General features: G+C 39.8%; 2 protein-coding genes and 1 pseudogene across 2 annotated transcripts in view; all 3 read left to right on the top strand.

Annotated features, from left to right (window-relative positions):
• The first annotated feature begins 1,314 nt into the window (after positions 1 to 1,314).
• On the top strand, positions 1,315 to 1,801 carry LOC111148792 (annotated as a pseudogene).
• Positions 1,802 to 6,024: 4,223 nt separating this feature from the next.
• LOC111148669 (synaptojanin 2 binding protein) lies at positions 6,025 to 44,901 on the top strand. The gene is made up of 4 exons (XM_022505438.1): positions 6,025 to 6,208; positions 27,611 to 27,747; positions 37,874 to 37,969; positions 40,536 to 44,901. Exons 1-4 carry the CDS (start codon positions 6,145 to 6,147, stop codon positions 40,674 to 40,676), a joined length of 438 nt encoding a protein of 145 aa, XP_022361146.1. The 5' UTR covers positions 6,025 to 6,144; the 3' UTR covers positions 40,677 to 44,901.
• A 6,474-nt stretch (positions 44,902 to 51,375) lies between these two features.
• LOC111148670 (cytochrome c oxidase assembly protein COX16 homolog, mitochondrial) overlaps positions 51,376 to 60,948 on the top strand; it is a 20,627-nt gene continuing 11,054 nt past the window's right edge. The window contains exons 1-2 of the mRNA XM_022505439.1: positions 51,376 to 51,563; positions 59,643 to 59,714. Of these exons, the coding sequence (XP_022361147.1) occupies positions 51,495 to 51,563; positions 59,643 to 59,714 (141 nt within the window). The 5' untranslated portion in view covers positions 51,376 to 51,494. The remainder of the gene's footprint in view (positions 51,564 to 59,642; positions 59,715 to 60,948) is intronic.

Here is a 60,948-nt window from a genome sequence, read left to right as displayed (position 1 = left end):
GAAGAAGAGATAAAGAATTTTCCAGACCAAAAAAAGTTAAAGGAATTCATCACCACTAAACGTTAAAGAGACCACTTTAAGTGGAAAAGACAAGAGCATAACTAGAAGTAAGAAAATTATGAAATAAAAACCTTTCACTGGTAAAAGCAAACATATAATAAAGGTAGAATATCAATCACTTATAAAATTAGTATGAAGGTTGGAAGACAAAGTAAAATCAATTATATAAAAATGAGTAAAGGGATTCATAAAGAGATGTAAAGTAAAGTATGATATTATATATATAAAACATGGAGTGGGGAGTGTAAATGTAGTGCTTTTAGAATGTGTTCAAACTTCAGCGACCATCAGCTTAATATGGACTGTTATACGCTTAGAATTTTATATATGAACCTCATGGTAACAAACTGAGAACCTATGACAGGTATACAAAAAAAAATAAAGAAAAAGAAATCCAAGCATAACATTAAAATCATCTATCACAAGGGAAGAGAGTAAGAAAAAAGGAGAAGACTACAGAAAATAACAAAATGGCAATAAGTACACACCTGTCAATTAATTACGTTAAATGTAAGCGGTCTAATGTTCCAATCAAAAGACAGACACAAGATGACTGAATGCACTAAAAAAAAGCAAAGACCCATCTATATGTTGCCTACAAGAGACTTATTTCAGACCTAAAGACACACATAGACTGAAACTCATGGCAAAAGGTATTCCATGCAAATGAAAGTGAAAATAAAAAAAGGTTAGGTAGTAATACTTATATCAGACAAAATAGGCTTTATTTTTTAAATTTTTTTTTAATTTAAGTTCAATTAATTAACATATAATGTACTATTAGTTGCAGAGGTAGAGGTCAGTGATTCATCAGTTGCATATAATACCCAGTGCTCATGACATCACATGCCCTCCTTAATGTCCATCACTCCATCCCTCCATCCCCCTCCCCTCCAGCACCCCTCAGTTTGTTTCCTATGTGATTAAGAGACTCTTATGGTTTGTCTTCCTCTCTGATTTCATTTTGTTTTATTTTTTCCTCTCTTCCCTTATGCGCCTCCATTTTGTTTCTTCAATTCCACATATCAGTGAGATCATACGATAATTGTCTTTCTCAGATTGACGTATTTTGCTTACCACAAAATAGACTTTAAAATATAGAGGAACAAGGGCAGCTGTGCACCTCTGAGAAGGGCTAGGTGGAAAGCAGGTGGCTGTCTGCTAGATGCAGACACACAGGTCATATGACCGAGGGGATTCCCAAGGGATGCTGGCTCTCCTCCCCTGGCCTGAGCACCCAGCCAGACCCCAGTTATGGGGTACTGCTACAGCAGCAAGAACAAGTACTTGGACCAGAACCAGGAGGAGCAGAAGCTGCTGCTGGACCCTAGCAGACGCCCCCCCACCACCGCCAAAGCCCTCAAAGGAGCAGAAGTCAACTACCACAGCCTGCCTCCCCTCGCACAGATAGATGAGCAGGCCCTGCTCTCCTCCAGCCTTGCTAAGACAGCCAGCAACATCATTGACGTGTCTCCTGTGGACATGAGCAGCACGAGTACATGGACCGGGCAAGGCAGTAGGCACCTGCTTGGCTATGCTGAGCAGCAGCCTGACCCACTCAAAGAAGCTGCCATGGCTGCCATCTCTCACCAGCCAGCCCCACGAAGTGCTGGCCAGCTAGCCCATCCCCTTCCCTGACTCGCAGCAGGTCTCCGGGAGAGCTGCTTATGCCTACAGTGCACTTTCTCAGATCCCTGTGGATGCAAAAGAGGAGCTGGTTGTACAGTTTGGGATCCCATGAGGAGAAGGATCCTTGAACAGCCCTTCTTCTCTCTTTGCCCCATCTCCATCCTGCCCCGGCTGGCCCCAACCTCTCGGGGGCTCACACAGTTCCCTAACGTGCTACTAACCACAGAGAAGAGTGTGGAAGAGTGGAAGCCTGAGCAAATGAGGATGGAGCAAGGGAGGGTAGAATCATTTGGGGTTGGCATTCAAAACCCTGGCCAGGGTTGGGGTGAGGGTCAAAAGTAGTCTTCACTAGCAGTGTCTTCATTGTCACTGGAAAAGTGGAGGTACCACTGTGAGGGTGATCCCTAAGGGGTCTATGGAGCCCTCTTCCTACCTTCCCTTGGCCTCTTCCTACCTTCCTTTGGCCTCACTCTATTCTCCCTCTCCCTTGACTTGGTGCTCACGTGCACCTCACCAGGGTTTGTTACTACAATATTATTGGCTATATTCCCTATGCTGTACATTACATCCCCATGACTTATTTTATAACTGGAATTTTGTACCTCTTTATCCCCTTCATCTATTTTGCCCACCCCCAATCCCTCCCACTCTGTTAACCAACAGTTTTTTCCCCTTTATTTTGAGTCTTTTTAAAGTTTTATTGTTATGTTAGTCACCATATAATACCTCATCAGTTTTTGATGTAGAGCTCCAAGATTTCTTGTTTACATATAACACCCAGTGCTCCATGCAATTCTCTTGTTTTTTTTTTTCATTCATTTGTTGCATATTCCCTCATTGATGATTTGCTTTTCCCACTTCTATTTTCTCTCTTCTCTCTTGATATTCCAATCTCACTTATTTATACTTTACTTTTTTCACTTACCATATTCTGCTTTTTATTACGATCATGTTATCCACTCATTCAATCAACATGTTAGGAGGCTTGGAAGTGAGGGTTGTATGAATCTGAGTTTGAAGATGAGAATTTTTTTTTTAAGATTTATTTGAGAGAGAGTGAGAGAGCATGTATGCCAGAGCACATGAGGCAGGGCAGAGGGAGAAAGAATCTCAAGCAGAATCTCAACCAGACTCCCTGATGAGCACAGAGCCTGGCCCAGGGCTCAATCTCAGGACCCATGAGATCATGACCTGAGCCAAAACCAAGACTCAGATGCCCAACTGACTGAGCAACCCATGAGACCCTGAAGTGAGAAGTAATTTTTAAAATGTCATCTCATTTAATCTTTTCAACATTTTAAAGATTTTTTTATCATGCCCTTTGTCGGATGGGGAATCACAGTTATGAAATGTTAGGTTACCCGCTCGAAGCCAGACAACTAAGAAGATGGGACCAAAACTTGAGACCAGGTCTTCTGACATCATTTCCAGTGTTCTTGTCATTATTCCTTATTAAATTCTTACAGGATTAGCAAGTAAGAGGTCTTCCTGCTGAATCTCTCTCTCTCGCTCTCTCTCTCTCGCTCTCTCTTTTTAAACATGGTAGGTTCTGGTTTGATTATTTAATCTGAAATTGTTTTTTAATTTTTATTAATTTTTTAAAATTTCTTTTCTGTGCTCCAGAATTCAATGTTTATGCACCATACCCAGTGCTCCATGCAATACATGCCCTCCATGATACCCACCACCAGGCTCACCCAGCCTCCCACCTCCCTCCCCTCCAAAACCCTCAGTTAGTTTCTCAGAGTCCACAGTCTCTGGGGGAGACTAGGGAAGAAGTTTGTCTTCCCCTCCAATTTCCCCCAACTCCCTTCTCCTCTCCATCTTCCCATGTCCTCCATGTTATTCCTTATGCTCCACAAATAAGTGAAACCATATGATAATTGCCTCTCTCTGCTTGACTTACTTCACTCCGCATAATCTCTTCCAGTCCTGTCCATGTTGATGCAAAAGTTGGGTATTCATCCTTTCTGAGGGAGGCATAATACTCCATTGTATATATGGACCATATCTTCTTTATCCATTTGTCCATTGAAACACATCTTGGTTCTTTCCACAGTTTGGTGACTGTGGACATTGCTGCTATGAACATTGGGGTACAGATGGCCCTTCTTTTCATTACATCTGTATCTTTGGAGTAAATACCCAGTAGCGCAATTGCAGGATCATAGGGTAGCTCTATTTTTAATTTCTTAATGAATCTCCACACTGTTTTCCAAAGTGGCTGCACCAACTTGCATTCCCACCAACAGTATAAGAAGGTTCCCCTTTCTCCACATCCTCTCCAACACATGTTGTTTACTGTCTTGTTAATTTTGGCCATTCTAACTGGTGTAAGGTGGTATCTCAGTATGGTTTTGATTTGAATCTCCCTGATGGCTAAAGATGACGAACATTTTTTCATGTGTCTGTTAGCCATTTGTATGTCTTCTTTGGAGACGTGTCTGTTCATGTCTTCTGCCCATTTTTTAACATGATTATCTGTTTTGTGTGTGTTGAGTTTGAGGGTTTCTTTACAGATCTTGGATATCAGCCCTTCGTCTGTACTGTCATTTGCGAATATCTTCTTCCATTCTGTGGGTTGCCTCTTTCTTTTGTTGACTGTTTCCTTTGCTGTGCAGAAGCTTTTGATCTTGATGAAGTCCCAAAAGTTCATTTTTGCTTTTGTTTCCTTTGCCTTTGGAGACATATTTCGAAAGAAGTTGCTGTGCTGATGTCCAAGAGGTTACTGCCTACGTTATCCTCCAGGATTCTGATGGATTCCTGCCTCACATTGAGATCTTTTATGCATTTCAAGTTTATCTTTGTGTATGGTGTAAGAGAATGGTCGAGTTTCATTCTTCTACACTTAGCTGTCCAATTTTCCCAGCACCGTTTATTAAACAGACTTTTTTCCACTGTATATTTTTTCCTGCTTTTAATCTGAATTTGAATGCTTTAATCAGAGCTGCACTTTTCAACCCTCCAAAGTGCCCCACCAATCCCTGTGGTCTAATTCCAGGTTGTTTCCCACATTTAAGTCCTCTTCCTGCACTTTAAGGCTTTTGAGTTTTTGATCCGAAATCATTCCTTAGAGCTCTGTTTTGGAATTCTACTTCAAAAGTCAGGAAGGCTGATGAAGTCACAGCTAGTGCATCCACTAGTCTTACTGTAAGAAATAAATAAATAAAAACTTTGGATTTTCCAAAGGAAGAAACCTTTACCCCTCTAGTTTTTCTTAGCAAATTTTCTTGAGCAAATTTGTAATTATAAATCCTTCCTTTGCCTGTTTTTTAAATTTAAAAAAAATGTATTTACTGTGGTGCGGGAGTGGGGGGCTGGGGTGGCGGGGTGCGGGCTCAGTCCTTAAGCCTCTGCCTTCCGCTCAGGTCACGGGATAGAGCCCCACATCGGGCTCCCTGCCTGCTTCTCCCTCTCCCACTGGCCCTGCTTGTGTTCCCTCTCTCACTGTGTCTCTCCTTGTCAAATAAATACAATCTTTTTTTAAAAAAATGTATTTACTTATTTGAGAGAGCGAGGGAGCAAAAGCGCAAGCGGGGGTGGGGTGGGGCGCGTGGTGCATGGAGAGAGAAACAAGCAGTCCCCCCCTTCCCCCAACTCCCACCTCCCCGCCCCCCTGAGGTCTGAGCGTGAGGCAGGGTTCATCCCAGGACCCTAATATCACGACCTGCCCCGACATCAGGTCAGAGGCTTAACCAACTGAGCCATCCAGGCATCCCTCCTCTGTATCTTTTATTTGTACATAATTTTTTTTTTCAAAAGCCAAAAAGCTTTTTATCAGGTACAACTCGATTTGAAAGGAAAATAGTGGTCCCATTTCCCCTCACTGTAGGAGTTAGCCTAGGCTCCTTGCTCCAAGCTTTAAGTATCCTGCTTGTCACAGTTTTATTTTTCTTTCGGATCGTGGCAATTACCTAACACGGGTGGCCATTACAGGGGTGAGATACCGAAGAATGTATACAGCAAATGGTGTTAAGTTCTCTCCCACGAGAACATGCATGGGATGGATTGTATCTGCCCGGCTCTGTAAAAGGGTGAGATTTCGTTCTCTGCAGTCGCATTAGCGGATTGCCTGCGACGCCCCTGCTAATCCGAATAACAGAATTTATTCCCCCCTCCCCCACGAGATGTCCCGAGATTTTGTTGAATTTCTCCTCGCCAATATCAATTTATTTGTGTCTCCGACCTTGACGACCTCCACTCCCAACGGTAAAGTAGGAGGATGGTAACCGACTCATCTCAGCCGGTAGTTCGTGGCGCGGGCGGGGCAAGGGAAGCCGGGAGAACCACGACTCCCAGTATGCCTTGCGCTCCCGGCGCTCCCGACTTCCTCTTCCGGTCGCCGGGCTCCTGAAACCGAAAGCGCTGTGCTTTGGGCGCCGCGCGGAGATTGGTTCACCTTCACCTGCGCGAGGCCGGGCAGTCCCAGGTGGGAAGCCAGAAGAGCCGTGAGACATGAACGGGAGAGTGGATTATTTGGTCACTGAGGAGGAAATCAGTCTTACCAGAGGACCCTCGGGTATGTGCGGCACAGGTCGTCTCCGGGCGCAGGGTGCTCGAGGTGATGGCAGAGCAGAAAACTCTCCTGCTGAGCCCGATTCCTTCGGCCTTGGAGCCAGCGGGCCCCAGCCTAGAGGTTCCCCCACAATGCTCTGAGCACGTAGAAGACTATATGGGCATCCATCGTTAGCCCGACCCGGGTCTGAGGAACCCACCTCATTTTTCAGTCGGCTTATCACAGGTGATCTGTATTCTAGTCAGGAAGGTTTTCTTTCGCGTGCTGATAGTGCTAGAAAGTTCTGCCCCAGAGCCTGCTATTTAAACACCACTCCTCTCCTTCCCGTTGCCTGCCTAATCCCTGTTCCTGTGAGAGAGACTGTTCGGTAAAAACAGGAGCGTAAACAGTGTTGACTGTAAATGCATCGCCGTTTTCTTGGTGCTAGAATCATCCCTCCCGCCTTCTTTCCGTTTTGGGGAAATTCATTTAGAATGTCAATTGGAATGCTAAAACGGAAAGAAACCTTAGAGATTTGCTACAGCACTTTTCAGACCTGGTTGTGCCTCAAAATGACCCAGGGTTTCTCGGTTTTTCTTTAAAAAAATGTTAATTCCAAATAATTTTTTTTTTAAGTTCATTCCTAGGTCCCATCTCTAGGAATTTCGATTCAGTGCAGATTTTTGTTTTTGTTTTTGTTTGTTTTTAAACAAGCACATCCTGTGATTCCGATACCGCTAAATCCTCACTTAGCCTTTAGTCATCTTTCCCCTAGAACCGCCCCCCGCTCCGTTTCCGCCAGCGCTTTCTCTCGAGTGGGCTCTTAACGCTGTTCAAGGTCAGCCTGCCTTGGTTTTTGTTGCCTCCCCTTTACAGCTGTCTAGTGTATGGATTAAGAGCTTTAGCGTTGGGATTATGTAGATCCATCTGGTATCTAACCTCTTACTAGAACTTTGACACTGATTGTCTGACTACTTTATTGATATAAACTAAGCCTTAGTTTCTCATCTGTAAAATGTGCATGATAGTAGACTATACTTCAAAACGTTCAGAACATTGCCTGACACCTGGAAAGCCCTGTGTGTTTGCTACTATTGTTGTTATTCTTGATAGAGGAATAGGTAGATGAGCACAGTAAATCCTACTAAATAACTTTTTCCAAGAGTCTTCAATAGGTCATCAAGTACTCAGAGCTCTAGTTCTGAAATGTTTCTGTAAATCTCCCGCAGCTTTCCGCAACCCCGCTCGAATCTTCACTACCTAAGACAGCCCATCATCTTTTCTCCTGTGGAATTTTGCAATATCTTGACCACCACTTACAGACTATTCTTCATAAAATATAGCTTTCAGAGTCATCCATACTTTGTGTTTTTTTTCTAGTTATATCAGACTGGAAGTCAGCTTTACTTATAGAAAAGTAACTTGTTCTAACCTGCATGATTTAGTGTCATACTTCATAGCAGCTCCTAAACGTTTTTTGAATGCTCACTCAGTATGCCCAGTTCTTTTAGATTCATTTTTCCTACTTTATGTAAATTTCTCCTTCTCTCACTCTTAGTATTTATTGACTTTTGAGGCCAGTATGAAAAAGTATTGCTAACCCCCAAATCTGCTTTTCTGTACTTCTCATCCATTGGTACTTGTTCCTAGGGCCAGTTAAAACAATGCTAGCTCCTTTTCTGATTGTCCCACAAGTATTTAAAGTTGTTCTGCTCCCATTTTGTCTCTCGTCTGTAGCATAGGCATCCCTCATTATATTAGCTGCCTTGATGTGATTTGGAATTTGATTCTTGCCCGTTAAGAATTTAACGTAGTTTGATGTGGTTCTTTTGCTGTGGCATCTGCAATATTTCCAGGATCTCCTGGCTATAGCAGAGGAGAACTCTGATACTATTTTGTGTGTTTAAGTCACTGAATATTTTTTTTAAAGTTCAAAGTAATATCACATTTTTTGGTGTTTGCAGAGCAGGGTTGACAAATGTTCAGCTCACTGTTTGCTAAAATTTTCTGATCCTGTTGATCTTGCAGACCGAAAATTCCTGGTGTTGACATTTTTCTGAATCATTGGAGTTAGGACAAACTTCAAGGTACTAATTAAGAAGAATAATTATATCTAGCTAATATATTTCCCCCCAAAGTACTTTAGTTTCTATAGTATATATGCATTTATTCACAATGAGTATTTATTCATCAGGTGACTCCATTAATTTTCCCAAGTATGTTCTTGTCTTACGCATATAAATTGATAGACTTAAGAGTTTAGGAAAGTAGAGCCCCAAACTTAGGATTGAACTGGGATAAAAACAGTCATTTCATTTAGGATTGAACTGGGATAAAAACAGTCATTTAACGTTTGGTTGTTTCAGTTAACAAGAGAATGTTTCAAGTTTCTGTTTTTCGCCTCTCAGAACTAGTTACCTGGTATGTTGTACGTCTAGGAAGTCTCACATTCTGATTCAGCTTTTCTTCGCTGAGTCATCATGAAGACACACAGGGAAGAAGTCATTTATCCCAGTAACTTTGATAGGCTCATAGAGATCTTTTGCTCTGCAGAAGAAATATGAAAAGCCTCTAGTTCGAATATGCATTTCTGTATGTAGGCAACATTGTCACTCTTTTTGTACAACTTCCTGTGCAGAGACCTGAAAGTTTAATCAGCTAACAGCAAAAAATGTATATATTCTCTTGCACTTTTGTGCCAGTGTTCTGTCAAGGGCAAGAGTGTTGGGATATTTTCAGTGTTTGGGCCCATTTTGCAAGGTAAATGAACTTACTCTGTCTGATCACGCTTACTGCAAGGGAACGAATGAAATCTTGGGGAAGTTATGATGAAGAAGTGAGTATCTGAGGAGGCAGAAAGAAGCTTGGCATGTAGCTTGGCATCTCACCTGTTCCTTCTTCCTCAACTGTTTTAAGGCGACCCTTAGGCTGGATGACTTTGGCAGTGTCTTCCACTTACTTCCAAGAGTTGATGATTTTTGGGGGAAGGGGGGACATTCCACATGTGTTCCTTACGATTCCTGCCATTTTGGACTGACAGTGGGTGATCTGAAGAATTGACAGAGGCAGTGGTCAGAATTTTAAATGGCTTCAAAGACTTGAAGAGTTCACCTTTTATTCTTTATGGAATACTGTTGATTTTTTTTTCCCCCCTGTGGGAGCTCAGCTTGGTTACAGTCTCTAAAGCCTCCCACATTGTCCTTTATTAAATTAAGAGTTCTTAATTTTGAAAAGACCCAGTTACTCTAAGAAGTATCACAAGAATCTAATCTAGCTCACCCCCTCCACCCCCTACCCCCAGCCCCACTGTAACAGATAGAGATTGGCCATAGGGACAGCCTTGTGACCCACTGGGTGTTAACATTAGGATTCCTTGTTCAGGGCTGAGGCCTCAGTGGGTTTCAGCAGGTTGCTCCTGATATATTATCTTTAAAGAAGGAAGAGAATCTCTATTTTTCTACCTTTTTTTGCAGAGGATACTGCTTTGGTATGGTGTTTTAATAATGAATAATTAGTGGGGTATTATATTTCTGATACTATGCTAATTACTTTATATATTAACTCATTTAATCTTCACAGCAACCATGAGTGCTAAGTGATTCATCCACTTTATTAGATGAGGAAATATCTCTGAGAGGTTAGGGATTTGTCCAAGTTCTAAAGCCAGTGAGTTCAACCTAGATCTGTTGATTCTACTATTCCATATCTTGTCTTCCAATATAGTAGCCATGTCTAAGGAGTTGATTCCCAGCCTTTCTCCTAGCCTTTATTTGATTATATCATGCCTTAAGGATTTGAGGCATCTTAGACAACTTGCACAGTCCACAGTGGAAAGTTTTTATAGTTTGCTGTTGGTAGAGGTGAGGGCATTTCAAGGGAGAACATAAAAACAGGAAACCTCATTAAGTCCAAGCATTTAAGTCTCTACAGATTGGTCATGCACTTTGCATTTGACTTTGAGACTGTTGTTACGTTTTCTGAACTGTTCATTTATGTACCAAATAGATCTGAGACTAAGGTGCTATGTCTTTGCCCTATTTTCTCTTGCTTGTATGAAGTCTTACCCTTAGGAATTTACATTCCAATGGAGACATTACATTTACACCTGAAAAGTGAAATCTCAGTGCAAAGGGTTAAGGACTATGATGAGCCTGTATGTTGTCATAGGGCAAGGAAATGTGGTGGGGAGTGTGTTAATCTCACCTTGTGCAGGACAAGTTCAAAGAATAGAGCCATTGATAAGGGCCAAACCCATCAATTTCAAGAAGGTAGAATTTATGTTGGATTTACAGTCTGTAGGTGAGAGCCAGGCACAGGGAAGGGTATGGCCTGTGTAGTAATAGAAAAGAGAAAATTAGTAAAGTATATTCTGAGGTCAGTGAGTACACCAGCCTGGGTAGAAGGGAGGGTTCATTTAGGAGAGTTAAGGGAGATGAGGTTGCTGAGGTTGTTAGACAAGTTCTTAATGCTAGTGTGGAAACTTAACCTTTCTCTAAGGTTCCGTCTTGATTCCTTTCCCTTCCTGTTCATTGATTAAGACTGAATTCAAAAACCTTCTCCAGGAAGCCTTATATAGGCTAGCTGCCTCCTTGTTACGTATACCATACACCATTTATTGAATGCTTGTCATGTATTGCTAAACTAAACACTTTGTCTCTTGTACTCCTGACAAGGAACAGTTGAAATGGTTATTAGACCATTGTACAAATGAGAAAACCTTGACTCTTATGTCACACATTTCTTTAAGAGGAAGTGTTAAGAATCAGATTCAAGTCCGTGTGACTTAAAAACCCAGGTTGTGAACCATCATACAAAGTTTTTGTTCTCTTTAGGCTCCAACTGGACCCTGTACATATCTCAGTCTTAGTGTTTATTTCTGTATTTGCTTCCTTACTTGTGTCTCCTCCCTCTATGAGCTCTTCTGATTCAAAAGATACATATCCTTCGTCTTTTGTTTTCCTAATGTCTTGCTGGGTATGACACAAAGTGGTGGGTAAGTGTTCATGAAATGACTAGGAAGACATAAATGTCGGGAAAAATAGAATAGAAATATTGATAAAAGAACCAGTAACGTGGTCTAATTCAACTTTCAGAAAGTCAAACAGGGTTCTCAACTAACTTAAAGAAAGAATGAATTTAAACATAATGTGTTATGCATAAGAAAGAATGAATTTGAACATAATGCGTTATAATGCATAAGAAACTTAAGATTCAAGAAACAAGGAGCTAGAATAGCTAGAAAATCCCATCGAGTAAAAAGAGTGTATTATACAAGTCTTTAAGATTGCTTCAAGGATCATTTTTGTTAATATTTTTTCAAGACAATCAAAAATAACTGAAGTAAAACATCTAGGAATTACTTTGAAGAAGTAGAAAGGCAAGCTGATAGATGCTGAGCTATAGAAACATTTTTTAAAGCCATATGACTAGGCAGAAAAGTCATCAATGACTATTTGAATAAGTACAAAATTATTGAGGAAAAAGATCTAAGATGATCTTTTCTTATTTAGGAACAAAGTGTTGGTTTCAGGAGAGTCAAAAATAAAGGGAAGCTGTTCTTAAAAACATTCATTTGATGTTTGCTATGTGCCTACACTATGATTAGGAATCATACTAGAATATGATACTTGTCATACTAGACAAGAATAAAGAATTCTTTTCTAGAATAAAGAATAAAAGAATAAAGAATACTAGAATAAAGAATACTAGAATAAAGAATAAAAGATGCTTATTTTTAAGAATTTTGCAGTTCAGTAGGAGAATAATTATTAATTATGATAGGCATATGGCAGGTACCTTCAAGAGGTAGAATAACCATAATAACTATGGACCTTCGTAAGGTAGGTTTGGTTCCTTGTAGGTCAGACAAGAGACTCAAGACCATATTAAATGTCTTTAGGAAATGTTTCAGAAACAAATTAGATAATATCCTCCCCTTGTACAAAACTATGGTGTATCCATGCCTACTACAATGTGCAGATTACCATATTTTGGGTAAGAAGCAGTAGAGTAAGAGAAAGTTGAAAAGATGGCAGTTGGGGAGGGTTCAGATTATAATATGAGGTGAAAATGAAGAGATCGAAACTTTTTAAAGAAAGGCAACAAATGGAGACATGACCCAGTAGAGACCTGGCACGTATGTTCAGAGTTTGAACAAAGGCTTATCCTGAAATGAGAGATTAAAGATACCTACATAGATATTTCAGAAGAAGTTGAGGAGCTGTCAGTCAAGAAGAGGAGGCTATAAAGCAGTCAGAATGTTTTTGGGGTTTCACTGGGAGACAGGGTTAATCGAAATTGAAAGTGTGCCGTGAATTGTGAGCCGGGAGAACAGGCTTATAAAAGTAAATGCTACAAGGTCACATAACTTGTTTTGAAAGAATTATAATGGTGCTGGCAGAGTTTAAGCTGATTATCTGATGCAGGATTGGCTATTTAATTAACAGGTGTTACATTAGCTCTCTTTTGTCCAAAGTAGAAGGATGTGCCCAGTTGGCAAAAGTGAAAAAAAGTAATGATGTTCTGAAAACTGAAATAGGAGACGTACATAAGGCCTACTTCCTCAAAGTCCTTTGCACTCTATTTTGAGTGACTTAGTTAGCAATCCTTCCTTCATTTTGAAACTTCTTTTACATAGCAATAAATAGAGGCCCAGGTATACCTCCTCAGTACTGCCTGAACCATCTTTGGGAGGCCATATTCTTTGTTGCCCCTGTCGATGGAGCACTGTGATAGGAAGGGACTGGCCATGGGGGTAACACGTTTTTGGATTGTGGCACCATCTTTTTGTTCCTGCAGTGTTAAAGATTTTCCCTCTTTCTCTGTTTGTCAATGCATATTTACTTGTTAATGTCTTTTCGAAGAGGTAGCAAAAAGCAAGTGATGTATTTTATCTTTGCACCAGAGGATTTCTGCAGAGCACATTTTTTTTTTAAAATTGTGTTACGTTAGTCACCATAAAAGACATCATTAGGTTTTGATGCCAGTGTTCCAAGATTCATTGTTTATGTACAGCACCCAGTGCTCCATGCAATACATGCTTTTCTTAGTGCTCACCACCAGGCTGGTTTTGAATGACAAGATGCCTAGTCATTTCATCTCTTTTTTGAGTCACTCGTTTGAATCATTCATTCATCCTTTCTATTCACATATATTTATTTTTTGCTAGATACTGTGGCTACAGAAGAGAACTGAATTTTAACATAATTGCAGTGAGCAGCAAAGCATAGTGGTGAAGAGCCAAAATGCCAAGTTCCTAGCCGTGAGACCTTGGGCGAGTTACCACACTTCTAAATGCCTCATCTTCCTTAGATGATTCCTTAGAGTATTAATCAAACCTACTTATAGACTTGTGAGACCTAAATGAATTTGTTTGTTTTACAAATATTTTTATATTGCAGACTCTGTGCCAGGCACTGTTCTAAGAAAAGATAATTCCATTCACTCCCGAGTACTGAAGTGGTGCCTGTCATTACTGCTGCTATGTGGCGTATAGACTCCAGCGGGAGAAGAGGTAGTCATCCCGGAAAGGCAGGGACCCTTGTGTCATAGGAATTTTAAGGTCATTGGCCTTTCCCTTCAATATTTTACTTCTTTTTCTTTTGTGCTGCCTTTTTTTTGGATTATGAAAAAGCTTGCTAGAGTCTCACAGAGAATTTTTAAACCTTGCCAGATTTCCTCAGAGCCGGAAATGTTAGTTGTTTCTGGCCTGGGTGTTCTTTCCAAAGGCATTAACGGTCACTTCACACCAACTGAGGTCTGTATATTGACGAGGTACTGTGTGGGCACAGGAGATAGAAAAATGCACAAAAGCTGGTTACCTGTGCACGGGTGTTTATAACAGCTTATTCATAATTGAAACTAATTATTGCAATAGGGTAAAGAGATAATTAAACAAGTAATTACTGTAAAGTATGTTTCTAGGCAAAGGGAAGAGGACAAAGTCATGGAGATAAGGAACAGCTGTTGTGTGTAGAAGGCTGAAAAACAGAGTAGTAGTAGTTATTAAAATTTTTTAAAAAATTTAATTCCAGTACAGTTAAAATACAGTGTAATATTAGTTTCAGGTGTACAGTATAGTGATTCAACAATTCCATATAGCACCCAGTGCTCATCAGGGCAAATGTACTCCTTAATCCCCATCACGTATTTCACACCCCCCTACCTCCCCTCTGGTAACCATGTTTGTTCTCCAAGAGTATGTTTCTTGGTTTGCCTCTCTCTTTTTTTCCCCATTGGTTATTTGTTTTGCTTCTTAAATTGCACATCTGAGTGGAATCATTTGTTATTTGTCTTTGGCTTATTTCACATCGCATGATACTCTCTGGCTATATCCACGTTGTTGCAGATGGCAAGATGTTACTTTTTCTTGTGGCTGAGTAGTATTCCATTGTATGTATATGCCACTTCTTTATCCATACATCAGCCTGTGGATACTTAGGCTGTTTCCTTAATTTGGCTATTGTAAATAATGCTGCTCTAAACTAGGGATGCAGATATCTCTTCGAATTAGTGTTTTTGTGTTTTGGGGTAAATACCCAGTAGTGTGCTTACTGGATTATAGGGTATTTCTATTTTTAACTTTTTTTTTTTTTTTTTTTTTTTTAAGTAGTCTCCACACCCAGTGTGATACCCATCTCAGGGCTTCAATTCACGACCCTGAGATAAAGACCTGAGCTGAGCTGAGATAAAGAGTCAGATGCTCAACTAACTGAGCCACTCAGGCGCCCCTATTTTTAACTTTTTGAGGAACCTACGTACTGTTTTCCACAGTGGCTGCACCACTTTGTATTCCCACCAACAGGCAAATATTAATTTTTTAAAATTAAGACTTTATTTCTTTAGAGCACTTGGTTTCACAGCAAAATTGAGGAAGGTATAGAGATTACCTATATGCCCCCCATTCCCACATATACATATCCATCAACAGTGACAGTTTTATTTCTTTCTAATCTTTGTCTTTTATTTCTTCCCATACTGACTAGGACCTCCAGCACAATGGTAAAATACTAGTGGAAAGAGTGGACATCCTTTCCTTGCACTGAGTTTTAGGGATGTTAGTTTGTAGCTGCTTTTAATCAGATTTAACATTCCCTTATATTTTTAGTTTGCTGAGAATACTTATCATGAAAAAGTGTTGACTTTTGCCACCTGCTGTTTCTGCATTTACTGAGATAATCATATGATTTTTCCTTTACTAATTGCTGAATTTGTTCATTTGATTGACCAGTGTTAAAACCACCTTACATTTCTTAGGTAAACCTCACATTCATCCTTTCTGTATATTGCTGGGTTCAGTTGGTTAATATTTTCTTTGGGATTTTTGAGTCTATGTACAGGAGGAATATTTTTCTGTAGTTTTGTTTTAATCTATATTTCATGTTTTGGTACCAAGATGATCTTTTTCATAATAAATGGGTTAAGAAACATTTTGTGAAATTATGAACATACCGTGGATTTTTTTGCATACGGAAATTATTTCTTCCTTAAATGTTTGCTACAATACACCAGTGTAATAGTCTAGGCCTGAAGTTGTGGGAAAATCTTTTTTTATTATGAATTCAGTATCTTTAATACACTTGGAGGTTTCTTTTTAAAGATTTTATTTATTTGACAGAGAGAGAGAGATCACAAGTAGGCAGAGAGGCAGGCAGAGGGAGAGGGAGAAGCAGGCTCCCTGCTGAGCCGAGAGTGGGATGCAGGCTTGATCCCAGAACCCTGAGACCATGACCTGAGCCGAGTGCAGAGGCTTAACCCACTGAGCCACCCAGGCACTCCTACACTTGGAAATATTTTGAATAGATATGGGGATATTCAGAAATTCTATTTCTTCTGGAGTCAGTTTTGGTAAGTTGTGGGGGGTTTTTTTGAAAGAAATTTCCTGTTTTACTGACAATCATCATAATTATTCATAATATTCCCTTATCCTTTTAATATCTTTAGGATATATAGTGATAATCCATTTGTATCCCTGAAATTGGTAATCTATAAAGTACATTTTCTGGATTAGCCTTGTTAGCAGTTCATCAACCTTATTAATTCTTTCAAAGAGCCATCTTTTTGGCTTTGTTAAATTTTTTTCACTTTTATTTTCTTCTTTTACTTCCTTTAGGTTTAATTTAGTCTTCTTTTTCTAGTTTTTAGAATAGAAATTGAAATCATTGATTTTATACCTATTTATTTCTTCTGTGAACATGTAAAACTGTAAATTTCCCTCTAAATATTGCTTTGGCTGCATCCCATAATTTTAATATATTGTGATTTCATTTTCATTATCATTCAACTGTAGTGTTTTCTGGTTTCCTTTACAGTTTCATCTTTTACTCATTGGTTATTTGTTTTCCAAACATTGAGGAAATTTTTTTCAATATCTTTTTTTACGGACTGGGACTGAGTGTTTGTGGTACCTCCTCCCCCCCCCCCCCAATATGTTGAAGCCTTAACCCTCAGTGTGAACAGGATTTGGAGATTTGGAGATCTTTACAGAAGTAATTAAAGTTAAATGAACTTAAGGCTGGGGCTCTGATCCTATAGAATTAGTGTCCTTGTCAAGACCCAGAGAACTCTTTGTCTCTCTCTATGTCTCTCTCTCTTTCTCTCTCTCTCTCTGCACATGCACAAAGAAGCACACAGTTAAGGGCACCTGAGTGGCTCGGTGGGTTGGGCCTCTGCCTTTGGCTTAGGTCATGGGGTGCTGGGATCGAGCCCCACATTAGGCTCTGCTTAGAGGGGAGCCTGCTTCCCCCCCACCCCCACCTGCCTACTTGTGATCTCTCTCTCTGTTAAATATATAAATAAAATCTTTTTAAAAAAGAAGAAGAAGAAGAAGAAGCTGCAGCAGCAGCACATAGTGAGATGGTAGCTACCTACAAGTCAAGAGGAGGCCTCAGCATGAAATTTTCCTTGCTGGTACTTTGATTTTGGACTTCCAGGCCTCCAAAACAGAAATTTTAACTTTGTATTCTGTGGTATTTTGTTATGGCAGCCCAAGAAAACTAAAACAGTTATTTTTGCTGATTTCTAATTTTAATGTCTTTTGAAATTTAGCAACACAGACTTATGGAGTAGTCTGTGGTCAATCTTTGTGAACATTACCTGTGCATTAGAAAGGAATGTTATTCCATAATTGTTGAATGTGTTGTCCTGTAAAGATAAATTAGGTCAAGTTGGTTCTTAGCGTTGCTTAAGTATTCTGTATTTTTACTGATTTTTCTGTTTGCTTGTTCTATCAGATACTGCAAGGAAAGTGTTAACATCTACAACTGTCATATTTTATTTGCCTTTTTTTCATTTCAGTTTTTGCTCCATATATATTTAAGTTCTGCTCTTAGGTATGTTCATATTTAGTATTTTAATGTCATCTTGGTGAATTGACTCCTTTTTCATTAGGAAGTGTGCTTTTTTACCCTCTGTAATATTCCTTGTTCTGAAGTCTACTTTTTATGATATTAAAAGGGCCAATCCAGTTGTTCAGTGTATCTTTGTCCATCTTTTTCATTTTAACTTGTGTTTTCCCATGTATTTATGATATTTGGTGCTTTTATTCCTTTATATAGATCCAGTTTCTGTTCAATGTTATTTCTCTTTTGCCTGAAGGATTTCCTTTAACATTTATCATAGTTTAGATCTGCATGTGACAACTTCTCACAACTTTGTTTTTTCTGAAAAAATAGTTACTTTGCCATTCTTTTTGAATGCTATATTCACTGGATATAAAATTCTAAGTTGACTTTTATTTTTCTTTTAGCATTTTAAAGATGATGTTTCATTGACTTAAGGCATGTATAGTTTCTGAGGAAAAGACTATTGTCATTCTCATCTTTGCACCTTAGTACCTAAGTGTCCTTTTTCCTGTGACTACTTATAAGATTTTCTTTATATCTGTCTTTGAGGAATGTGGTTATGATGTACTTTGCTGTTTTTTTTCTTTTGTGTTTATTCTGATTGGAGTTTGTTGAGCTCAGATCTGTTTATGTAGATTTTTCACAAATTTGAGCCAATTGTTTCTTTTTTTTTAATTTTTAAAAATTTATTAGAGCAGAGCAGAGCTAGCGAGAGAGAACACAAGTTGTGGGAGGGGCAGAGGGAGAGGGAGAAGCAGGCTCCCTGCTGAGCAGGGCGCATGATGTAGGGCTCAATCCCAGAACCCTGGGATCATAACCTGAGCTGAAGGCAGACATTTAACCAACTGAGGCACCTAGGCACCCCAAGCCAGTTGTTTCTTTGAATATTTTTTGTTTCCCTTTTTCCTCTTCTTCTGGAACTCCAGTTGCATATTGCTGTTATCCTCCATGTTACTGTGGTTTCTCTTCTAAGTCTTCAAGTTCATTTATCTTTTCTCCTGTGGTATCGAATCTGCTGTTAATCACATCTGGTATATTTTTACTTTCAGACGTTGTAATTTTCAAACCCTGTAAGTCTCATTTTTTAAAAAATCTTCCATATTCATATGTACATCAATGGAACAAAATAGAGAGTCCAGAAATAAACCCATGCATGTATAGTCAATTAATTAATGATGAGGGGGCTAAGAATATACAATAGGGAAAGGATAGTCTCTTTAAAAATGGTATTAGGAGAATTGGACAGAATGCAAAAGACAAGCAAACATGAAGAAGAATGAAACTGAACCACTGTCTTATACTATATACAAAAATCAACTCAAAATGGATTAAAGGCTTGAAAAAAAAGTTCTGTTTTGTCATTAGATTTGACTTTATGTCCACATAATTATAATAGCCTTTTAAACATCTTGTCTGCCCATTTCATCATTTATTATTTCTGGCTGTTTCTAATGACTGATTTTTCTCTTGATTATTGGTCATTTTTCTTGTTTTTTGTAGCATGTTAATTTTTAATTAGATTCTGGATGTTCCAAATATTACATTGTTGCATGTCTGCATTTTGTTTTATTACATTAACATTGTTAATATTACAATGTTTACCTTTGTTTTAGCAGGTAGTTAGTAACTAAGTAACTTATAGATGGGTTTGACCTCCCAAAGGCCTGTTTGTAACCTTTTCTATGTTCTAAAGTAGCATTTACTTCACATAAGTTCAGCTCTACAAATGAGGGATGCTCTAAGTGAGTGTCCACAGAATTTTCAAATGAATCACTGAGGATTTCCATTCTGGCTGGTCAGAACTTGAAAGTCTCCTTGCATTTTGTGAACTCCGATAACAATTCAGTGTACAACTTCCTAGTGTTTGTTTTTCCAGCTTTGTGGAATTTGACTCAACATATGCATGGGCCAGTACTTGGTAAAGACTCATGCAGATGCCTGAATCTCTCTCTCTTTTTTTTTTTTCCCTGCTTGCGTTCCTCCTTTCTAGAATGTTGCCCTGCAACTTCCAGCAACCTCACCCTCTCCAAACTTTAATCCCCATTTCATCAAGCTGGTAGTTTCTGCTTGGGTCCAGCTCCATGTGGTTTTGATCAGAAATTGCCTCCAGATGGAATATTAGGGTGATCGTTGAGCTACACCGTTTTAATTCAGTATAACATATATTAAGAGGAATATATGTCATGACAAAATGAGATCTGTTCTATGAATGCAAAGAAGATTCAGTGAAAGAAAATCGTTCAAAGTAATACGACTTGATAATAGAATGAAGGAAAAAAACCAATGTGATCATCTCAGCAGATACAGAAAAAGCATTTAGGGATATTCAACACCTTTCCATGTTAAAAACAAAGGAATAAGAGGAAATTTCCTCAACACGATAAAGGCCATATACAAAGAATCCACAGCTAACATCATACTCACTTATGTAAGCATGAAAGCTAAGACCAGGAATAAGACAAGGATGCCTGCTTTCACACTTGTATTCAACATGGTATTAAAAGTTCTAACCAGGGCACCTGGGTGGCTCAGTTGGTTAAACATCTGACCTCAGCTCAGGTCATGATCCCAGGGTCCTGGGAATGAGTCCCACATTGGGCTCCCTGCCCTGTGGGGAGTCTCCTTCTCCCTTTGCCTCTGCCCCTCCCCCCATGTGCTGTCTCTCCCTCTCTCTCAAATAAAATCTTTAAAAAAATAAAGTTCTAGCCAGAAAGATTGATTAGGCAAGGAATAGAAAGAAAAGGTATACAAATTGAAGAGGAAGAAGTAAAATTGTCTCTATTCACAGATGCATGATTTTACTTGTAGTAAACTCTAAAGGTTCTACAAAAAAAACCAACAAAACCTGTTAGAATTTATAACAAATTCAGTGAATTTACAGGATACAGACTCAACACACAAGATGAGTTTAGTTTCTCCCCGTTAACAATGAACAATTTGAAAAGGAAAGTAAATAATTAATTCCATTTATGGTAGCATCAAAAGCAATAAAATACTTGTAAATAAGTGTAAGGAGGCAATAACTTGTACATTGAAAACTACAAAATTTGACAGAAATTAAATACATGAGTAAGTGGAAATGTATTCCACATTCATGGATTGAAAGATTTAGTATTGTTAAGATGACAGACAATACTATCCAAAGCATTCTGCAGACTCAGTACAATATTTGTCAAAATCTAATTGGCCTTTTTGCAGAAAGAAAACCACATTCTGCAATTCATATGAAATCTCAGTGGACCTCCCTAATAGCCAGTGCAATCTTGAAAAGAAAGAACAAAGTTGGGGGACTCACAGCTTCCTGATTTAAAAGCTTGCTACAAAGCTACAGTGTTCCAAATAGTGTGGTAGGATAGATGTATAGAGGACAGAAGTATAAGGACAGATGTATGGAGCAATGGAATAGAAAAAGGGGCCCAAAAATAAGGCCTCTCCTTTATGGTCAAGTGATTTTTGAAAGGGTGCCAAGACCATTTGTTTCATGGAAGGACAGTTTTCAACAAATGATGTTGGGAAAACTGAATCTCCAAATGCAAAACACAGAAGTTGGATTCTTGCCCTATATATCACATACAAAAGTTAACTAAAAATGCATCAAACACCTTAATGTAAGAGCTAACACTATATGTCCATTGATTGATGAATGGATAAAGAAGATACAGTATAAGTGTACGATGGAATATTATTCAGCTGTAAAAAAGAATGAAATCTTGCCATTGCAATGACATGAATGGAGCTAGAGAGTATTATGCTAAGTGAAATAAGAATGGCACATTATGATTTCACTTGTATGTGGAATTTAAGAAATAAAACAAATGAGCCAAGGGGAAAAAAAAAGAGTGAGGCCCAAACCAAGAAACAGGCTTTTAACCTCAGAGACAAACTGATAGTTACCAGAGGGGAGGGATTAACGGGATGGATTAAATTGGTGGGGATTAAGAAGTGCACTTGTTATGAGCATTGGGTGTTGTATAGAAGTGTTGAATAATTAAGTTCCACTCCTGAAACTAATACTATACTGTATGTGAACTAACTGTAATTTAAATAAAAACTTAAAATTAATTAATAAACAAGATATCTGTCCCCCCCAAGGATATAACACTATAAAACTCTTAGAAGAAAAGATAGGGGAAATATTTACATTTTGGGGCTTGATGATTTTTTGGATATGACATCAAATGCACAGGCAACAAAAGAAACAAATTGGGTTTTACCAAATTTAAATTAAAAATTAATTTTTTAATTAATTTTTAATAAAATCAAAAAATTTGTGCGTCAAAAGACACTAAAGAGAATTAAAGATAACACACAGAATGAGAGAAGATATTCACAAGTCATGTATCTGATAATGGATTAATATCCAGAATATATGAAGAACCCTTACAACTCAGCAACAAAAACAACAACAAAATCCAATTCAGAATATGCAAAGGACTTGAGGGACATTTCTCCAGAGAAGATATGCAAATGGCCTATGAACTCAAGAAAAGATATTCAATATCACCAGTCTTAGGAAAGTGCAAATGAAAACCACAGTGACATATCACTTCCCCTTCCACTTCATATCCACTAGAATGACTGTTCTCCAAAAAACAAGTGAAAATAAATAGTATTGGCAAGGATAAGGAGAAATTGGAACCTTGGGCATTGCTTGTTGGAATGTAAAATGATGCAGCTGTTGTGGGAAACAGTTGAGCAGTTCCTCAAGTTGTCAGAAAAATTGCCATGTGATCCAGCAATTCAGTTCCCAGATAAGTGCCCAAAAGAATGGAAAGCAGGGACAGGCACTTGTATACCAATGTTCTTAGGATTATTCACAGTAGCCAAAATGTGGAAACAACCAAATGTCCACTGACAGGTGACTGGATACACAGTATGTGGTGTGGACGAACAATGGAATATTTTTCAGCTTGTAAAAGGAGTGAAATTCTGATACATGTTACAACATGGGTGAACCTGGAAGATACTGTGCTACGTGAAAAAAAGCGCATCACAAAAGAACGAATATTGTATGATTCCACTTAGATGAGGTGTATAGAATAGGCAGACTCCTGCTGAGCAAGGAGCCCGATGTAGGACTCGATCCCAGGGCCCTGGGATCATGACCTGAGCCGAAGGCAGCAGCTTAACCAACTGAGCCACCCAGGCGTCCCAATATAATGTTTAAAAAAAATGGATAAAAAAAAATGGATAAAAAGATAAATTTTATGTTACATATATTTTACCACTAAACAAACAAACAGTGAGTTTGATTGACATCTAGGGAAAATTTGTGAGATTATCTTGGGCTAGAAAAAACCTGCAGGTTGATGCGGGCAAATAGGGTGTTTATCAGTCTGGTTTTCATAATTCAGCAAGTGGCCACCATCATTGGTGTTAATGGACTATTTCATTTTAATTATGTCCAGAATTATTAATTCTAGACTAATATGTAATATGGCTAAACATTGTTTTTTACTTTTACTTTATAACTTCTAGATTCTATAGATAAGAATCTAAAATAAACGAAGGGTTTTTTTCTTCTCTTGCCGAAAGTAAACAATAGGGACCCCGACTAAGGTAACAGAACACCAGAAGGACCAGTTCCTCCTCTGTAATATATTACTTTTGTTAACTGTTCTACAAACATTATTCCAACACTGGCAGGTTGACTCCCAAGATAGCAGCCTTACTTTTCTTAATTTTTAATTTTTTGGCAGCCTTACTTATTAGCAGACGTTTTTTCCTAAAGTGGTTGTTTCTGTTTACTACAAAGATACAGTATGGCAAAATGGTTTAAAACTCACACTGTGTAATCACGGTCTTTGCTTTGTGAAGAGCTGTGTGACCTTTTGTAAAATTACTTAATCTCTAAATGCATCATCTTGAAATTCATCTGTAAAATGTGAGTAATAATCACTCTTTATTGAGATTAAATGAGATGATGTATGTAAAGTGGGTAGCATAGTACCTGGTACGTATTAAATGCTCAATAAACATTAACCATTGCTTCTGCTATTACTGCTCTTACGCATAAACAAGCTCAGGGTCCAGACCTGGAGATGGGAGGGGGGTGTCCACAAGAAGGCATTTCTTATTTAACTGTACAAAACTTTTATACAAAAACGTACTTCTTTTCTCTCCCACTCCTACGGTGGCATCATTCTTCAGCTGTCTTTTTACTTTTTTGCATTTAGACTTCTCTTCCAAATTGCAGACCAAGCACCCATTTTAATCTTATCACATTTAAAAAATTTATTGGCACATTATAACCAGAGTTCACTATGTAATACTTCTTTATTCCCTCACTTTTTGAGAAGTCTTTTGAGTGCCAGTCTATTTCTCTTTCCCTCTGCACTCAACCCCTTCTGCTGAGAGCTGAATTAATTATATCCTGTAGTTCTGTCACACGTTGTCGTCATCAGTACATGCAAGGTTCCTCTCTGTTTTTTGTTTGTTTTTGTTTTTTGATTTTTGCCCTTCATCCCTAAACTTCATCTTGTATCTTTCCCCCAGAGGCACCCATTCTAATGTGTTTCTACATGTCTTTAAATGTACATGTACTTTTGTAAGTAGGTAATACTGTTTGTGTGCTGGGTTTCTAATTTATAAGAAGGTATTGGGCTATTAGTGTCAACATTACATTTTAAAACTCTGTTACCTTACATATGATTATTCAGAACTTCTCTCTTTTTTAAAGATTTTATTTATTTACTTGACAGAAACACAGCGAGAGAGGGAACACAAGCAGAGGGAGTATGAGAGGAAGAAGCAGAATTCCCGCTGAGCAGGGAGCCTGATGGTGGGGCTCAAATCCAGGACTCCGGGATCATGACCTGAGCTAAAGGCAGACACCCAGTGACTGAGCCACCCAGGTGCCCCAGATCTTCTGACTCTTAACCAAATTCTAGTTATCTGTTCCCCAACGGTTGGATAACCTGAATTACCATCAGTTCCACCCTACCACAAAGCCTGCTGCAATTCACATTCTCACATCACCTTTTTTTTTTTTCTTACATTACCCTTTATAGTTAGGATGGTCATACTGGTCCACAATGAGATGCTTTTTAAATTGAAGGGAACTATTTTTTTTTGGGGGGTGGGACTATTTTAATAATACTGGGACAACAGGTATATATCAAGACTCTCAGACAAACCAGAATATGTGATCTACTCTATTTATGGAAGATTTTCCTAGACACAGTTGATAATCGGCATATATATACTGGGATAGCCCTTCTCCTTCTGCTTATTTCCAGCTGACATCTGTTGCAGTTGGGTGGTGCATGTGCTGGACTGACTGTTGCATATTTTAAATACCACCCTTGCTAGAAACTTCATGATGGGGCTGTGTGGGTCATGAGTTATAGACATACTTAATTTCAGTTAGGTTTGAGTTCCAAACCAGTCTTGTCCTATTAATGGACTTTTTATCTGCCTTGTATTTCAGGGTTTTCCACATTGGTACTGTGTATTTGTTAATCTTTTCTCCGTCAGACTATCCAATTTGGGGCAGTAGCAGGCACCAGTTTGTTGACATCTACTCTTGTGGTAACTACTTTGTAGATCATAAAGGACTTTTTTCAGATTTTATGTTATTAGACCCTACCAATTAGCTTTTGAAGTAGGGAGGGCAGGATTTGTAATCCTTATGTTACAGAAAAGGAAACTGAGTATCAGAGAGGTACACTGACTTATTTTAGTCCACATCTTGTAAATTATGGAGTTGAATTTGTGACCAGGTCTTCTGACTTTAATTTGTTTCTGCAAAATCTAAAAGGGACAGGGAAAAGAATAAATTTCTGTTTCTGGTAAAGTGGTGACTTTCCCATTTAGCTTTATGTCTTCCTCAGAACATAACATAGTACCTGACATATAGTAAATGATCAGGTTTGAGTTGGTAGTACTGCTGCTCAGTGCTTTGGTGACTTCTGTTTATTTCAGCAATGCTTCATATTATAGGTAAGTTCCGTTTTAGAAATGTTCCGGTGGAACAAAGAGACTTCATGTGGGTCTCAGAGTTTTCCTGTGAAGTGGTGTGGTTCATTTACAACCAATGGAGCAGTTCTTTATTAACATGCTTATATAACGTGATTTTTGGGTGAGAGTAAGCACTTGCATGTTTATAGAAAATTTCAGTAAGATTTCTTCCACTCTCCTTCTTTAGGCACTGTTCTGTAGCTTTCAGTAACCAGTAGCAAAGTCCCCCTCTTTCTAACTACTGGATTGTGTTTAGCTACTTAACACATCCTCCCTGTACCCCAAGTCCCCAGAGTCATTTGTAGCGTTTGGTGAAGATGTTAAGATTGGAAAGATTTTCTCTAAATTGTTTGTGCTAGTATTGTGAAAGTCTGGTTGTCCTCAGCCACCTTGCTCAAACCTGTCAGTTTGGAAATAATTTCAAAGCCTTCATTAATCAGGCTTCACCTACCTTTCTGTCTTATCACTACCCACCATCCCCTTTCCAGTACCTCCTACCCACTATGATACAAATTAAGTGTTCTAAGAGAAACCATTTAGTAACTTAAATTTTCATAGGCTACTCTTCAAGGAAGTTGAAATAGGCGTCTTTAGAAGGAACTCTTGCTGTCCTGTATCTTGAACCCTTTTCATTCTCTAGATGAAGTGGTGTGGACCACTGAGCTGAGATAGTTGGTCCATAAGGTATGCTGTCTAAATGAGATGTTTCCTGCTGCTTCTCTCCCTTTGGCCATGTGTTTTCTTAAATCACAGATTGATTTGCTAGTACTTAAGTTAATACTGTGAGCTTCACACCAATGGGGAGAATTTTTTAGAAAGCCCACATATGTCTCCTTTATTTGTTTTCTACTGAAACCAATAGTAAGCTAGTGATCATGGCTAGTCCTTCTAATTGTCCACCAGATTTTTGTTTTTTAATTGTTTTCATACTATTTCTTTTCTCTTGGCATTATGACTATGAATTCTACAGTATCTGACAGAAAGAAAACCCCAGGGAGGTTCCCCCCCCCTTTTTAATGCAGAGATAAAATCTCTTTATAACAATTTTTTTTGTATAGTGAAAATCTTTCCACAACTTAGTGGTTTATCCATGGAAATGACACTTTACTAGTCTTCTTTCTTATTAAAATTTTATTTTGTTTTATTATGGTAAGAACACTTAAATGAGACCTACTCTCTTAATAGATTTTTAAGTGTACAGTAACACTTGTTATCTATAAGCACCAAGTTGTACGTCATCTCTCAAGAACTTATCTTGCATCTTGCATAACTGAAATTTTTATACCCATTTAAATTAGTCATTTAAGGAAGCAAAGAATAGAAGGGTGGTTGCCAGGGGTTAGGGCAAGGGGGAGAATGGACAGTTGTTAATCAGTGGGTAGTCCGTTTCCTACAGTGAATAAAACTTGGCAAACTACCCAAATTCATGGTCGTTTGCACTGGAGGTAGAAAAGGAAACAGTCAATTTGGTGATTTAGTTCTATTGAGAAGCTTCAGTTATCTTTTTGGTTCCCAGGATTCCTGCCAACACCTACACTAAAATAGAAAAATAAATGAAACTCCTAAGACCATTTCTTCCAAAATACCTCCAACACAAACTGTCCTGAACACTGGGAGAAGGGAAGTATGAAGGGGAAGCTTTGGTTAAGAATCTCTGCTCCACTGAATTAAGGATAGTTCATTTGCTAAATAGTTAAAAGCATGACTTGTCATGAACACACCTCACATTGTTACATTAATAGCAGGAAAGTAAAAAATTGGCTCCTCTAAATGTCGCCAGCAGAAGCAAAATCGAATGTGAACAGAAGTGCATAAGAAACATCATTATTTCACTGAGTTTAGTATAGATCTTTTTATACTCAGCAAACTAGTATGACTAGTATAAACAAAATGACTACATTTATATTTTTAGTCTTGCCTGGTTTAAATGGACAACTCTGGGTACTCTTGACCTCTGTTGATGATACTCTTCACTGACCTTGCCCATGTCAGTTGACCCATTATATCACAGTTGACTCATCAGTGTCCCCTCCCAACTAGAACTTTCCTCTTTCTCTCTTCTTCTCCTTTATTCCCTTTCTTCTTCATCACTATCTCCTTTACAACTCCTCCATGATTTTCTCAGGGCTGGGCTTCAACATCGTCGGTGGCACAGATCAGCAGTATGTCTCCAACGACAGTGGCATCTACGTCAGCCGCATCAAAGAGAATGGGGCTGCGGCCCTGGATGGGCGGCTCCAGGAGGGTGATAAGATCCTCTCGGTGAGAACTGGCTTCGGCCTCCTTCACTGTTCCTTGCTCCCTAGACCCCAGTTCTTACCCTTGGCCCCTTCCTTGGGAAGATTTCTGCCTGCCTCTTTGGATCTGGAAATACCGGATTATAGAATGTGGTGGGAGGAGGGACCTTGATCAGTCACCTTTTCCAATACTAACATAGAGCAAAGAGGATATAATTCCTCATTTGATAGACAAGGCATATTCAGTCCAGAATGAAGCTACTTAACCAAGTTCAAAAGACAGGAAACAGGTAGGGATGAGGGACTGTTGTGGGGAAAAAGGACTTAAAACCCACAATTGTCCTTCAATTATACTTTATTACCTCCCTTTTGTTAATTGAAAGACTAATGTGTGTCTTCCTTTACTACAAAGAGACACAAAAGGAAGGAAGGAATTGAGTGTCCTTTTTTTTCTTTTTTTAAAAAATATTTTATTTATTTATTTGACAGAGATCACAAGTAGGCAGAGAGGCAGGCAGAGAGAGAGGAAGAGAAGCAGGCTCTCTAATGCAGGGCTTGATCCCAGGACCCTGGGATCATGACCTGATCCGAAGGCAGAGGCTTTAACCCCAAGAGCCACCCAGGTGCCCCGAGTGTCCTTTTTAGACTCAGAGCCCTTCTCAGCTGTCATGAAGATGAAAAATTGGAATGCATTCTCATTTGGGTTTTTGTCTAATGAGGTCCCATTTCACTCTGCTGTTTGTAATAAGATGCTATATGGTGAGATTTAATTTGATTCTTTTCTAGAAGTTCTTCAAGGAAAGGGACTAGATCTTTTTTAACCTTTTGTATCCTTGCACAAGGTTCATTATATATTTTACAGATGAACAGGTTGAGAAATTTCAGGCAAGCCTAGAAAGGTTGGCTGATCCAGGATATAAATATAATGTCATGGATAGTAATATCCTACTTTTATCCTTCTCACCAACTATTTTGCCTCTTTTCAGACCGTTAAGCTTCTCCTAGATCCTGTTGTTTTTTTTTTTTTAAAGATTTTATTTATTTATTTGTCAGAGAGAGAGGAGCTAGAGAGAGCACAGGCAGAGTGGCAGGCAGAGGCAGAGGGAGAAGCAGGCTCCCTGCCAAGCAAGGAGCCCGATGTGGGACTCGATCCCAGGACGCTGGGATCGTGACCTGAGCTGAAGGCAGCTGCTTAACCAACTGAGCCACCCAGGCATCCCTAGATCCTGTTTTTTAATTTGAGAGATACAGAGAGTGATAAATACCTTTTATCTCAAAACAATTCTGAGAAGTTGACAAGTAGATTATTTCCTATAGACCCATGGAGAAAGACATCCAAAAAACATGAAATCAGCTTGAGTGGTACATTAAGGAAAATTTAGAGTAGGTTGTTGATGGTATAGCATGTACGTAGAAACCGCAAGTTTATTTATTCATTTATTTACTTATTTGGGGGGCAGCAAAGTACTGTTTATTGAGTGATAACAAAGTGTTAGTACAAAGCTCCCAAGGAGAGAGGGGACCCGAAGGGGTTGCCTGAAACTATGCAGTTTAAAGTGACATACCACATCCTGTCCAGAACACTGGGGCCTGGGTTACATTTGAAAAGTGTAGGGGTTAAGAGGACACCCATGTTTTTCAAAAAGGTTTGGTAAAATGTAGATTGTTGAAAAATGAGACTGGTTAGAAGTTTTCGAGCACTGTATCCTAGCAATATGCTGAGAACCTTACATTTATTTAAAATTGCAATAACCCTATGAGGTGAGTACATTTATTATGACTGTTTGGCAGGCAGCCGAGGAAGTTCAGTCTTGGTGAGGTCAAGCGGCTTGCCCAAGGTCACACAACAAGTAGGTGGCAGAGGACTAAAACTGGGCTGCCTGAATTTGGAGCCTCTGCTCTTAATCAGTATGATGTACTGCCTCCTAAGAGGTAAATGAGGAGCTAGGACTAGGTATCCTAAACAGAAAGTTTCATGGTGAATGCATTGCTTTTCTGTGTGGTTTTATATAAAAACTGACAGCAGTCTTTCTGTAAGGGATAGAATTAGGAAAAAAGGTTCATAGAGCTCAGTGTGAGAGAATTTATTAGACATAAAAGAAGATGAGCAGCCTTTCTTATGTGGACCATTGCCTCATAGAGAAAAGAAATTATTGGAAGGCCGCTCGGGTTTTGTTTTTTTTTCTTGTAAAGGGTATGGTAGGAGATAGCTGTCCATGCAGAGAAAAGTAAATGTCAACAAAGCAAGACAAAACAAAAAACTCAGCTCCCTTCACTTTAAAATTTGTAGCAAGGAGGATTTTACTTTATGTTTCAAGCTTATGTTTTGGCCAGTTAAGACATGGGAAAGAAGAGGGAAGAAATGCCTGGTGAAGAAGAGGCAAAAGTATAAGACAGATATGGAGAGGAGTAAGACTGAGAAAGAGAAGATGGAGCATATACAAGAGGAAGAGGCCAGCATATGCTCTTCATTCTTTCTAGGGCTATCTTATTTCATTCCAGTTTCCTTTCCAAGAGTTTGCTCCAAAATTCTTCTTTCTAGACCCTGTTCCTAAGAAATACTGCCTCTGTTGCCTCACTCACCGTCTTCTCCGCTTTCTCTCCTTAAGCAAATTTGCTGGGCATTAACCGTTTAATGTTTATGTCTCCTTTGTAGCTCAGTCTCTCCCTCTGATGTTCATAAGCGCTCTATTACTGGCTTTGGAGTCTCTGTAAAATGATGATGCTGAACTATTTATTAGTCTATATTCTCATTGATTCTTGATGGGTTTTTCTACTCTCTTCACATAGGTTATTTTTCCATGTTGCAAAATGTGCCCCAACTCTTTTTCTTTCAACTTTTGTTAGATAATCAGACTAAGAATGTCACTTCCTTAGCACATCCATTTTGGATAATTAATAAAAGTTTCATTAAGTGATCTAGATTTCCTGAGTTATTATTGACAGTTTAATCTTTCCATTTCTCTTGAAATAATGCCCATAATCTTAATTTCAGGTAAAATTAAATAATAGTATGACTTACACAGTTTCCTCTTATCAGAAGTTAAGTTTTTGTGATCTCTGTGGAATGTTTAAACTTAAAAAAATGGGGGGAGAAGAAAAAATTTTTAAACTAATGCAAATTTTTTTAAGGCCCTATTCCATCTGACAACCATGAAACAAAAACAGATATTACTAATAGAATGAACCTGAAGTTGAGATGAGGGCTGGAGATGGAGATTCCTCACCCGAAGTTTATTTTGTGTGTGTGTTGGGTGAGGCCAATTTAATATTTGTATAGGTTACCAGGGAACCTGGAGAAATTTTATTTTTGTGGGAAAAAAATGTAAACTATCTAGGTTTGTCATTTCCCTTGTTGTCTGCCTAAATGAAGGCAGGTGGATAGTCAGGAACAGTCCATCCTCAGTGAACCGTACATTTTTATGATGCTCAGGGTGATGTGAACTGACCCCTACCCTGAATAGGTGAATATTCCCTTTTGACCAAACCCCTTATATAACAAAATGGCACCATCAGGCCACCAGTCAGCTGCATTTCATGTTCTCATCAAATAGAATTCTTAACTTGGTGAATGAAAGTGCTGAGTAGTCCTCAACATTCACAACTACTCTACTTGACAGCCTGCAGACCACCATGCCAGGTGCTGTGGAATGATTTGAAAAATGAAAGACTTGTCTTCGCCCATAGCTTAGAAATTAGTGGGAAAGATCCACCAGAAAACCTTCATCTCAGGCAGCAGCCAAGACATTGAGATATGCAGAATCCTTTAGACAAAGGATGCCTCTAGGCACTTTGTCCCCCTGTCTCAGCACCCCCAGCTTGTAGGCTTGCGGCTGGCACAGAGCACGCATGCAGTAAGATAGCTGCTCTGTGAATGCATCATAGCATAATAGACTTTTTTGGTTCGGTCTGATTAATTAGAAGTAGATAATCTGGTTTTTTCTTCCTTCTTCAACTCTGACAAAGGCGCCCCCCCCTCCATTGTGATTCATTTCAGGATCTTGGCAAAAAAATTAAAATATCCAGAGTATAATCTGGGTCAGTGCTTATTAAATTAAGTCCATTCCTTCCAGACATCATCTACATTTATATTAATGCTATTCTATAGGTAGAGCTCTTGAGGCAATTCAAAATTATTAATCATCAAAGGTAATTAATTTGGGGGTATTTGGGTGGCCCTCTCAGTTAAGCATCCGACACTTGATTTCGGCTCAGGTCATGATCTCAGAGTTGTGAAATCGAGCCCTGTGTCGGGCTCTGCACTGGCCATGTAGCCTGCTTGAGGGTTCCCCCTTGCCCTCTACCTCTTTCTGTCTCTCTCTGCCTCTCTAAAGTAAATAAATAAAGGAATACATAAAAGTCACACAGGTGAAAAGTTAAACTTCAAAAAAAAAAGATGGAGGAAACTGATTTTAACTGTTTACTCATTTCCTAAGGCAGAAAATAGGAGACTAATTTTTAAAGATTGCTCACAACCATAGTTAAAGCAAAAAAAATTCTATGTTTCCCTATCTGTTAAGCAGAACACCAGCATTTCAATTCTCTGAACATTCAGTCAGTAGAATTTTCTAGCATGCTGCAACATCTGCCATATCTCAGGTTCAGTGAAACTATTCATGAGTTAAGGAAACTGAAGTGGCAAGTTAGCAGCGTTCTAAGATTTCTCTGTTGAGTAGCTCTTGGGACTAAAAGTGAGGTCCAGGGACCATCTGGCCATTACTTGGGAGCTTATTAGAAATGCAGAATCTCAGGAGCCCTCTCAGACCTACTGGAATCAAAACCTGCTTTATAGTAAGATCCCTGGGTGTGAATAAAGTCCCTGGGTGTGAATAAATTGTTGAGAGGCACTGCTCTAGGCAAGTGTTATTCAGATGTTTTAAATTATGACCTATAACAGGTAATACACATACATGCAACCACACCTGTAACCGAAGCAAAGGTTAAGAAAATAGTATTTATCCCTTCTATATGTGATACATTGTGTGTTGTGTTTTCTTCTACTTTCACTGTTTTAAAATTAAATACTTATCTTGACCCACTGGATTAACTTCACTGTGTTCTGTGGTGGGTCCATAGACTCACATTTGAAAAATCACTACTTTGGTAAACAGAAAATCGCTGATGAAATCTGTGTATGCACAGAATTTGTATTGAATAGGGTAAGCAGGCTGGGTGTAGAGACCAGTTAAAGATTGATTCAGGCAGGTTAGGTTAGAATTAACTCATTTGGAATCACTTGGAGGGCTTGTGAAAGCATGGATTGCTTTTAACTTTTAAGTTCCCTGGTGAATGCTAATGCGGCTGGTTCTGGGGTCACACTTTGAGAACCCCTGGTCTATATTAGTATGGAAGGTGACAAAGAGAGCAAATTCCACATATATTTAGGAATAAAATCTATGGACCTTGGTGGATAGTCAATATGAGGTAGAATCTGAAAATGCATAGAGGAGGCAAATATTGGAAAGCCAATCTGGCTTTGAATTAGAGATGACCTGGACAAGAGACAGAATCATAATTTGTTTTATGGGGCTGTTTTTAAACTTGGGCAAAGGATAAGAAATGGTTCTTTAAAAAAGAAATTGCCCTTGAATGTCTCAAAGGCCTCTTGTCTGGAGTTTTTGTTTTTGTTTTTAAGTAATTAGAGTAATAAATAGTCCCTTTATATTACAATACCTTTAGGCCTAACTAAGAGGATTGAAAGACATGATTGCTATAATTGGCTTATGCCCTGTGTGGCACCCTTTTTGGCCTGATACCACTAATGTCCTTCCGCATGAGCAGAAGGAGGCTCAGGTGAGGACCAAGGTTACACACTGAGTCACTGGTAGGCAAAGCTGCTGTCAGAGTCCAGGCCTTTCAGCTTTGTATAATATTGACAATATGTCGTCAGGCTTTTTCAGGCTGCAGTCGGCAAGCAAACTTTAGGAAATCATGTGACATTTATTATATTCGTGTTCTTCAAAGTACTCCAGATATTACAGGGGTTATGATGAGTTTTGTGATACAGCCTTTCGAAGTTATTTACAGTAGAATGTTAAGTGATATAAAATAGGGTAGAGTTCACTTTGAGCTTTAAGATCATTACATAATACAGAGATTCAAAGAAAGAAATCAGTCACATCTAGCAGAGTTCTCTAGAAAGGTCATCGACTTGGCACTTAACTAAATTTTATCTTCCCAAATTTTAATGCTGCTTCAATATATGCACATGAATAAAAATATTAATGTAGAAACACCTTATATTCTACAAAACTCTAAAATTTGGAAGTGTATAACTTTTTAGATAAAATGAAACTATAAAACCAGTAAAAATTTAATTTATAGTATTAATGAGATGGATAGTGGTAAGTTGCTGAGATAAAATCCTTGCTTACAATGTGAATTTCTGTGGGTTAGTGTTTTAAAGTGAAGCTTTTACAGCCAGGCCATTTGAATTCTGGCTTTGCTACTTCCATTCTATATGCCCACGGACAAGTTGCACAGCCTTCCAAGTTTTATCATCTATTAAATGGGAGTTCATAAGTCGTAGGATTATTGCGAGGACTAAATAAGTTAGTACATGTAAAATGAAGAGACAGCTCCAGACATGATAATAAATATTCAGTGTTTCCTGACAGTTCTTTTGGGCTGTGATTGCAAAGACGATCTTGAACTTAGTACTGCTGCCATTGAATGTCATTTAGTGACTGAGTTCTCCCACTTGCATTCTTATCACTATGAAACTTGGCTGTGATGCTGAGCTCTGAGATCTTTGGCATTTATTGACATAACTGCATCATTAACCTAATTTGTCTGTCTCTAAGAGAAAATAGCCATTTCCTTACAATGAGAAGTACAGTTATCACGTGGGCTAGATTAGTTACATGAGCCTTCCCACTACAGTCCGCAATCTCACACTGATTCTCTACCCCAGGAATTAACTAGAAGGCTGAGATGTTGAGAATTCACTATGGTGGTTCTAGGACTCTGAAGTTCTTTTCCTGTGGCATGTTCACCAGAACAAACAAAAGGCATGATCAGAAGGTGGCTTGGTGGCATGAAATCCAAGTCTATCAACTAGAAAACTATATTCGCTTCTACACTGTAGGTAGCAGGACTGATCCTATTTAAGATTAATCTCGGAAGATATGTGGAATTTTTAAAAAAGGAAGTGTATTCAGATGGTCGAAATAGCTGGAGCACAGGCGTGAAAGTAAGGATATATGTTTTACATCATAGGGACAGTGAATTTTGTGATTTAGAGCACAGGATTTATTAAAGGGAATAATGTGAAATTAAATTGAGAGAGTGGGTTGGAGCCACTTCCTGGAGGACTTTGTATACCAGAATGAGAAATCAGGCATGCAGTCTCTTCTCTCCTGCTCCCAGGTTTGTAGGAACAGAATGGTCCTTTAGGGGGCTTGATCTGGAGACAGTGTTTGAATAGGATAGATCGGGGGGCCGTGCTAGAGGAAAGTGAGTCAATGAGAGGGTGATCACAATAGTTCACCTGAAAGTGTCCACCACCTAAATAGGCAATTGAAGGAAAAGAGGGTGTGAGGAATAGTATTATGTTAGCCTATAGGATTTGGCAAGGTATTGTATGTGAACATCGACAGGGAGTGGAGCTTAAAAATACCAGAATTCTAGTCTGAAGGAATGGTAGTGGCAATAAGAGGGAAGGTGAGATAGTCTGGTTTTGTGGGAAGTGAAAAGGAGGCTTTGGATTTGTTGAATGGGGGTGTAGCAAAATATTCCTTTCCAGGCATCCAGCAGGAAACTGGCAAGTCCAGAAGTAGAAATAAGGATACGGATTTGGGAGTTGTCTTGCAGAGTACAGTTGAAATTGTGAAAGATGACCATGGGAGAGAAGATGAGGGGACAGAGGACTACAGACATTGAGGGATGCTTACTTCCCTTAAGAAGGATGGAGAAGAAGAGGAATTGGGAAAGGATTCCTTCAAGAACTAAGGGAGCTTCAGAAGCTGAGATCAGAGAGAACTACAAAAGGGAGAAGTCTGATGACTGGGAAAGGGCTGTAGGATTTGAGGATTAGAAGTCCCTCCTGACCTGCAGGACAGAATATTCTTTCCTGCCTCCTCATACTCTATGCCTGTACCAGGGATTAGAGTGCATGGCTGTGGAGGAAGTGGAGGCAGTGCTTTCCAACAGCTCTTTAAACAAGTTTTACAGTGAAAGGTGGAGGACAGAAGATGGGAAGAGGGTGATAGTGGGTTCCAAGAAATATTGATATTGTTTTCTTTACAGATGAGGGTAATTTTAGTTGATAAGGAGCAGAGAGCAATAATGAAGGAATCAAGAGGAGCAAGTGATCACTTAAGTTCTCTAAGAAGGCTGGAAGAAATGTGACCAACAGCATCCGTGGCTGGTTTAGCCTTGGTAGAAGGAAATGGATCTAAATCAGAAACAAGGGCAAAGAAGCGGTGAGAGGCCATCAGGAAACTTTGAAACGGCAGGAAAGAACACGGAGAGTGTGTGGGAGGTTACCCATATTCTCAAAGAAGATAGGCAAAGGAATCTGGAGAGAGGAGATAGGATCAGCGTTGGAGTTTGATGGTAGGAAAGGTCTGGAACAGCTGCTCTTGGGCATTCATTAGGGAGTTCACCAGGTGAGTAGAGTGGTCATAAGGATACAGCAGGTGTCAGCCAGCATGGATCTGTACTGGGAAGTAGGAGGGTGTATTTTCCCCAGGAACATTAAACTCAGTGATGACGAGGAAACTAAGTGCATTGTGTTTCATGGGACTGGAAAGATGGCAGAAGATCATGGCGACAAGGGATTCTAATAGTTGACGAAGTGCTTTGTTGAAATAACAGCAAGAACTCCTAGATGGGTTAGGATGCAAGTAAAATCTAAAAAAGGTTATTAAAGGTATTAGTGAGGATACTGAGCAGATTCAGTAGAGGAATAGCAAGTGTGAAGGGAGTAGAAATTGTGGTCAGTTTTCTAAGAGTAAGGTAGACAGTTTACAACACCAAAGTGCTATTAGATTAAGTCACCTAGCAGGAGATTATATGGAGGAGTGATGTGAACCTCTTGGAGAAGGAAGACAGTAACAAGGAAGATGGAAGGCTTGAATAAATCAGTGGCTTGAGCTTCAGCTGAAACTAGTTCGTGAGTCCAGGTGGAAGAATAATAGTGCAGAAGGAAGAGTAAATTGCAAGGGCACTGTAACGCTACTTCAGATAATTAAAAATACTAGCCCTAGCTCCTACACTTACTATGACTTTGGGTGAATTATCTACCTTGCTAAGCCCCAGTTTCTTCATCTGTGAAAACAAGATAAAAATGGTGTCTACCTCACAGGATTATCGTGAGAACAACATTAGACAGCGCGTGTAAAGCATACAGCACAGAACCTACCAAATAAATACATGAGGTGTTCCTGCTGCTGTTGCTGTTAATGACATGGATGTGTACAAAAGATGTGTAGATCTTGCATAAAGTGGGCTAGGCTGTGGCACTGAGTATACCATAGGGTAGATAACACTTGCGGACGGTGTCACTCCTAACACTCAGAAGTATTAATCCCACTGGTCATCTGTCACCTCTAGATGCTACACTGAAGCATTTTTTGGAAGTTTGTATCATCAAAGAAATATTGTAAAATTAGTAAATTGATGGAGGATGGGAGTATCCATGGAACCAAGGGAAATTGTTCACAATTGAACAAGACCAATAGAATGGGCTAGTAGGTTTGCACCACATCAAAATAAATTGTTTCATAGAGTTATATTTCTAGAGTTGAAGCTGGCAGTACCAGGGATTAGCAATGTGAAGGATAGGATGGTAACCCAGAAGATCATGTTAGCTGTAGGGAAGCAGGCTGATGCTTAGGGAAGACACACAGGTACATAGCAGAAACCCAACTGTCAAAATGAGACAGGCAACAGGAGCCAAGGTGAAGGAGAAACTTTTTTTTTTTTTTTTTTTTTTTTAAATAAAAAACCTTGGTGCTCTTCAGATGGCCCACAGAACCTCAGTTCTAGGAAAATGTAGCTTTGAACGTGAAAAAGTGACTTAGTTCTACTTTACTTGACTCCTAGTCCTTGAAATTTGCTCTGTAGTTTTTAAATGTTTAATCACCTGAATATCAATCTTTGACTTATCATTCTACCTCTTTTACTACTTTTCTTGCTGTTTTTGACAGGTAAATGGCCAAGACCTAAGGAACTTGCTGCACCAGGATGCTGTAGACCTTTTCCGTAATGCAGGTTATGCCGTGTCCCTAAGAGTACAACACAGGGTAGGTATTACCTGCAGCCGGCAAGCTGACACCGAGCTTTTGTATCATTCTTGGGAATACGATATACTGCACAATCTTTAGTAGTGCATTTGGCTTTTTTTTTTTCTTTCTCACTCTTTGGAAGAGCTTGTCTAGCACAGGCAGGGGTCTTCACGGACTTCTTATCACGAAAGGAAATTCATTCTGTTTGCAGCCTAGGTCCTAGCTTCCAGGAGATGTATCTTAACTGTAAAGCTTGACAACCAAATTCAAATCAATGGGGAGAAAATTCAGCAAGAATCAATTTTATTTTTTAGTAGGGAAGGAAACCTGTGTCTGCCCTTGAACATACTTATTAATGAAACTTGAAGTGTAGAGGGGGTGGCTTTCCTGATACCCACTGTGCGCTTTTCCCAATCACGACACAACCCTTTTCTTATCAACTTGTTGACCCTCTTGACCAAAGCTATAATGCTCAAAGGGGATCTCCAGGAAAAAGAAAATGGATTTCAGAATTTAGTCAAAGGACGCCTGGGTGGCTTGGTGGGTTAAGCGTCTGCCTTCAGCTCAGGTCATGATTGTGGGGTCTTAGGATTGAGCCCACTATTGGCCTCGCTGGTCAGCAGGGAGTCTGCTTTTCCCTCTGCCTCTCCCACCCACACATGCTCTCTCTCTCTCTCTCTTTCTCTCTCTCACTGTATCTCAAATAAATAAATTTTTAAAGAAAAGAATTTAATCAAAGCAGCACCTCTCCCTGCATCCACTTCTTAGTTCCTAGTGTTTTATAATTTGGATGATGGGTAGAGAAGCCTGGTAAACCTAATTCCTCCCTTTGGAGGAATTCTACTCCAAGGACTTTGGGGTGCATTTACAACACAAGTTCAGTGTGCCCTCTTTTTTTTTTTTTTAAATAAAGATTTTTTATTTATTCATTTGACAGAGACACAGTGAGAGAGGGAACACAAGGAGGGGGAGTGGGAAAGGGAGAAGCAGGCTTCCTGCCGAGCAGAGAGCCCGATGTGGGGCTTGATCCGAGGACCCTGGGATCATGACCCGAGCCAAAGGCAGACACTTAACAAATGAGCCACCAGATGCCCCCAGTGTGCCCTTTTAAATGGTGCTATCATTGGCTTCAGAGGCTGAAGAAGAGCTTGACAGGAGGTGGTACAGAGCAGAAGGAGCACAGAATGAAAGATACCAGAGTTGCAAGCAGAATCTGTGTGATGGATTAGAAAACAGGTCAATAGGTGAGAATATTGGTAATTGGCTGCTTCTGCCTTGGTTCTTATGTTTCTAAAGTATGGAAGACTTCATGCAATGGTAAAGGCAAGTAATGAATGTAGGTATAAGAGTTCTTTTAAAGGCATGTGGGAAACGATTTCCAAAGTTCATGTTTTGGGAAACATCTATAAACAACTTCTAGTAAAACATAGTAACCCCTAATAAAACACTGGTCAGAGAATTGGCCTAGCCCTAAAAACCATTATCTTATTATTGGGCAGGCCCTCTCAGGACATCTGAACAGGAAATGAGTGAAAGATGTAGAGGTGGGCAAGAGGATAGAAAAGGTAGTTCATGCAGTGCTGCCTTTCATATGGAAGGGTCAGACTTTTCACGGGTTGTAATGAGGAGGTTAAATCGAACTGAGACAAAATGGCATCATAACTGTTGCAAGTTAGCTGTTAAAAGTTAGTATGAAGAGGGGCACCTGAGTGGCTCAAGTCATTTAAGCATCCGACTCTTGGTTTTGGCTCAGGTCATGATCTCAGGGTCGTTGGATCGAGCCCCATGCTGGGCATGGACCCTGCTTAGGATTGTCTCCCTCTGCCCCTTCCCCCACCCCCATCCCGCACTCCCTTAGTCCCCCAGCCCCCGTTCACTTGCTTGCTTTAAAAAAAGAGTTAATAGGAAGAAATGCCACCCAGCCTCAAACGGGAATGCTTATTAGACAGTGGAAAATTATCACCACTAGGATATGATTTTTTTTTACTTGTTTACTTCTGAGTATTTTATCTCTGTTCCATATAAGTTTCCTCTTTATCTGTGTCTAGTGTTACAAAATAGAGATGAAGGCCATGACACTGTATCAGGAGGGAATTGGTGCCTTTTGGGAACTGGAAAGTATTTCCAAAAATGGCACTGTACCTGGCCCTTACTGCTTTCTGACAACTGGCAATCTTTCTGAGTAAACATTTCTAGGAAGGTGGGCACCCTCTGCTCCTGCCCAGTAATTTTGAGGTTCCCTACAGGATCACTAGGTTTCATCTCCTATCTTCGGTTTCCTAGCATGATACATGTAGAGCTTGGTGGAGGCAGCAGAGAAACAGAATGGTTATCCGCTCACCCCTGGGCCCCTTTAGGTCAGTAGCACAGCAAGCTTAAAGGCCTCCCCATCAGACTTCTTTCCACAGAGTTGATGGCTCTGATGCATCAATTTAGAATAAACAAAGAGGACTCCTTCTGCCAGATAGTGCTTGGAGGTCACAGCTTTGGGTGGTCTATACCCAGGTAATGTGTCAGCATGGACACTGGAGTTGGGGTGAGCACACATTGCTCACTAGTGTTAACATTTTTCTCTCCCTTCCAGTTACAGGTGCAGAATGGGCCTATAGGACATCGAAGTGAAGGGGAGCCAAGTGGGATCCCTATAGCTCTGGTGCTGGTGCCAGTGTTTGCCCTCACCATGGTAGCAGCCTGGGCCTTCATGAGATACCGGAAGCAACTATGAAAAGTTTGCTCTCTTCCAGTGCTCCCATTAGAAGACCCATTTTCTTTCCCTCTCACCCTCAACCCCTGCCATTCTCCATATCCTTCCCTCTCTCTGCGTAGTCAACATGTCATTGAAAGAGACTGCTACCCAAGCAGGACCTGGCTGTCCAAATCTCCACATCCTCATATCTAATGGGAGAGTGAAGGTATTGTTTGAAAGAAGGCCGAAGAAAAGACATGCTTAGAACAGATGAGAAATTACGTATTTTGCTAGGATTGCCAATAGAAGTTCAGCTACAACCCAAAGAGGGAAAGGTCCAGTCTTCACATCAGCACGGGTAATACCTTTTTCTTAGCTGGCGTGCCTCAAAGGCCAGCTGTGCGATGCAGGAGAAGAGAGGACTTTTCTTCTTAATGATCTTCCTTGGGAAGTTTTTGTGGCCTTTATTTAATTTCTATCTACATACTTGGGTGCCTATATCAAACACAGGATAATGAGAGCATTTTTACTTTTGTAAAACACATGTGCATGTGTGCGCTTGCATGCGCACACGCACACACACACACACACACACACACACATGTCCATACATGATAGTATAATAGCGATGCCTTATGGAGAATTAAAGAAGTGGAAAGCTGCTATTTGGTTTCAGGTTTCTGATATAAGGGAAGTTCTTAATGGGAGAATTTGATGTACAGCAGGAGTGAGAGAGTGAGCCTTGAAAGAGGATGCCCAATCTGGGTCATTTAAAAAAAAAAAGAAAAAAAGGAAAACCGAAGCAACTAATTAAGAATCTTAGAACAATATTTCTTCCATAATAGCTGTGCTGAAGTGGAGGTAAAATGCCATAATCCAGCTTTGTGCAAGTCAGTCTGTTCCCCACACTTTGAGATGTAAAGATAAACCTTACTTCTTCTCTGGGCTGCCCCAGTGACTTTTCTGGAACCTCCCAGTCCTGCTAAAGGATCAGCTGGAATGACTGTGGTCAGATCTTTGGTGATGGGACCAGACCAACCCAGTGAAAAAACTCTAAAAGACAAAAGGATAATGCCTCCAGGGTGGCACCGGAACCTTCTCGGGCCATCTAACATAGTCTTTGGTTACTAGTGATAGGCAAATTGTGAGAGAAGGGATTGCTCTCTGGCAGGACAGGCATGAAATGAGCTCTGCTTCTGATTCAGTTGAAAGGGTTTGGATTGCGGGTTTTTTTGAAAGGCTCTAAACACTGGCCATGGCTTCTAATAAACCATTTTGCAGGGAAGGGGAAGAAAAGGTTTTTGTTTTTTTGTTTTGTTTTTTGTTGTTGTTGTTTTGTTCTGTTTTAGTGGGTAGGAAAGTTTGGTGGATGTTTCCTGGGGAAACCTTGAGAGCAGGATATGGGTGAAAGGATGCTCAGGAATACCAAAGACGTTAATAATGAGGTGGGAACCATTCTGTTCATGTGATATTAAATGTTGATTTTGAAACACTAAGGAGAGCTGAACCAAGGCTAATTCTCTGGCTTTAAAAAATCATTTCCATCCTCCAAATATATTGTCTAGACTACAGTTCTTACATAATCTTGACAGCATGAGTATGAAGACTTACCCTGAGAAAACCAGTCATGTCCAGTTCTTAGCATGGATAATCCGGTAAGCATTTTACAGGTGTTGATTGGACACCAGTTTTGTTAAGATGCTTTTACAAAGAATGTCAAATTTATATTGCACATAGCAAAAGGGAACAGTGACTGAGAAGACACTTGAGAAAGTTCCATGGAGGAAGGGAACAAATGAAGGACCCTTGAGGAGCTCACAGTCTAGTTAAGAGAATTCATAAATAGATGAGAAGTTAAAAGTACATCATCAGGTTAAGTGACAGTTGAAAATAATAAGAAATGGAAAAAGAAATTCAGAGCACAGCGTAGCAACAGAGATGTGCAGGCAGCCATCACTTTTTTTTTTTTTTTTTCCCAGGGACTGCAAAAAAGAAAGCTGTCACATAGTGGCATCAGGCCAGAGTGGGAAGGAAAGGCTTTTAAAAATAACCCGCCTAAGGCCTTGCCTCTGGGGCAACCGTTGGTATAGGGAGAAACTTGCTTTAAACAATCCTGGTAGGACTTAGGCCTTTAGGCCTAGAGTGTTCAGTACCTTTGAGCCTCACTTAGATGGCTGCACTTGTAGGTCCGCACAGACGCACTGACAGTATTCCAGTTCTCAACTCAACCAGCCCCGCTGTGCGGGCACAAGCCCCGCCACCCTCCCTGCGTCTGGAGGCTTGTGCAGCAGCTTCCTCAGTGGGCTGGCTTCCCTCCCAGGATTCAGCTCAGGGTTTGGGCATCAACTCCTGAGAGGACCTTGAGACATTCAGAATGAAGCAATTGGCAAGCAGGAGGGAAATCTATCTTGTTTTTTTCTTAGTTGGTAGATGTGGAAAATGACACTTACCCCCTGGTTGGTAGAAGTTTTGCTTTGTTTAATAATAGGGATTCTTATGCACTTTAATAATTTAGGTTTTCTCTGGAATTAAAGAGCATTTAAAGATCCATGATGAAAATTTCAGGCAAGTATACTATTCAGTTTTTATTTCTGGTTCTCTAGAAAACTAAATTGCCCTAGATGAGATATTGGAGTCTATTGTAAGTCACTAAAAAAAAATTCATGGTCTTTGTAGATCGAATCTAATACTTCTTTCACTTTATAGATTGTATCTAATATTCCTGCTACCTAAATTACTGTGTTTAAAGTTTCGAAAATTGAATGAAAGTATTTTAAGACCGTATACTTAAAGCACTTCTCTGTATTTATCATCTGATATTACACATAACATTTTAATAAGACATTGTCTGCTTCATTTGTCTCTCTTTTCCTGCCAAGTTTTAATCTGTGCTATTGATTTCACTTATTCACACTGTCTAGCCATGTGTAATGGAAAAGGAAACTAATACTTGTTACTGCATTTTGTGCCAGGTGGTGTACTAAATCCGGGTGGGTACACTGTTTGTTCATGACTCACCACTCTGAGATCTAAGTATTGTTAAAAAGACACTAAGGGAAAGAGAATAAATTACTTTTCCTAAGATTACGTAGGTGGTAATGATAGACTCAGGATATAACTTAGGACTTCAGGTGCTACTGTCAATGATATTTCTCACTGGCCATGGCTCTCAAAGTGTGGTCTCTGAATAAAAGCATCAGCATCATTGGGGAACTTGTTAGAAAAGTAAATTCTAGGGCTTCACCCCAGACCTACTCAATCAAACTGCGTACAGCACTTCTAACAGTCCGTCCAGGTGACTGATGCACAGTAAGTTTTGAGAATCACTGCTCTCTGCCAATAGTTGTCCCCTTTTTCTCAGGTTAGAATCATCTGAAGACCTTATAAAATTCTGGTTCTCAGGCTGCACCTAGACCAATTAAATAAAATCTCTGGAGAGTGGGACTTAGGCAGCAGTAAAATAAAGTTCATTAGGTGGATTCCACTGTGCAGTGTCAGTAAACAGTGCTCTGTGGCATTTAAATTATTAAATAAAAACTTACATAAATGATCACATCACACACAGGCATTTGCTCCAGTATAAAATGAGAATTTCACTTGGGTCTTTTTAGAGCCCAGCTCTCCATGCCCTTCTGCCCAAGTATAGATGTGGAAGAAAAAATGGAGTGTTCTAGGGCTTATTTGTTTAGGACTGACCAGCAAAATGTATTAGTGTTTCAGTATGTGCATCTGTTAAATAAATTAGAACCCAATCAAAGAACATTGGAGCTAAAAGGGAGCAAGAAAGATTCTAGGATGAATCTATCTTAGAGATGAGAAAAATCAAAGCTCAAAGAGGTAGACAGACTTAACTCAGTTCAAAGACTTAGTCTGTTGCAGAAGTGCCCTTTCTGTATCATATTTATGTCTGGAATGTATGCACTACGTGAACATAGATGAAACTATCCTTTTTATCTCAATCCACTTCTGTCATCTTTCTTTGGGCCTGAATAGAGACTGGGGACTGTAAGCCATAATGCAGAACTGGTAGATTCCGTGGAATCTGCGAAAGCCCTAATATAAAATTCAATCACATGAGTTCTTCTGTGACTTGTTCCAGTAGTTCTAAACTAGAGAAGTATGGGGTTTTTTGATGTTGGACATTGTTTTTATTGTGTAAATAGCAATTTAAACTATATTTAAAGAAATGGAACAAAAAACATTAGGCTGTCAAGTATGGGCAAGGGGTGGGGAGTGTCACTCGTGTAATTTCATGTGGAGCCAATAAAGATTTTATCCTAGCCCATTTTAGTCAGACTTTATCTTTGGACAGATGAGTCTTTTTTTCTTTTAGCATATGAGTGCCTACTGGATCCTTGATGATGACAATACAGAGATGCAAAGATCTAGTCACTCTAAGCTGAAATAGTCCATTATCTGAACGTGGGGAGTCTTGTTGATCTTATAGTATTTTGCTTATATCCTCTAGAAGTAGAAGATTAAATTATGAAGTTGTCAATCTCTTACCTATAATAGGTTTAGAGTTGGTTACTATCCCGGAATAGGCCCCTTTTGCTGTTCGTCTTTGATCTATCAGCAATCTTTTTGAGACCAGCACTCACATCCAAAAGGGCAGTTGTGATCACAAAGAAAACAGTATTTTAAGGAATTCTGTTCTGATTGGAATCAGGTTCTTGACTGCCATAGACTTTTGTGCCTGATGATATTTATACACGCGCATACTGTAAAGCATTTGATGTGCTTACCTGATTGCCCTTGGTACTGTAACCACCTATATCATGAGAAAGTATCGCTGTGTCTAAAGGAGTTCTCCAGATACTAGGTCCCATTTCCAAACATTTTCCATACTCTTCATTTTCTTTTTCTTCTTGCAAGGAGAAGAGAGTAGGGGAGAGGGCTGAATTACGTTTTCAAATACAAGTCAATCATTAAAAGAGTCATTGACAAAAGAACTTCACAGAAATTTATTAACCAATCACAGGAAAACGGGATGATCCCTCTTCCTAGTTTACAGATTTCTGAATGGAATCTCAATTGAATTCTGCATCTGCAATGCTGATTTGAATAGGAGTTTCTTATTCCTGGATATATGTGCATTATTACCCCCCAGACCATGTTACTTTTTACACGATTGTTTTCCTTACAGACCTTATTTTGCTTCCTTTCTTTGATCCTAACTCACATTGCACACCTAGATCTAAACAGCAGTCATTTTCTCAGATGAAATAGATGTCCTGTTGCAATTTGGAAGACACAGGGACATAAAACCGTATCTTCTAGGGAATATCACCACAGGTTAAATGTGTAAGAGGCCATGAAAATAGCTGATAATCTCTCCTCAGCTTTGCTATTTGGTACCAAAAATAGCAAATGAGCTAACAGTGTATCTGACTGTGCCTGGCTCATATTGGCATAAAAAAAAAACCTGTTGCATTTGTCAATGAACCTTTACAATCTCTTTTCCACCTTATTTTGGAGATTACTGAATAAATATCTCCTAATTTTTCTGCCAGCTTCTTAGCATAACATCTCACAGAACAGTGGAAAGAGGAAAGGAAGAAGTCTAAATGACCGGTTTGAGGCTTAGCTTTGATATAGGAGATAAGGATAAGGGTACATACAGTCACCGACATTTACTATCTTACTTGGTCCGGAAAGCCTGACAAGAATATAAGAAGGCAGAAATGGGTTTGTGCCACAGAATGAAAAAGGACTTGTCAGAATTGAATATTGGCTTTTGTCTAAGTTACTTTGCATATAGCGGACTTGGATATGAAGAGAAAAGGCAATTTACTTTAGTCATCATTGCTGTGTCACATGACTTCAGCAAAGTTCAGACGCAAACGAAGTCCCAGGGCTAGTCTGTCATTGCGGTGTGTACAGAATGGCCATTTTCTCCCTCCATGGGCAGAGGTGTGTCAGTTAGCAATTACATAACAAACCGCTGCAAAACGTGAGTTAAAACAGTGTTTTAATAATTTTTCAAAGATTCTGTGGGTTTCTGAGCGTTTCTTCTGCTGGTACTACCTGGGGCCATATACAGCTACATCCATCTGATCACAAAACAGGGGTGAGGGTGGGGTAGGCCAGAATAGCCTCCATGTGGCACTCAGTGCTGGCTATTGGCTAGGGTGCCTTGATTTGTCACTACATGGCCTCTCATTTTCCATAGGCTAGATTGAGCTCTTCACAGCATGGGGGAAAACCACATCTGGTCAAGATGTGAAGTCAGACCAGAACTTCTTCTGTGCTCCTTATACTCCACCACATTGCTCTTGCTTGTGTGTTTAAGAGGAAAATAATGTATGTAGACTAGTAACTCAGGCACGGAAAATTTATTTGGCAGAAGTCAAAAAAAGTAGTGACTCTTCAGGTGGAGAGAGAAGATAGGGAATAAAAAGGGTTGGTCGTTTTCCCAACCTGTTTTAGATATTGGGTATTAATAGAATAATCGAGGTAGAGGTATAGTAAAGTCCAAAGATCAGGGGACAACGGACACTGGAAAGATAGTTTGTTACACACAGTTCCCAAGAGAAGGGGACCCACTATGCCACGGAGACCACAGAGGAAAGCACTAGCAGTGGTCATAAGGCAGAAAGAAAGGAAGGAGGTGCAGACAAGAGCCATTACTGTGGTTGCATGGAAAGTAACAGGCAAAGCCAGGTAAGCAGGGTTAGGATTGGCTGGTTTGAATAATTTTAGTGGTCTGCATGGCATACCTAGTTGTCTGGTATCTGGCGTTGGGGTGATTAGGCATGTGAATAATGACCCTGAGCATGAGAGCTCCATAAAGGAGTATAGGCCCCGGATTGGTTTGTTCGTATTGGAAAAGTACACTTGTGAGAGAATTGTTCACTATCTGTAAAAATCAGTTAACCCCGGAGGAGCAGTCCCTCCAGGGTCAGCAAGGCCCCAGATGTCAAAACATTAAAATACAGAACATAAAAAAACCTAGTGAATACACTTCCACTACTACTGTCGTGGGTTCTCTGTCCCTCTAATTTCTACCTTTACTCCCAAACCTAAAGAAATGTCTGAGATACCCAAAGGTAATCTGAACTCTCTAGAAAATAGCCAAGAACAAGGAAAGAAGCAATGACAACAAAAAAAAAATTTTTAAACCTGAGCAAATATCACCAAACTCAGTTTTATTTGATATAATTTTCCATAATATTTTATTTTTATATTTTATCCATAATAAACCACAGTTAGAACTATGGCTGGTTCCACTGCCTACTAGGGGCTGGCGGTACATATCCTCCAGGGCCCCTGAATAGTTAATGGGGAGTAATTCTTTCCCCTTACAACTTTCATCCATCCTCAACCACAGTGTGATTGCATTTCAAACTTTGTGGTTAATTAGGAACCATTTTATGGAAAAGAGGTTTAAGTTAGCTCTTCTGGGCAGCAGTCACCATCTAAAGCAAAGGACCACGTCAAATGGCCCTGGGTACCAATGCTCCTTGGGCCCATTCAGTTTGGTGGCACGGCACTTTGAGCATTTTATTCTGTTCCCACCTATCACATTGTTCCTTGAATCTTAGTCCAAACCATCATCCAGTTTCATGGGGGTTACTGTATTAGCTTTATAGCCGACCTCTTCACTACCATTGTGCCCACCTCCATTTTGCTTGCCTTAAACTAGAGATCCCGGTAAAACGGATTCAGTCCTGTCTTTCATTTGCTTTAAAAGCCCTTAGAAGTTTCCCATTGACCTTAAGATTCAGTCCAAAATACTGAATCTTTTGTATTCAGTATGATCTGAATACTGTATGATTTAGTTCCTGCCTGCTTCTCCAAACTTATTTCACCCAATACTTCACTCTTTTTTTCTGATCCCTCCACTCCCCCAGCCTTTTGGTTACTCAAAAAATGCCAGACTCTTCCGCTCAGGGTCTTCATACAAACTTTAAAATTTGTGTGTTTTCTCCTTCACTGATTTTCTAGTGAAATTCTTAACTTCACGTCATTTCCTCAGAAGCCTCTGCTTGCTTTTCTTCTTTTTTTAAAAAAAGATTTATTTGTTTTAGAGAGAGCAAGAGAGTGAGCACATGTGAGTTGTGGGGGTGGGTAGAAGGGGAGGAAGAGAGAATCCTCAAGCAGACTCCCCACTGAGAGTGGAGCCCAACACAACTCAATCTCATGACCCTGAGATCATGACCTGAGTCAAAATCAAGAGTTGGGAGACGCTTAACTGACTGAGCCACCCAGATGCCCTGAAGCTGTCTGTTTCCAAGCTTGTCTAGCCCCGAGGGCACCCTGAGCTTTGTTCCCTAGCTACAGCCTGCACACCCCCTCCCCATCACAGTGCATTTCAGGCACCTGCTCCCCACAGCCCTATCTACCTCACCACAGAAGCCTCCACAGATTAGCCCTTTACCAACCAGCTTCTCCATCCCTCAGACCATCCTAATACCAACTTCTTATGCATTTACATTTTGTTTTCAAAATTTCTTTTTCTCATCAGCGCTCTAGTCTCCAAATGTTCTTCTTGGACTTCTGTTTTTCCCTGGGTACCCATTCTGGGGTTACACAGAAAATGAATAATTTTTTGATGGACACCAATATATACAAAGAGGAAAAGGTTTGCACCCTGTCCTCATAAAGGGCAGGCTTTAAGAACTCTAATGCTTCCAGAAACCTTCAAACAACTGGCAAAGGAAGTTGATATATAAGCCCTGTGGTCATACAGTCAGAAGGAAAAGGCTCTTGGATTCATGAAATGGCAAATTCCTTTAATTCTAGTCCCCAAGAACTTAATAGAGGAGGAATAAAATTTTGCATGGGGAAGGGGGTTACAGGTAACAAGTGCCTTTCCCCCCTTCTTTTTAAGTAGGTTAACACAGAGCTTGTTTAAACAAACAAATGTACAACAAAAAGCAAAAGTCAAATAATTCAAAATAAAGTACAAAAAAATCACTTTAAAGGAGATCCATAGCAACACTTTATACGCCCATCCCTCCGATCCTAAATTCTCTTGAGTTCTATAACTGCTCCAGACTCTTTCCCATAATCGACATAATTTTTTCCCAGCACTTTGCACTGTGCAGCTTGACTTAACTTCTCAGGCTAAGTGCTCCCACCTTATTGCTTCAATCCCCAGGTTTGCAAGGTGTCTCTTCCTTGGAGAGATTGGGGCAACAGAAGATTTGGGAAATAGGGGTAAGAAATTTTCAATCTCACTTTAATAAAGCCTGTCCTGATCAGTCCAAAATCACCCTTGGCTCAGCTCAGGTGATGCTTCTTTGGGGAAGGATTAGTTGGGAGGTTTGACTCATTTCCTCAGTCTCAGAGCCAAAAATTAAGCCCCAAGGTTTAAATTCAAATTCTGAAGTATCCTTCCCTCTTTCCTGTTTTTCATCTTGCTTATTTGCTATTTGGAACAACAGTGACTTTATATACTAAAACTGAAAATACAGTGTGTTAGTGTTCTGTGATATATATTGGTCAAAGGCTATTGGAGCTCTGAGAAGGGAGTAATTTATATTGCCCGTGGAATAAGGGAGGCTTCAAAAACCTGGGGTCCTTGAAGCTGCATTTTGGATATGTGGAAGTTCATGCAATCCTCAGGGAATAAGATCTCCTCCAAAATTGAGTATGGAGTGAATGGAGAAGAGTAGCAGAAAAGGCAGGCCATTACAAAGGACCTTAAATTCCTTGCTAAGAAAATTGGAGTGATTAGTATAGGTAAACAAAACCAACCAGGAGAATTTCATTTATGCTTTTTAGATAACTTTTCAGCAGTGTGGAAGATAGACTTGAGAATCACAACTAAGGTTATGTTTGTTTTTTGGGTTTTTTCATACTTGACCCTGTGGGCCTATAGATATGGGTGTTATAAGAGCAGGTGAAAGAGAGGGAGTTTCTCAATGTGAGACTTACTATTGTGGAATGACTTCAATATGTGGAAAGATGACAAGGGATTAAACCAGAATATTTCCATGGCAATAGAGGCAGGGGCAGATGAGAAGATCTCAAGGATAACATGGGAAATGTTACTCCATGTCACCTGTATTTTATACTATTATGTCAGCTCAAATAGCACGTGTTAGGTGAGGCTTTCTCACTCACCCTGGCAAATGGCACGTGGGGGCTGGTTCCTGATCAACTGTTGCACTTAAGGCACAGGCTCATTTGTTTGCCCACTAAACTACCAGCTTCTTTAAGGCAGGGATTATATCTTTTCACCTCTGTTTTCCTCAAACCTTCTAAAGACCTGCAAAAATGTGTGCTTGGAGGGTTGCAGAATGAGTGGAAAATAGACATTCATAAATGGCTGAACATTACAGGCTATCTAGTAGTTAAAGCACTAGCATTAAAGGTTCAGTGATATCAAGGGGCTACACTGATTGCCATTCAACCTACCCTTTCGTGGTGACTTATTTCTAAATCTTAATTATTAAGCTGTAGAACTCCCCATCCCACAAATAGCCAAGAGTACCGGAAGCTGCAATACTAGCTCGAAGGTAACTTTTTTTTTTTCTTAGCTGATTTTATAGAGCGGCTATGTGCTAGGGAACGTCAGAAGACGTTGGGCAAGACCCAGAACGTGGGAGGTATCTGTTTCCACATCATCTACTGAGGACTACAAATACGGCTTCAATCCCTAAGTTTCGACTGCAAACCAATGTCCCGGAACCAAATGGCCGACACACGAAATTTCCCCCCGGACGCGGGGGGTGTGTTACGCGCATCTATTGCTTTTGCCTGGCGGAGGCTGATCAGGGGAGGACCGAGCACCGAGAGGCCGAGGAAAGGAGGCGAGTCAAGGACTTCCTTCTGGGGAGGGAGCTTGAATTCGGGAGGCCGCGCTGGGCCTGTCGGACTAGGCGTCCGCGCCCGTGGGAGAGTTCAGTCATGTCTGTACATTCGGTGATGCGCATCCTGCGCAAGAACAAGACGCTTCGCTATGGAGTCCCCATGCTGGTGAGGGCCGGCAGGGAGAGCGCGTGGGGCGGGATTCCGGAAGGGGTGGGGCGTCCGGCTCGGCAGGTCCTGGCGGCCCAGATCCGGGAGGCAGAGGGGGCGGGGAGCCGCAGCCTGGGCGGGGAAGGGGGCGGGGAAGGGGCTGGCGGCAGGTGGCAGTCCTAGTCTTCTCCCTTCGCTCGTACCACGATCTGGAGTCCCCCTTTTACCCTCCCTAGTAGTCAGCAGGGTGTGCTTCAGGGAGCGAGGTCAGAACCAGATTTTGCCCCAGGTCTGGGTGATTACTGAACTGACATTGTTAACCCCCTGCTACACCTGGACGGTGGTGTGGCTCGTTGGAGCCAGGTGTATTTACTTAATTTGTACAGTTTCGGGCATCTCCACGTTTCAGCTTCCTTGTTTGTGAACTGGTTTAATTCTTCCCGGGTTGTTGGTAGGAGTTCAATAAAACCTTGTGAAAACTGAGTGTTTAGCACGGTGCCTGCCACATTGTAGGACCTTTCAAAAGGTCGCTGACTTGCAGTTGATCATTTTGAAGCACGTTGAGTGTACTTTTGGTGTTTATGTGTTTGCGTCCTGTCCTGCACTGAGTTCCCTGAGGATCTCGTTCGTCTAGAAGATACAGCTTGAGGTTGACATAACACCAGCCAGAGCTGGAATCCAGCCAGATAACTCTCTGCCCCCCCCACCCCCGCGCCCTTTTTTGTTGTTGTTGCTTCACCTTGGCAAGTTGTTTTGCTTCAGCAAGCCTTGATGTGATAGTAAATGAGGCAATTTCAATAAAACGTGTGGACAAAAGCCACTTTCTTTTAAATCCTGTTTAATTCTTTGTATGGATATTGGTAAGATGAAGTTACCAACTTTCACATTTAAGCAGAACTAAAGGAGAGAAGTGACCTTTAAAAAGTTTAAAGAGGGACGCCTGGGTGGCTCAGTGGGTTAAAGCCTCTGCCTTCAGCTCAGGTCATGATCTCAGAGTCCTGGGATCGAGCCCCACATCGGGCTCTCTGCTCAGCAGGGAGCCTGCTTCCTCCTCTATCTCTCTGCCTGCTTCTCTGCCTACTTGTGATTTCTGTCAAATAAATAAATAAAATCTTTAAAAAAAAAGTTTAAAGAAAACTATCTTAAAAGATAATGCAGTAATTATATTTGTGTAAATGACAGGGCATGTGTAAAAACTATCCTCCCTCTAGGTTCCTCTGCCCCCAAATGGAGATCCATTCAGAAGCATTGTGGTCGTGGTCACTAACTTGTGGTCACCTGCATGTCCCAGGGAAGGCCAACTTGATTTTGTTTCTTATTTTTCAAAATCACAAGCCACGGTATTAAAACCACTAGTGTTGAAGTACCTTCTAGGAGTTTAGGGGTTTCCACTTGTATTTTATTTCAGGGAATGGAAAGTACCACAGTAGCCTTTTCCCCAAATGTGATACCCTGTACTGGTCTCTACATCTATACCAGACCTAGAGAACCATGTTTCAAAATATGAATCCTAAACATAGTAATAAATTGAAGAGGAAAATGTTGAATTCAGTACTCTGAAACCAGACAGTACTGGAAAGAACTCAAAAGATACATCCTCTTCATCATGTAACAGTTGCATATGCCATAATTACTATACTACATTTATCTTTAAACTGAAATTATTTCCTCTCTTGGATAAATATTAATGCTTCATAGGACATACAGAAGAGGACTTTGAACACCAGGTATATATGCAAATACAACTCTCCTTCCCTCCGTGTCCAAACTACTTGAAGAAAGAGAATATACTTGTTTCAGCTTCCACACTACCCATTTAGTTAGGATTTACCTTTCTAATTTGACCAGTGACCTACTGGTTCCTACACACCAAAAAATTAGCCCATTTTAAGTGTTCGGTTCAGTGTTTCTACTATATTCACAGAGTTATGCAACTACCACCACTGTCTAACTTCAGAATAATTTCATCAGGGACACCATGCTCATTAGTAGTCACTTCCTGTTTTCTCCTCTCTCCCCCCAACGTAGGCAACCACTAATCTACTTCTGTCTATAGATTTTTTTTTTTAAAGATTTTATTTATTTATTTGACAGAGAGAGATCACAGGTAGGCAGAGAGGCAGGCAGAGTGAGAGGGGAGAAGCAGGCTCACCGCTGAGCAGAGCCCGATGTGGAGCTTGATCCCAGGACCCTGGAATCATGACCTGAGCTGAAGGCAGAGGCTTTAACCCACTGAGCCACCCAGGCACCCCTATAGATTTTTTTTTAAAGATTTTATTTACTTATTTGACAGAGATCACAAGTAGGCAGAGAGGCAGGCAGAGAGAGAGGAAGGGAAGCAAGCTCCCTGTGGAGCAGAGAGCCCGATGCAGGGCTCGATCTCAGGACCCTGGGATCATGACCTGAGCCGAAGGCAGAGGCTTTAACCCACTGAGCCACCCAGGCGCCCCTGTCTATACATTTAATAGTGTAATATGACATGTGGTCTTTTGTGACTGACTTCTTTCAATTAGCATAGTGTTTTCAAGATTCATTCACGTTATAACACGTATCAAAACTTCATTCCTTTTTATGGCTAAATAATGTTCCAACATTTGGCTAGAAAATTTTTTAATCCTAATCCTGTCCTATTTATTTATCATTTTATTTATCCATTGGTGAACATTTAGATTGTTTCCAGTTTTTGGCCCTTGTGAATCATGCTGCTACGAACATTCATGTACAAGTTTCTGTATGGATGTACATATGTTTTCTTTTCTCTTAGGTATCTCCCCAGTGATAGAATGGCTGGGTTATCTGGTACTCCATTTTGAGGAACTGTCAAGCTCTTGCCCAGAGTGGCTACATCATTTAACATTCCCACCAGCAATGAATCCTCCGTGTCCTTGCCAACACTTGCTAATGTCCATCTTTTTTGTTACACTCTTCTCAGTGTACGTGAAGGTATCTTATTGTGGTATGGATTTGCATTTACCTCATGACTAATGATATGGCGCATCCTTTCATATGGCTATTGGTCATCTGTATCTCTTTGAAGAAATGTTTATTCATATCATTTGCCCACTCTAAATCGGGTTATTTTTCTTTTTATTGGGTAGAGGTTTCCTTAAACACCTGGAACCAGTAAGTCTTTTTTGAGGGCCTCTGTGTGCTTGTTTTGGTGTGTCTTCAACACTCAGCCAGGCAGGTTACAACTCTGCCTTGAGCTTTTACTTCCCATTTGCTCAGAGACTCAAGGTTAGCCACAGGCAAGTGTTTAAGGCCTTCTCAGATCTTTCCTGAGCTTACACAACTCTGGGCATGGGCACAATTCTGTTCATTAGCATTTCCTTCTAGATTCTCAGGAATATATTAGAACTTTTCAGAGTCCTCTGTGGACACCTTATTTCTCATATTTTCCTTTTAAGCTTTTTGTTTAGACTGTTATTTGCCCTGTTGCCTACCATCTCAGGCAGTCACAATGTTAAACAATTGCCTCTGAATTTTTTCAACAAACAGTTCTTGGGAGAAGTCTTTAGTACTAGTTGAGCTCCAAGTCAGGAAAACTGAAGCAAGCCTTGTGACTGTGATTTCCACTGAACCACCAGATTTGGTCAAGCAGTGACAGTTCTCAGAGAATAAGATTTTAAGGAGCCCCAACCCCGTGCTGCCCCTTTAGAGGTTACTGCTTTGTATCATGATGCGTTCTATTTGTTCTCATGGTTACCATGGAGCTGGGGCAGGGAGGTGGGAATAAAAATGCCACCAAGCTTTCTGTTCTTACTGAAAGGTAGTCTCCTTCTTAAGAAGATGTTCCCAACATTACTGCAAGTCTTTGCTTAATTTTCAAATTTCTAAAAAAGTTGCTGTGACAACTTTTGCCAGTTTTCTCATTGCTTTGATGGAGAAGATTTTTGGAGGTTCTTAGTCTGCCATTTCACTTGACGTTATCTTTTGGTTCTTTTTTTTCCTATGTCTTTGGTGAGATTTTCTAATTTTTCATTTGTTTTAAGAACATCTGTTACTGCTCTCTGAAGCATTTTTATAATGATTCCTTTAAAATTTTTGTTAGGTCATGGGGTGTCTGGGTGGCTTAGTCAGTTAAGTGTCCAACTCTTGGTTTGGGCCCAAGTCATGATCTCAGGGTCCTAAGATCCAGCCGGCATGGGCATGGGGCTCCCTGCTCAGCGGGGAGTCTGCTTCTCCCTCTCCCTCTGCCCCTTCCCCACAGGTGCAGGTGCAGGCGCAGTGGGCGCTGTCTCTCTCTCTCTCAAATAATAAATAAATCTTAAAAATAGATAAATAAAATCTTTGTCAGATCATTCCAACATCTGGTTTATCTCCATGTTAATATCTCTTGATAGTCTTTTCTAATTCAACTTGCTGTTTTCCTGATTCTTGCTATGACAAATGAGTTTTTATTGTATCGTGGACATTCTGAATATTATGTTAGGAAACTCTGTATCCTATTTAAGTCTTCTACTTTAGCAAGCAGTCACCATGCTTAGACTTAGCTTGTAGGTAATAGCATACTATTTTGGGCTTTCTTTCCAATAATAATTTAGGTTCCAGAACCCTTGCAGTGCTATTCTGGTATGCTTTGTTTGTTTACTTGGTGCTGCTTTGTTCCCCTGGTGCCTGCTTGATCCTTTCTAAAGGTGGAGTGTTAGTAATCAACATGTGAATATTTTTAAAGTTACAGGATTGATTGAGATCACAAAAGAAAGTAATGTAGAGAAGACCAGTCATTATGCCCTGGGGTACTCCCAACATTAGGGGTTGAGTGCACAGGAAGAACCAATAAAGACACTAAGAAGTATTCTCAGGTAAAAGAAAAACCAGGTGTAAGGGGGAAAGGAGTAAAGTGATCAACTGTGTCAGATCATGCTCATGAATAAGATGAGAACAGAGTTAACCATTGGATTTGGAAATGTGGATGTCTTTTGTGGTTGGAATGGGTCTAAGGGAGAGTGGGAGGGACAGTGAGCATCAACAACTCCTTCGAGAAATTTTACTGCATATAGGAACAAGGAGAGAGGACAGTAATGTTAGGAAGTGAGGTCTAGAGAAGTTTGTTAATAAGTGGGAGAAATAATAGCATTTTTTATTATGACTCATGTGGTAGTGAGCAAGATTTTCATGATCTAGGAAATGAGAGAATTGATGAATCTGGTTCCTTCAATAGATAAGATAATACAGTATCTACTGCACAAATGAAGATACTTAGTTAGGAGTGTAGATACTGTGGTAATGAGGGGTAGGTGGTACAGTTCTGGCCCTAATCAGAATTAGCACAGATTTCACAGAGTAAGGGAATAGTCCTTCATGAAACTCCCCTTATTTGAGACACCAGCTGAAAGCTCTGGCATTCTTAGACCACCTGTGCTTCTGATACAACCGATTATAAATTCATGGGTTCCTGTTAACCCCCTCAAATTCAGTAATTCACTAGGATGACTCACAGAACTCAGGAAAGCACTATACTTACAATTATAGTTTTATTATAAAGGGTATAAATTAGGACTTGCCAAAAGAAGAGACCACAGGGTAAGATCTGGAAGGTCCCAAAAGCAGAGTTTCCATTTTTCCTCCTGTGAAATCAGGGCATGCCACCCTCCCCGCACATTGGTGTGTTTACCAGCCAGGAAGCTCAACCAAGCTTCAGTGTCCAGAGTTTTTTTAATTGGGGTTTTATTATCTAGGTATGGTTAATTGAATCATTAACAATGTGAGGGAACTCGGTGTCCAGCCCCATCTCCTTGGGGGTCAGGTTGATATCATAGGGCTTAAAGCTCCATCCCTCTATTCACACGGTTGGTCATTCCAGCATGGCCTGACTGTATACTGTAACTATCTAGGGGCCTGCCCTGAGTCACCTCATTAGCATAAACTCAGATGTGGTCTTAGGGGCCCCCCACCAATAACAAAGATACTCCTGTCACTCAGGAAAGTCCCAGGTAGTACTTTCTGCCCAGGAACCCAAGACAAAGATCAGACAAATTCTTCATTATGTAACATGTGGGTACTATGATTGTAGAAGTTCCAGAAAGAGATAATGGATGCCTGGACTAGAATGTTAGGAGAAGATATAGTCAGAAATTGTCAGATGCAGGAAATATTTTAAAAGTAGAGGTGATGGGGCGCCTGGGTGGCTCAGATGGTTAGGCATCTGCCTTTGGCTTGGGTCATGATCCCAGGGTCCATTGAGCCCCACACTGGGCTCCCAGGGAGGAGCAGGGAGTCTGCTTCTTCCCCTATCTCCCCCTGTACCCCCTGCTTGTGCTCTCTCACTCTGTCAAATGAATAAATAAAATCTTAAAAAAAAAAAAAAAGAGGTGACAGAACTCAGGGATGGATTAGATGTGAGAAACAAATGAAAGGAGCTTATGATGATTACAAAGAAGTTTGCTTGAGCTGTTGGATGAAAGCTGTTGACATTTACTGGAAAGAGTGTTGGGGTAAGAGTCAAGACAGTTTTTTTAAATATTAATTTATTATATCTGCTAGACTTTTTTTTTTTTTTTTTTTTTTTTTTTTAGATTTTATTTCTCTGAGAGCATGTGGAGGAGGGGCAGAGAGGAGAGAGGGTGAAGCAGACCTCCCCCCATGGCGGACCAATGTGGGCAGATTCCAGGACCTGGAGTTCATAACCTGAGCTGAAGTCAGATGTGTAACCAGCTGGGCCACCCAGGTGCCCCATGTGTCTGTTAAACTTTCAAGTGGAAATGTCAAATAGGAAGGCAATGGGATGCTTCCCATTGAAAGCCTGCATTTGGAGGTTGTTAGGTTATAGAGCCCATTTAAAGCCATGAAATTGGATGACATCAGCTATGGACTCAGTTTTGATTGTGAATAGTTAGAAGAAATGTGAAAATTGGAGCCTTTTGGGATACTCCCAACATTTTGAGGTTGGGAAGATGAGGAAGAATGAAAAAAAGGAGACTGAGACAGAGTTACGAAAGCCAGGGATGTGTCTCTTCATTGAAACACAAAGACAAGAGTTATGTTACTCAGTAATTCTTACATATTGACATTGCCAGATATTTTTCCTGCTTTGTTGTCTCTTGATTTTGTGTTGTTATTATTTCATTTATTTTTCAGGATAGACATTTAAAATTTTTATGTGGTCAGACTTACTGGGTTTTAAAATTTATAACCTAAAGGTTTTATTAGTATTTCAACTTTAAAATTGTAAAGTTTTATATTTTACAGTGTTTTATATCTTTATATTTCCTTATTTGGTGATATTAGTATATTGACATAAAAACGAAGGTAGTGATCAAACTTTATTTTTATCCAAATTGCTAGACTATTACAGCTTTAGGATTAGGGGTGAATGCCCATTAGATTATTGGAAGAGATGATAAAACAGCAATGACAGCTGGAGGGATCTTGTAAGGTTTGCCCTGTATTGAGAAGTGTGGTATATTTTATGCGATTCTTTTATTAGTTGGTAAGAAAATGGAGAAAAATGCTGTGTAGTTAGCTTATTTTGCAAACATAGAAAATTGAAAGAATTCTGGTCTTGAAGAAATAAGGCCAGAATTTAATTCCTAGCTTTACTCAGTATGATCATAGGCAAGTCATTTAATTGCCTGTTCTTTTATTTCCCCATCTTTTAAATGGATTTTTTCTTAGCTTTAGTTCTTTTAGAAGATCAACTAATACAATGCTTGTGATGATGTTATTTAAACCATAATGTGTAATACAAGTATGAGGGGGCACCTGGGTGTGTCAGTTGGTTAAGTGTCCAACTCTTGGCTTCTGCTCGGGTCATGATCTCAGGGTCATGTGATCAAGTCCCACATTGGGCTCTACACTCAGCGCTCAGCACAGAGTCTGTTTGTCTCTCTCCCCCACCTCAAATAAACAAATAAAATCTTTAAAAATGAACAACAACAACAAAAAACAAGTAATGGGGTACTGACTTTGATATTTGGTGATAGGGTAAAATGTTTCCTAGTGACAGTACTGCATCTACTCTGAATGGATGAATGGAAGCTCACCAAGAAAATAATGTATTGGGTTTCATATAAACTGCCACTGTTGACATTAGTCTGTAGATAGACTGAATTCTGCCCTTCTGTTTTGTTTAACTGTTTCCTTTCTTTGTTTCAGTTGCTGATTGTTGGAGGTTCTTTTGGTCTTCGTGAGTTTTCACAAATCCGCTATGATGCTGTGAAAATTAAAGTAAGGACCGTAATTGGAGTTTAACATGTGTCTGTGTATATGATTGTTCAGGTTTAGTGTGTTTACTTAGTGTACTAAGCAGTGTGAGTTTTGTCTAATTTTTCAAGGGGTCGTATGATCTTTGGGCTCTTTCTTCCTCTTTAAGACAACATGAGTGATCATACGGAAATGAATCATGAAATATAAAGAATTTAGTTATCTTATTCATAGAAAATTTGCAATACTGCATTCTCCAATGAAATATATTCAGTAGAGTTGTTTTTAGGATTTAAAAGGGGCTGGAGAATGTTGGACAATTTCACTCCTGTTATATTATTCTAATTACAAATTAGCTGTTTTATATTAATACCAGTAATTTTATAAATTATATTGATATATAAAGTATACTGATAAACTGAAGGAAAGGAAAATTATTTTTCATTACAAATAATGATACTTACCTTTTTTAGGTATATATTTATATGTTATATATGAAACTATACATATAAATATATGTGAAATTTATTTCACAGGTGAGGAAACTGAGGCTCAGAGAGCTTCAGTAACTTACCTATGGATACATGGCTATTTAGAGGTAGTGCTAGGATTTTCACCCTCTTTAATTTACAATCATGAACAAATTTAGGCCAGGTGTTACATAAGAACTCTAGTTAAGCAACTCTGATTAATTCATTCAGAAGTATGTAGTTTTTTGGGGCACCTGGGTGGCTCAGTTGGTTGGGCGACTGCCTTCGGCTCAGGTCATGATCCTGGAGTCCTGGGATCGAATCCCACATCAGGCTCTCTGCTCGCCAGGGAATCTGCTTCTCCTGCTGACCTCTCTCCTCTCATATTCTCTCTCTCTCAAATAAATAAATAAAATCTTAAAAAAAAAAAAAAGTATGTAGCTTTTGTTTGTGGCCACATCTGATATTTGAGTTTTTTCCCAAGTTTTGTATATGTAAAGCATATATACATATGTATAATTTCCTATGTACATATATAATATTTATATATACAAATTTTTCTACCAATATTATTGAGATCTACTAGTGAAATATATATTATATAATGTATATTAATTATATTAATTAATAATTATTAGTAGGAAAGTAAAGTGTATTAAAGACCCATTCAATTTTCTCAGTTAATTTTATAGTTTAAGAGAAACACCAACTTCAACTAGTCTTAAAGACAGTAAGTATTAGGGTAAATATTAAATTTAAAAAATGTATAATACATATAATGTTCCATG

The sequence above is a fragment of the Enhydra lutris genome, unplaced genomic scaffold, assembly GCF_002288905.1.
Source record: "Enhydra lutris kenyoni isolate GAN:26980312 unplaced genomic scaffold, ASM228890v2 scaffoldscaffold20, whole genome shotgun sequence".
Taxonomy (NCBI): domain Eukaryota; kingdom Metazoa; phylum Chordata; class Mammalia; order Carnivora; family Mustelidae; genus Enhydra; species Enhydra lutris.
This window is presented reverse-complemented; position numbering and strand designations above follow the sequence as displayed.

Excerpts from the sequence above, each read along its gene's own strand:
- LOC111148669 (XM_022505438.1), top strand. The coding sequence starts at position 6,145 with ATGAACGGGAGAGTGGATTATTTGGTCACTGAGGAGGAAATCAGTCTT. Across the intron at positions 27,748-37,873 it reads AGGGTGATAAGATCCTCTCG|GTAAATGGCCAAGACCTAAG; the intron begins GTGAGAACTGGC and ends TGTTTTTGACAG. Across the intron at positions 37,970-40,535 it reads CCCTAAGAGTACAACACAGG|TTACAGGTGCAGAATGGGCC; the intron begins GTAGGTATTACC and ends TCTCCCTTCCAG.